Source organism: Melospiza melodia, chromosome 2 (assembly GCF_035770615.1).
Source record: "Melospiza melodia melodia isolate bMelMel2 chromosome 2, bMelMel2.pri, whole genome shotgun sequence".
Lineage (NCBI taxonomy): Eukaryota > Metazoa > Chordata > Aves > Passeriformes > Passerellidae > Melospiza > Melospiza melodia.
The window spans coordinates 120,488,836-120,556,789 of record NC_086195.1 but is presented as its reverse complement, the minus strand read 5'-3'; the positions used below and the strand labels follow the sequence as shown (position 1 = coordinate 120,556,789).

Sequence of the window (67,954 nt, the reverse complement as noted above, 5' to 3'; positions counted from 1 at the left end):
GCTTAAATAATTTTTCAAGCTGATGGACTGTCCTTTGCTGTATATTTAATGGCTGACAAGCAGAGGAATCCACATCAATTTTACCTAAACTGGAAAAAGCTGGGTCTACAGTTGTCCACAGTAAAAAATCCAATCTGGTCTGTACTGAAGCAGCTTAATGGTATAGGATTTTCATTTGTATATTAAAATGTTGAATTTATTGTTGCATAACATTATCTATCTTGCAGAATGGTATTGGGATATTTTGGGTCAGCCCCCATTCCTCTGATTCCCCCCTCCTGTTGTTCTTGTTCTCATCTGTGCCTTCCTGTTGCTCGCCATCACACTGTGTCCCCCTGCAGCAGCCATTGCTTTGGGCTCTTGCCTTTATTTTCATTAGGTGCTTCTCTTACCCTGTCTTTGCTTTCTGTAGTTTTGGCAGTAATACAACAATATTACATTATTTCTTGTCTAGGCTTGATTAGAAATCTTAACATAACCACTTTGATTTGCTGTTGCAGTGAAGATCCTCTGTTAGCTGCTATACAAGATGGGCAATTTCTTATAAAAAATTGTTTTTAACAATTAATTCATTTTTTTCTGTCATTCCAAACATTTCCTAATCTGACAGGCTTAGTAACTGCAACAAGGATTTCTAGTCAATACATATTTCTCTACAGTAAGCAGACAATGTGACAGAAATGTACGAAATACCCTGGCACACACTTAGAAAAATAAAATACAATGGCAGAATTCCTTGTGCCTTCATGATGATTTGAGTATGAATAATGGGGTCACAGGGCAGGTAGAATTCAGTGGGTGCAATGTGGCTCTAGATATTTATAAATAAAACCACCTGAGTTTCATAAAGACTGTAGCATTATAAATCTATGTCCTTTGAATTAAATACAGTCTTTAGATATTATCAAAAAATTGTCTCCAACCTGGCTGGAATCCCAGAGACTCTGAGGTATCTTGATAACTTTGTCACACATGACCTCTCTACCCTTCACACGTGATGCTGCCAGAAAGACTTTGGAGTTTTTGAAGGCAAGTCAGTCTGGTGGTTTGCACAAACCACTGCACAATTTTATCACTGTTGCTCCCTAGTCCTTATGATAAGCCAAACCTTCCCTTACTAGAGGAAATTGTTCATTCTCCATCTTGCCTTGAAAGAATGAACTTTTAGCTTTAGCTTATCCTAGTGTATTCAGCTTGCTAAGCTATTTACTGGCTTTTAAATGTGTTGGCAGAATATTTGTTTGGTTTTTGAATTCTTCTGGTACCAAACAATTGAAGCATCTTCAGCATACACTATCACAGCTGTGCCCCAAACATCTCTCCATATTCAGTGTTTTTATGCTGGTGCAAAATGAGTGTCTCAACCCAAAGCAAATTTTAGTAAGGCTTTTACATGCTCTTATTTCAAATACGCCATTGAAAATTTCCCCTCCAGTGCAAATTAATCTACTCATGCATTCATTCATTTTCTCACTCCTCCTGTCTCTCCATTTATGCCTCATTATCTTCTTTCATTTCTACCTTGCACTTAACATCCCTGCTCCTAAAAATAGAGGACTGGGCAGGACCTTCTTGGTCAGTTTGTTCTCTTTTATTTAAACCTCTATCTTTTAAGCAGCTTGTGTTCCACCAATACTCTAGCTTTAAGTCTGTTCCAGATCCTCACTTTTTTCTCACATTTAAGAATTTTGTTTTGTTTTCTAAACTAGAGTTATTAATGGCCACCTTAATTTCCTTCATTTGCATGTTGTACTAGCTTGGAAAAAACCCAACAACCTTATTTTTCCACTTTTGCTCTCTGTGCTTCCCAGCTTCTTTACCTGTATTGGTATTACTCATTCCTTGATAAGCTACTAGGTTTTCAATGTCCTGTCCTGGGGGTTCGCAGACCAAAGGATATTAGCAGGCAGATGTTAGTAGAAGTAGGCAGGGACTTTTTACACATGTTAATTAGAATCATCCTGTTGTGGGAAGACATGAAAATTTCATGGCAAATTATGAGATAATTCCTTACTGGAAGAAGAAATCAGTTCTTTCCAGTCTTCTTAAAAAGAAGCCCTCAGGTCAAAGACAAGGTGTAAATAAGAGTGACTTCCAAAATCGGGAAGAAGAACATCACTGCCAATGGACTTGGGGAAGAACAAGAGCTTCTAGCGGAATGCCTCATTCTTCTTTCAGTACAGTATCTCAAGCACTGGCATGGTGCCTGCTAGCATGCTTTTGAGCTTGTGCAAGCAGGCTACCTGGAAAGAAATTAATGTGATCTAGGTAAGGCAATATCACCCCAAGGCAATAAGGAATCAGCAGTATTTGTGTCTTTCATCCTCCATTCCAGAAGACACAAACACTGTGTGGGTACCAGGGAGTGGCAAACCTTGATTTGCAGTGCCTGTCTTAATAAAAAAGGTCATGGAGCCCTGCAATATTTTAATTACTTTTTCATTTTAAATTTTGGTTTATCTGTTATGCATTGTTCCAAGTAGCATTGCCTCTTCAGTGACAAGGTCACCTCCATTAATACCTGGCCATACTACATGTGGTGACTGGAAGACGGAAAGTCATAGGGATGGAAAAGTTTCAGTTTGGAAACACTTCTAGTTAAGTATAGGTCCAAAAAAAAAGTAAAAAGAAGAAATTTTTAGAAAAGCTGAAGAATGGTATATGCATATTCAGCAACTATGCTTCTTTCAAGACTGCACTGGTAGATTCAGGAAGCAGCAGTGCATGACTAAGTAGAGGAGACATGCACAGCTCAAAAACACGGGTGGGCTGGTGAGGACAATCAGTTGCTGGCTTCTGTTGGAAATGCAACTCTCTTTCCTCAAGGCCTGAAACTAGATTTTTAAACATGGGCACTAGACATTCACAAGTGATGCCCAGCTTTTCATTATCACTCCATGATTAACAGTTTAGTCCTACAGCTATTATAGTTTGTTAGACAGGGACAGTTCTTCTATGGCTGATTTACCTCTGGTTCTCAAATAATCTGAAGAATTTTTTGTTAGAAAGTTTTTAGGAGGCACTTGAGGGGTCAGAACCACATACACTTGAAAGGAGTATTTTACTTATTTGATGACATTTTTATGCTTTATATATTCTGTGCTGATTGACTGTTTTTAGGTGTATGCAGGGTTTAATTAAGACAATCACTGTAAACAATGTGTAAGGACAGCATTAACCCAGGTTCAGTCCAGCTTGTTTTTGTTCTTTTCCTTACCCCTTGCAAATGATTCCTGTTTCTCTCTGAAAGGGAGTCAACAGGAAGCATGACACTCTGTGGAAGGATGTGTGACAGCATTAAACTTCCTGGTGAAGCTTCATTCTTTGTACTATCATAGCCATAAGCATCAGTGCCATGAGTGTCCTTACCTACTGATCCTGTGCACCATGAGAGAAAGTCTCTTAATACATTAGCAGTTAGATTAGATGCTTCATGTACACTGCTTTTCATGGATAAGAAATTTTGCAATTTTATGTTAAATGTGGTTTTAGTTATCTAAAAGAAATAAGATATTATGTTAAAGAGTCAGGGTTTTTTTTTTTTTTAATGAAAGACAGGAGAAGAGTGGATTATGTCTTTATTTTGGTTCAAAAGGAGTAATCATAAGCCACAAGCCAACAGTTACCTGTTCTAAGCACCAGTAGAGAGAAAGTAGAGAGAAAATGCTGAGAATTCTGATTTTTATCCATAAGAAAAACTGATCAAATATATTTACTGATAGGTGAAGTACTCGAGTCAGAACAAAGCCATGCTTGCTCATGCAATCTCAGGATGCGTGTTCCAATGACATCATAACGTTCCCACCCATCAAAATCACTTTGTCATTCAGCCTAAAGGTCAGATGACAGAATGGCTCCAGATTTAATTTTATCATCCCAATGGACAAGGAGTCAATTCCCACTTTCAAGTTACTTGGATCCCCCACCTCCTTTATTATTCAGCCTTGCCTCATTGAGCAGGCAGCATCTGAGAATACATTCCTCATTTTCACAAGTTACAGAGCTGGCAATGGCCAAGGCAGGGCTTCCACATGAACAATGTTTATGAGATATGCGGAGAGCATTTTATTTTCCTAAGAATTTCACCTAAGAGACAACAGCCAGTAGATTACAAAGCCCGTGGGAGCCAGAAGTAGCTTTGCATTTGTCAGCCTTTGCCCCTGGGCTTGTCAGGCAGTTCTATAAGCCCTGCAGTTCAAAGCATTTAAAGGAATGTTTTCTTGCAACATATTTTGTTTAGTGCAGTCAAGCCTCAAGAGAAGTTTTCTGGCACACTCTATGCAGGGGAAGTTTCAGCACATATGATCGCTTTTAATAAAAACCTTGTAATTACTACATTTACAGATATTTATGCATGACAATGGATGGAACTTTTCTGTATAGTGCATAAAAAATTACCTGAGTGATGGTTAAAAAATTCGCTGGAAGCAGCATAACAAATCAAGAGAATGACTAGTTTGATTTTTGGGCACCCACTTACAAATCCATTCCACTTACATTTTCAAGAGAAATTTTTTAAGCCTTCCCCCAAAAATATGAGTCTCTACAGAAGCTTGTGCTGTGGCAGTCATGGTGTCTGAAAGGATCCTGAGAACATTCAGTTGTACTATTTTTAATGATATGATGGGAAACTGTTTCATGCCTGAGAAATAAACGCCTTTTCTATACCTCAGGGGAAGAGTTGTGCAAGCCCAAATCATTTGCCATGCCTAGGCTAGTCTTTTAACTCCTATTATGAGAAACTGGAGCTCCAGAAAGTCATGTTCCCATCCCAACCACATGCCTTATAAGGAACTTCTCTTGCCTGTCTCCGTTTACCAATCCTCGAGAGCTGAAGCCAATGCTTTGGAAGGCCTGTGGGTGTGTGTTTCCATCTGAACATCAATATGCAGGTAAGGCTGATCCACTGATCCTATAAAGTGACATTTTTTTTTATTACTCTGTGATTGCATAGTAAATCAGAGCAAAACAGGTAAAGCACAAATCTCAGCCCTATCTGTCTCTCAGCTGGAAACTGAGCTCACAAACATTTACAGACCAAATACTGCAAATAAACACCTGGGGTTCTGGTTATCTTAGGTCAACAGGAGCTTTTTAATACCAAGTTCAGGTTTATGGTGCACATATTTTAGGATAGTTTTTATTTTGGTTTCTCCAGAAGGGTGAAAGAGCTGGGCCTGTTCAGCCTTGAAAAGACATGACTGAAAGGGGACCTCCTTAGTGCATGCAATTATCTAAAGGGGGGATGCCAAAAGGAAGGAGCCAGGCTCTTCTCAGGGGTGCCAGTCACCAGGACAGAGGCAAGGGGTAGAAACTGATGCACAGGAAGTTCCACCTGAATATGAGGAAGATCTTTACTGTAGGGGTGACCGAGCACTGGAACAGATTGTCCCGAAAGGGTGTGGAGTCTCCCTCACTGGAGATACTCAGAACCATCTGGACACAATCCTCTGCAATGTGCTGACCCTGCTTGAGGAGGTTGGACCAGATGACCCACTGTGGTCCCTTCCAACTTGACTGATTCTGTGATTGTGTGAGCACTGCAACTCCCCAGTCAGTTCCTCTGACTTAAATAAAGGACATGCGTGGCTGCTCTTGTTATAAATATTGTCAACGGCTTAGCCTAAATTAAGAATTAACGAGACCAAAAGGCTCGAATGCTCTATATATAGATTTCTGTAACTCTCCAAGTTGGCCCGCGTATTTCTGGCTCCCCAAGGAATGAATGCACGGCGTTGTGCAGGCGCCTGTTGAGGATGAATTTATTCCGCATCGGTGTCGCCGCGGCAGCAGTGGCAGGGGAAGGGGCAGGGTGGGGGCGGTGGCAGGGGCAGTAGCAGGGGCAGGGGCAAGGACAGCGGCAGGGGCAGTGGCCCCGGAACCGCCCGTGCCTATCATGCCAATGCCCGTGCCCATCATGCCCGTGCCCATGCCAATGCCCGTGCCCGTGCCCATCATGCCCGTGCCCGTCCCGCCGGCCCTCGGGCAGCTCAGCCCTCGCGCCGTCCCTCCCGCCGCTCGGTGGCTGCGGCGCGGGGTGAGGCCGGGCCGTGCCGTAGCAACCGCGCGGTCTCCAGGCTCTCAGCGGCTCCGAGCGCGGCCGGGCAGGCGGCGGTGCGGAGAGGCCGCGGCTGGAGGCAGGTGAGGGCGGAGGGCGGCCGGGCGGGCGCCACCGCGCTGGGGGAGGAGAGGAGGCGGCTCAGGTGGCAGCCCCGGTCCCGCCGCAGGGCAGCGGCAGCCGGGTCCCGGCACTGGCGCAGGGCTGGCGCCGAGCCGTTGTCCTTCACCCCCGAGGTCCCGGCTTCCCTTCCCCGCCCGTTGCCATGCGGTGATACAGGGACGCGGCCGGTTGCCTCAGGGGGCCTCTGAGAGGCCGCAGCGCCGGTGGGCGACGTGGCCGGGGCTCATCTTGGCCCTTGTCCCGTTCTTCCCCTCTTCCAAGGCCCCCCTGTGGTTCGGCTGTGACACCTGTGCCCTGTTTGAAAAGGGACCCCATCAGTGCATAAACATCTAAAGGGAGGGGGGCGGACGGGGGTGTGTGCCAAGAGGAGGGAGCCACATTCTTCTTAGTGGTGCTAATCACTAGGACAGGAGGCAAAGGGCAGAAACTGATGCACGAGAAGTTCCACCTGAATAAGAGGAAGAACTTTGCTGTGGGGGTGACTGAGCACTGGAACAAATTGTCCAGAAAGTTGTTGAGTCTCCCTCCCTGGAGATGTTCAAGAACATCCTGGACACGATCCTGCACCATGTGCTCTGGCAGAAAGCTCTGCCTGCTTGAGCAGAAATTGGACCAGGTCACCCACTGTGGTCTCTTCTGACCTGACCCATTCGTGATTCCATGATTCCATTTCCTCAGTGGGCAGCCACCAGGCTCAGCCCCCTGCACTGCCTTTTTCTGGGTTTTGGTGCTTCAGGTGGTGTAGGGCAGCTTCTTGGGCTGTAAGGCGTGTGGGCTTTCCCAAGACATTCCTGCCTGTCAGGGACAGCCCAGCGGAATGGCCTCAGCAAACATTGCCACCCATACATGCTACACACCCCGAGCCAGTGCTGGGTTATGGCTTTAGCAGTTTGTTTGCACTGGCCAGAGCAGAAAGGATAGAGGTGCTCAGATGAACTCTGGTTCACCTTTTGAAAATAACCTGTTTGGATTCAGATCTTCGGCTGAAGGTCATCCCAGCTACCATTGGTTTTGAGCTCTCTGTTTCCAAGACTTGAGGTAAAACTCAATGTTTCCATTGGAAGTTGCTTCATCTGTTTTCAAATGCTCTTTTTCATACAGAGCTAACATTTCACGTCCAGGTGTTGTTCACAAGCAACTAGAGGTGGTGCTGGAGGCTGAGGCAGGGGAAAATCTGTTGCCATATCTCTGGGCATCTGGAAAATGAGTCAGCACCTGGAATTCATTCTCTGATGCATGCTAGAATGTGTCTTAGCTATTACCATGAGAGTACTATGATACTTCTTCTGTAGAGAGAAAAATGGCACAAGCCTTGTGGCTTGCTGTGGCCTTTCAATACAGGCATTTTATGCCACGGCTCCCCTGTGGCAAGGGCTTCCTTTTAATGCCCTGATGCCAAGGCTAGTCAAGGGTTGTGCTGCACAACACCTGGGGTGTTAGGATGCAGAGTTCTGCTTTAAGTCCTCCTCGCCCTTCTCACTGTTCATCTCTTTCTTCGTGAGCAGGACAAAGACTGAAATGGGTTATATGTTTCCACATGAGTATTTAAACCCATATAAGAGGAATAAATAGCATGTTCCATTCTGCGATGAAGAGGGAGAAGGCTAAGACTTTGGGTTAAATATTTATCCTGTTTTTGCTTAACTGTGGGAAAAACTGCTTGATGACAATGGCTGACAGCTGGCCTGCTAGTGATTCATAAATATCTCTTATTCATTCATCTTACTTACTTAAAGAAAAACCAAAGCACTGGTGTCTCAAAGCAATACACTCAGCCACTGTATGCTACCTTGCTTTGTCTAGCATTTTGTCTTCTGTTCCTCTGCTGTGTCTTCTTCATTCATGCTTGGGCCATATAACAAGTTCACACACATAATTCCTTTTCTTTGTGACTCAGCTTGTAGTCTTATATGTAAAGTTATGAATCTCTAAACAAAACTGGATCTCAGATACTTCCAGGTTTAGTCATAAATTGGATTATAGCAAAGGTAAGGCATACTGCAAAGCAATAATAGAATATTATACACTGGCTGACAGCATGCCAAAGCACCACACTCATTTTTCTCGCATATTGGCTCTTTTTAATGATGATTTGGGGTGAAGGAAGGGAAACAATATTACCAATTTCCTGATTTCCTGCATTTGAGCTTGTGGATCCCTGTCAGATCTGACTTCAGCCTTTCTTGAGAAGGGGAGTAGCTATCATTTTTACATTATTTTTTTTGCTTGTTGAAAACCCTAATCTCATCCTTCTGTGGTTTATTATTAGCTGGGCATGTGGAACTGGTCTCCAGTTCATGTTGACCTGTGCATGTCAATATTTTAATTTTTTAAAACAGTGATTCCCCAAGGTTTCAGAATAAAGCAAAGAGGAGCCGCCAGTCAAGAGATCTGACATGACTGCTAATCCATCTAAGAGACTTGCCTGGAGTGACTGTGAGTATTTCATCACTATTTTTGCATGTTCTCCTAGATAACTTCCAGTTTCCTTTGGAGCACTGTGGTGTGCATGCTGGCTGTAGACAAGCCATTCTGAAGCTGTGCCACACTCACCTGGGCTGTGTGTGGGGTGCTGTGCTGACTTTTATGTATTTTTAGGGAAGGAAACTGGGAATGACTGTTGAAATGACTATAAACAATGCCTGACTGTATTCAAAGTTCGAGCAGCTGCAAACCTACACCTGCCTCTCTCTAGAGTTAACATCTGTCACTGCTGCTTCTGCACAGAGCAAAGGAGGGCTGGTAAAATGCCAGCCTCTACAGGCATGCCAGCCCAGCATCCTGCTTGTAGGACTGATGGCTGGGAAAGAACTCATGCCAGTCTACACCACATGGAAGCCCTCTGTCACTGAAGGATGATTTCTGAAGATAAGAGTCTTATTTCCTTTATGTAGTGTTAAATGTGGAACTGTCTATCTAATGAGCCTTTGGAACCAGGTTGGTTGTTATAATACTTGAATTTAGCAGGGAGTTCTAATCATATTCCATACAAGACTGAAGATTATTTTGGAGGCATTAGAGACAGAGGTACCTTTCTTTGTATTTTGGGTCAGTTCAATGTATGCAGTACATTTACAGGCAGTTTATGGTATATGGGCAATGGAGGACTGGGACACACCAGATGATGTTGGTACTGGAGAAAATGTACAGAAATTTCCAAAGTCCACAGAAAATAAACTTAGATACAGCAAGGACATTTAATCAACTAGAGACAGCTTAGCTCATGCAGAGTATTTTGGGAATGAACAGGAAATACAAAGTCCTCCTAGAACCTCTGTGCTGAAGAACAGAGGCATTATTGTTTGTCATTGCTTCCATTTCTGCCTCAGCACTCTGGGGTCTGAGCTGCTGCTGCTGCCAAATGCAAGTGGAGCTAGCCTAGCAAACCCTACTGCCATGCTCAGGTGTGTTCCATGTCCTGTAGAAGTTAAAAGGAACCTGGACCTTCATGTCCATAATTTCTTGTGCACGCACATGATCCATCACAGCCCAGAGCAGAAACTGACAGAACCATCATTTGAACTTGAGGCAAGTGATTTGACCCGAGGGAACTTCACCAGCCTTGAAATAAAGTCAGGTTCTTCTGGGGACAATGCTATTGCTTATGGGAGGAGTTCAACATAAATTTTTTAGGAAATACTTGTTTATTGCATAATACTTCTAATGTGTATGTAGTAATGGTCTGAATCTTTGAATGCCTGTTATGTGTTCTGATTTCCAAGACTTAGGAGAGAGTCTTAGGAGTTGGAAGAAGTGCCATTTGGCAAACTGGACTTACATTTCAGGGCTTGAATTTCAACATAGAAGAGACATTTACTTTAATAAATTGAAAGTGAATGTATATGGATGAATAGAAAGATGCAACAGCAACTGGATGTGTAGGACTGAGAGCAGCTTTCCAGATTAAGGACATTATTCAGTATTAAAAAAAGAAAGCAAGAGGTAAGCTATACATATATACAGTACCATGGAATACAGGTAAAGAAAGGAGAAATTAATCTCATTTGGTTTTGAAATAGTTTGGTTACAATATAAATGTAGTGTTTCCCTCATTTCTATTTACAGCAGTTGCCTTTGATTCAAAGCACAGGCAAGACCCTGAAGATCTCCACGAGGTCCACAAGAAGAAATCAAAAGAGAAGAAAAAGAGACTGGCAGTTGGTCAGTGGAGAACAGATGTACAGTCCCTTGTTTCTTCTTCTGAATGGCTTCAGCGTTATGGTCTCAAAAGAAACAAATTGTCCCTGTCCCAGATTTTATCCCAGATTGGATTCCAGCACAGGAAAGGTAAAAGACATATCAATAATAGGATAATAAATCCCCCAACTTTGAATAGTCTAGAGAGTCACACTCATTCTGCACTCATTGTGCAGTGGAGATTTTCACATTGTCTCTTATGATAATGGCAGAAATGGAAGCTGTATCCACAGTTGCTGACATTGCCAGTTCAAAGAACTGAGAAACTCCTTCTCCTTTTAATATGAGAAGGATTTAGGATCTGAGAATAGCTTTCCTTACCCAACTGTAAGTTCTTTCTTTACCCTAGGCTGCAGTTCACATCCTCACCAATATAGCTGTCACTCAGAAATAGCTAATGCTGCTGAGACTGTTAATCTTTTTCTTGCAAATAACACGCGATAAGATCTGTCTCCTTTCAGATGGCAAACATCATGTATGCCATGCCATAATCAGTGATCTACTATTGATCATCAGGGTTAGTAAACGTGCTTGGGAATAGGATATTATTTCTGGGTATCCAGCTTAAGGAAAAAGTTAAATTTAATTAGAATTCAGTCTGCTTTTCATGCAAAGTCAGACTATAGAGAAATGTTCCTTTGCAGTTATCTGACAGCTGGAGGGGAAGAGTTTGCTAATAATTATTAACCACTGCCATAATGGTGCTTTGCAGAGCATGGTAATATATTCTTTTCTTTGAACAGCTTGCTGCCTGAGAAGTAGGAATTGTAATGTATTGCCATAGTTCTAGGTTGCATAATTTAAGGTTTTGGCTGGCTTGTCTCCATGGGGCATTCAAAGATCGCCAGTGCAATTCCTGATATCTTGTATGCTGCAGATGAAGAAGAAGCTGTTAAGCAGGGTTAAAGTTGTTACAGTGTTAGGAGCAGAATGTACTAGCTTGGCAGGGCAGCATGGTGTACAGATAGCTGCTTTATGACGTTAACTATTCCCACCCCTAATGTTTTCCTATCAGTGGAGATCCCGGAGAAGATTTCTAGCTAGTGAAAGTGCAGAGTGCACCCTTTTCCTTAGATGCACTCACTTCTGCACCCATTAAATTGTGTAAGAGAACAGCATTATCTGTACCAGATTTTGTATTTGGTTTGACAGACAAATATTTGCAGTCCTGTTGTGGATTGCCCAAACCTCACAATAATTAAAGTCCTGCGTAGCTTTTTGGCCTATAAGTAATAAGATGTGAGTTTTTTCCTCTCTTCTGACTAAACTGGGAGGAAGCAGCAAAAGCAGGGCTGCTCTATGGGAAGAAAATGAGCCAGGAGCCAAAAGGGACTGCAGCCCAGGCAGTGCCCTCACTGAACAGGATACAGTCCTGCAGCAGGGCGAGGTAATTAACCAAGCCTAGGGTCCAGCCAGGGAATGCAACCAAGGACAGCAGGAGATGCAACCAGAGGTTGAAAGCCTCAGGGCCCCATCATAGATATAATCAGAAAATAAAACAAAAGCAGAATTAGAATTTCTCTCAAGTTCCTTAATGTCAAGAGCTCAAAACTGATGCAAGTGCCTCACACATGGATGACATACACATCAGCCTGGAAAATACCTTTTGAAGTAGTTCTGAAGATTAGCAACTTGATATTTTGTAAATTTTACTGTAGATTATGTGACCACCTTGGGGAAACCTGTGGCTTCTCGATATGCAGATGGTCTGTTTCCTCAGTACAGGAGAGCACAAGATGGCAGCGTGTATAATGTAAGTGTGGCTGGCTTGTGGCACCTTCCCTATGCACTTAGAAGTTATCACTGTAGCAGAAGGATGAGACTAAAATGCTTTCCTGTGACAAAAAATACTTTTGTTCTTTATGAGAACTTTATCTTCTGATAATTTTTTCTTCTGTTTTGTCAATCTGTTTGTGATAATTATCAGTGGTAGAAAAATTAGATATCTTTTTTCCTTTCTAAGTCTTAGTCTCTTGCCTTGGTGCAGCATTGCAGTAAATCTTCTCCAGACATGATTGCAGTTTCTAAGCAACATCTACCCTGTCTTGAAAAAGGGAACCCATAAAGAGAAGATGCTCAGAACCAGTTAAAAAATAAAATTGTAATCAATAAAACAAATGGGGACACTGAAATAAGAAGACATAATGCACTGTCATTGCCAATGCAAAGCAGTGCTTTGCTTAGTGCCAGCAGGTCACAAAAGGCTCAGTCTATTCTACAGAGACAGCTAGCTGGATCTCTGCCCAGGCTCATGTTCTAAGGAATGTCTTAGCAACAGCTGCTGGCAACCCCATTGTTAAGAGAATGGATTCTGATTGAAGAGATGTGCCTGTGAGTGTGGAAGGGAGAGAGTTAATTTATAAAAGATTTTACAAAAGCAAATGGCTTGTCATTTTTCTGATGACTAGAGTCACTTCTGATGTCACAATGCTTAAAAATGGGTAAAGAACCATTTCAGGGAGCCTTTTCCCCTCATTTTAGTCCCATTAATTCAGTATGAAATATCTACATAATGTCTTTTAATCTTAGGACATGTGAGCAGCAGGAAAGACATTTTTGCTACTATATAAAATCTGGTCAGATCTCCTTTAGGATGTTGAGTGCATATTGTATACAGTTAGTACAGGCTTAGAGGAAGCCATTTGAAACAGAGTAGGTTCAGAGAAGAGCTGGTAGGATGAACTGCAGTGGAGTGATGATCTTACAAGAGGGCTTGGTTGATGCTGAAATGTAAGCCTGAAAGAAGACAGAAGAAGAGTAGTATTATTGCCCTTGAATGCTACAGAAAGGCAGGTTACAGGGACAGGGAGAAGCTGTACTTTTCTCTGCTAGGCATGCTAGTCCAAAAATAAATGGGTATGAACTGAATGAATAAAATTAGGCAGGACAGTCAGAAGTTTGCTGGCCCTCAGAGAAATGGAAATCTGCACTTGCTTACTACACGAGGGAATATTCTAAGAAAACTGCTTTATTTTAAGATGGAGTTTGGTTGGTGTAGTGCAATAAACTTTGTATGAATCTGACTGTCATAGGAGGAAACTGGATTTCTAAATGCTCCTTCCCAGGCCGACATTCCTTTGGCAGAGTGCCTGAGACTCTGTATCTGGGAGGCACATTACAGGGCCTGAGTTGATATTAAAGAACACAGAAAAATACAAATGAGAGGAAGAAATGTGCAGACTGACACACAAAATGTCTTCTCTCTGAGAAATGTTCTTGTTTAAAAACATTTGTATTTCCAAGGTTTTGTACTTAGTCCTGGAAAGGAAGTTAGAGGTAGAAGGCAACAAGTAAATCAGCTCACATGGGCCAGAGATATTGGGGAAATCTGTGGTGCATTTTTAGACTCACAGGCTATGGTGAATGTGTATACACTTATTCATAGGGAGGATGTGCTGGTTTTAATTTTAATACTGAATCTAGACTTGACTTTACTGAAAAGATATGGGAAGTTTTATTTGTTGATTGCAGTTAGTTGAACTAAATTTGCCTAAGCACCTACCCACAAATAGTTAATCTGTAATGCTGGGCATTGTTAGTTGAATAATAGTACAAATAAGAAACTTTTTACATTTTCCTTTCAAATGCTAAAGACAAAGTGGAGATTGAAGTGCCCTAGAACCAAACCGTATGCTGCCTTGTATTGCTGCAAAAATTTTTTTAAAAGCCAGTCAAAGTTCTAGTCTGAGAAGGTACAAAGTTTCTGTGTCCTTGTTTGTTCCCCCATCTGCTCTGCAGCCCTTTCTACATCCTAGCCTGTGTTGAGCTCATTCTAATTGCTCCAGTTTTGAGACAGACAAGTCAGACAACCCACTGGCACTGTCCCATGCTCACATAAAAAGATTATGAAAAGCAATTAGGACAAAATGCAATGCCTTTTCTTTATAGCTTAGATGCATTTGTCAAGTATTTGCTCTTGAAACAGTGGAGGGAAAATGGGTTTTTTTTACTGCCACCTTAGCTGGCATATCTGACACTTACAAACTAGCTGTGCAGCTGTGCTAAGCTTGGGGCTGCATTTGTATTATTTGTTTTGATGTTCAATTTCCTTCTCTCCCTTATTTGAATAAAGCTGACAGCCAAAAAAGAACTGATTCTTCATTTTGTGGATTGTCTAATTGGAGCTATTGAGCTGTATGAGCAGCGAATGGAATGGTTAACCAGTGAGAGCCGGCAGATATTTGGAGTGATTCAAGAACAGTGCATTGTCATTGTGTTGGATTTTGGCACTGCAGCTCCAGCTGAATTTGATCTGTGTCGGGATGCACTTTCTATGGTGCTTGTGGAACAGGTGATACAAATTTCCAGATTCAACCTCATTCGGTAAGCAGAAACAATGCGAATCAAGAATGGTTTGGGTTGGAAGGCACTTTTAAAGGTGGCCTCATCCAACACCCCTGCAAATGGGCAGGGACACCTTCCACTACACCAAGTTGCTCAAAGCCACATCCAACTGCACCTTGAATGTTTCCAAGGATGAGGCATCTCCCACCTCTCTGGGCAACCTGCTCATTGTAAAAAAATTCTTCATTTTTTCTAGTCTGAATATAGATTCTTTTGGTGTAAAACCATCATCTCTTGTCATATTGCTACAGGCCCTATTAATAGACTCTCCCCATTTTTCTTTTAAGTCCCTTCAAGTACCGAAAGGCCACAGTCAGGTCTCCCCAGGCTGGACAAAGAAGTCCGAGTCAGCCCATTGCTGTAGAATAAAAAGGAGTTGCATGTTATACATGTTTGGATAAGGGACTTTCTGTACTGGAAATTATCATGGTTCATGTCATGCTAATATCTGTAGATTTCTCACCAATTTTCGCCAATAGCCATGTTGAACTTGCCACTTCTATGTAACAGAAGGCTGCTGTTACCCTGAAGAACAGATAACGGGTAACAACACACATATTGGCACGTCTACAAAATCAGAAGGATTTGCAATAGCAGTAATGCCCTTCAGATGTTGCAGTATTAGTGAAACAGTGAGGTGCTATCTGACCACCTATTGCATTCTTGTGTCTTTAGACATTACAGGTTTCTGCCTTGCAGCTAAATGTGCACTTCTCCAAGTGCCATAGGCAAAGGCATAGCCCTTTGTGTTTCTGTAGATTTCCATGGTCACAGAAATCAGTAGCAGCACTAGGAAACAATAGTAGATTTCCATAACAAAAGAAAATTTCCAAGCGCTTGTTCCCTAAGAGGAATAAATTAATTTGCATTTAGTTAGAAGAATAGAAGTAGCTATTCATATTTTACCTATCTGCAAAAATTCTCATGCATGCATGAGAGTTTGAATGTTTGGTTTGGATAGATGAGTGGAAAAAAATTATGCACAAATTAGGTAATATAATTTTAAAATTGGCTCCACAATGTTAACTTGCAGTTACATGGTGATTCTTAATGTTACTTTACCCAGGCACAGGTTTGATTCAGGTTCCCTATCTTAATTCTCTAGATTGTGATATTACTGAGATTTGAAAAGGAGAATAATAAAATCCCAGAAAGGTTTGGGTTGGAAGGGACATTATAGACCATCTAGTTCCAAGCCCCCTGCCATGGGTAGGGACATCTTCCACTAGACCCAGTTCCTCAAAGCCCAGTCCGGCCTGGCTTTGAACACTTCCAGGGATGAAGAATTCACAGCTTCTCAGGGCAACCTGTTGGAAAAGTAGATATTTTCCAAAGAAGATATTTTCCAAAGCAGATAGATTCCATAGTTTTTGAGAACAGAAAACTTTTTCTTTAAAAATGAACTGCAAAGCCAAGTCAAAATTGAAACAATGATTATGTTCATCAATTTGTTTGTTTTTGCAGGATGGAAACAAAAGACAATATAGCATATAAATTGCTACTTTAAAAGAATCTTGGGTAATATATTTGCCTTTTAGATTTGCAGGAAACTCTTCAAAATAGTTCTTGATGGAATATCACAGATACTGGAACCAGTTGGTTTTATAGTTCCTTTCTGCCTTTTTATGTACAAGTGCACAGGCAAAAGTGCTGATTGGCTTTGTACTTCTGTTCATCCATTAAGACTACAGTCTTTTGTCAATTAAAATACCAAAAGGCCTAGCATCATAAATTTTGTTTTTGGTGGCTAGGTAAAGTTCAGCTGTACTACCAAAAAAAGTGCTCTGGCACCAAGATTGTGGAGCAAGTTGTAGAACAAGACCTGTGGAATACACTTTTCTTTTTCATGCCCTATGGAATAAACTTTTCTTTTTCATGCCCATACTTTAAAAACCTGATTGAGTTTTCATGATAAGAAGAGTTATGAATCAGGAACTCTTTTTAAAAGATTTTATCTCCTCTGATCCTACTTTGGAAACAGTTGTGTCAAAAAAACCACCTTGTAAAATTACAGTATTTTTCTAATGATTTCATTTTTTCTCTGCTTCCTTTATTGCAAGTCTAGATTTAGTATCTGTGGTATACTGTAATTCTTATTTAAGAATATAAAAGAATTGTAACAATAGCAGAGCTCCACTCTCTTGTTCTGCCAGCATGATTCTCACTCTTTCTGATTTATAGTTAATCTCATTTTCAGGGCTGCTCAGGATCTCACGAAGTGGCAGCAGAAGTGCACTCCTGTGTCTGAGCGTGCTGTAAAGTCTGCAGTTGGGTGGCTCTGGAAGCTGGAGCGTATGACAGCTGTCAGCCACAGCAGCTCTGCTGAAGCTCTGCTGGAGGCCATGGCTGATGAAGCGGTAAGCTCATGCATCTTTTCAGAAACCCAAGTAAATCCAAGAGTGTTCAGTGCTAGGCTGGCTGCTGTGATTTGCCCTGATCAATGCTGCAAAGATAAATATTCATGTCAGCATTTGGAAAGGATTTTTTTTCCCCTCAAGTGTAGCTCTATACTATGCTTAATGATTGTCTTTTTATGTAAATGTACTGTATTTTGAATGCAGAAACTTGTTTATTTTCTTTTCTAGAGTACCCAGAATAAATAACATTCAGTCATTAAGGGAAAGAGAAAGCATCTTCCTTTCCACTTTCTTTGCCATATAAGTTTTTCAGGGCTTCAGGTTTATGAGAAAATTTCTAGTATCAACATTACTGAAGGCAGGGAAACCATTTTTATTTTGTTTAGCATCCAGCTTGCTCATGAAAAGTTATATTTAAAATTCAAAATAGTGAGTACAGAGATTTATGGAAGTATTAGCTTATGATAGGGCTACACAAATCCTTTTTCATCAGCGAGGTGATAGCTAGACTTTCTTCCAAGACAGAGACAAAGCATGCACAGTTATTCCTGCAATTAAATGCTGTTCATTTTTAAAAGTGCCCTATTACTTTGTTCACTAAAATAGAGTAACAAGAAATGAAACATATATGCCATCATCTCAGCTAGTAACTTGAAACTTGTGTCTTTAAAGAGATATTTTATGACATTTCCTTAAAATATATGTTCTTTCAGTTCTCTAACACCTGAATTTAATGGAAAATTTGGCCTACTGTCTGTGGAGTAGAGGCATTGGTTTTCACTGCTGTTTACATCCATCCCTGTGCACAGATCCAATCCTAACTCATGCAAATCTCTTTCTAGAACATTGTTTGAGGGAGAAGGTAAATTTTGCTTGAGTTACGTTCTGCTTCCTTATGTTGCTAGATTCTCATCCAGATGAGCCTTGAAAGGTCCTGCTTTATTAATATTGAAAAGGAACTGAGTAAAGAACAAATTGTTCGCCAGTGAAATTTTTTTATGAATGCTTTTTTATGCTGCCTTCATAAATTTTATTAGCATTTTCAATTTGCAGTATTAATACTGATTTCCTGATGAGTAACTAAAATATTGTACTTAGATTTCAGCATTGTTTGGATGAAAATAGTCTTGTTGGACCTGGTGGGTCTCTGTTTGAATAAACAGAAATTAAAATCTGTCAGACAAGGAAACATGTATTATTATTTTTCCAGATATTGGTGGGCCAATAGGCAATCTGAGGGAGTCTAGCGTGGCAGGTACTCAACATGAAACAAATTTCAATTGCTCCTTAACAGAGTCATTATCATTCATAACTGACAGTTCATTTAAGAGCAATGTTCACTGTAATGCAGATGGGGGATACCCCATCCAGTCCTAGAGAAAACTTGTCTACTTACTGAGCAGTCATGAATAACTCATTCCTAAGAACTGGCTTCATCCACAGAAGTTGTTCCAAAACAACAGTAGTTGTTTTGTTTTGTTTTTTTTTTTTTTCCTGGACATGGCTCTTCTTGTCATTTCTTCAGCTGGTCTTTTCTTTCTATATGTGGTGATTCCTTAGATGTCCTTTCCTTATCACCTGTAAATCCCAAGCTCAAGATCAGTCTGCTGTAATGTTGCAATCCTTTGAGCTCTACCTGCCACAACTGCCTCCAGTTCTGTACACATGCCACTCCATGAAGTGTGGATCACTTATCTAAAACACCTCCCCACCAAGATCAAGACTCTGAAGATCTGTTCATGTTGTTCTCCTTTCTGTTCTTACATGAAGTTTGTTTGCTTGTTTAAATGTATAAATTACAATTTTCAAAATATGAAGGACTCACTTGAAAGGTTTTAACATTTCCCCACTAGCTTATGAGGAACATTTCCTTTGTGGTATGTCATTGCTGGGTTTGTGGTTAAGTAGAGTGGTTCATAATCTGTGGTTCATAATTTTTAAAAATTTTCAAGTGGGAGTTGTTTTTTTTTCAGCTATTCCCAATAAATGTCAGCATTTTGAAAGTTACAGAGGCAGGCAGAGAATCCCTTGAAGAAAGTGTGAAAATTTCTATTCTTGTTGAATATCAAGTTTATGAATTAATGGCAGTCTTAGAGGGGAGGGAGAGAAGATGTGAATCTGAAGGAGCACGGAAAAATGGTTGTGCAAATGTGCATGCATACCTCTGGGCCAGGAGCCTCTTCAACAAAAGCAGTAGGAGCGTGGTGTTGTCCAAGGACTGGGTCTCATCTGGGAGACCTTTGTGCAGGTTCAGATAGCTTTTTAGCTGGAGGAGACAGACAGGGAACTTTGTAAAACTGAACTAAAAGACAGATAGGTGCAAGAGTTCATTCTTGTTGTTTCTGGCCACATTTTTCTAAAGGTAGTAAGTATTTTGATAATCTTGTACATTAATAAAATACATTCATTATCTCTTTACCTTTAGTATTTATCTAGAATTATCAGTGATGCTAGGACACCTGGTCCTGCTTGCTCCCAAATAAGTGGAATCTGGAACTATGGCTCCTGCCTTCCGCATGGAGTGTCTGGCTCCTCTGCAAGATCCAAGAGAAGTTCAAGATGGCAAGGTGCTGCTTCATTGGTTTGCCTGATCCAGCCTGAAATTGGTTGGGCTACTTGGGAGAGACATCTTCCAGTGTTGAGGAAGGTGCCAAAAGGTCCATGAGGGGGGACACTTGGAATGCAGAAATTATTCAGGGAGCTGGAATACAAATCAGTATCCAGGGCAATAGTGGAAATGTATGAGCACACTAGTAGGTGATATTGAATTTGCATACTACATTGCTTTACTACATAAAATTATGTGAGTGCAGAGACATTTCCTCAGTGCCATCCCAGACTCAAACAGTTATCTTTTGTGGTGCATATCCTGGGATTCATATTCATAAATATAGAATATTCATATTCATAGAATCATAGAGTCACAGAATGGTTTGAGTTAGAAGGGACCTTAAACACTGTTTAGTTCCCACACCCCTGCCATGGGCATGGACACCTTTCATTAGACCAGGTAGCTCAAAGCCCTTGAAGCTCAAGGCCTTGAACACTTCCTGGGATGGGGCATTCCTAACTTCTCTGGACAGTTGTTCCTGCTGCCTTACACCCTCATAGTGAAGAATTTCTTCCTTGGATCTAATCTAAATCTACCATCCTTCAGTTTAATGCCATTCTTCCTTGTCCTTTTGAAAGTCCCTCTCCAGCTTTCATGCAGGCCCCTTTAGGTCCTGGAAGGTGCTATGAGGTCTCCCCAGAGCCTTCTCTTCTCTGGCTGAACAGCCCCAACTATCTCAGTCTGTCTTCATAGGAAAGGTACTCCAGCCTTGTGATCATCTTTGTGGCTCTCCTCTGGACTCCCTGCAGCAAATCCATGTCTTCTGATGCTGGGAGTCCCAGAGCTGGACACAATGCTCCAGGAAACGTTTCATGGGTGTAGAGTAGAGGGGCAGACACACCTACCTTACCTTGCTGGCCATGCTGATTTTGAGGCAGCCTTGGGTACAGTTGGATTTCTGGGATGCAAGCACACATTGCTGGGTCATATTGAACTTCTCATCAACCAATACCCTCAAATCCTTCTCTGTAGAGCTGCTCTCAATCAATTCTCTACCCAGCCTGTGCTTGAACTTGGGATTACCCTTACCCAGAAGCAGGACTTTCACTTGGCCTTGTACTTCATGAGATTCACTCGGTTCCATGTCTCAGGGCTGTCCAGGTCCCTCTGGATGGCATCCCTTCCTCCCAAGACATCAGATACCACACGGCTTGGTGGTGTTGACAAACTTGCTGAAGGTACAGTCAGTCTCACTGCTCTTGTCAGCAACAGAGATGTTGAAAAGCACCACGCCCCATGCTGACCCCTCATGAGCACCGTGGACATTTCACTTGGATATTAAGCTGTCTGCCCCAACTCTTGGAGTGCAACATCCTGCCAGTTCCTTATCCACAGAGTGGTCCATCCACCAAATCCACGTTTCTTCAATTTAGAGACAAGGGTGTTGTGCAGAGCAGGGTAAAATGCTTGATAGAAGTCCAGGTAGATGAGGTCAGTAGCTCCAGTGTAGAAGGTTACCAAATTGTCAGGCATGCTTTGCCCTTAGTGAAGTCATGTTGGCTTCTTATTTTCCCTGTGCTTTAGCATAGTTTTGAGGATGATCCACTCCATACTGGGCTCAGAGGTGAGTATATTCAAATGTATTTTTTCAATTAAACGATGATTTATCAGGTATTTATCAGCCAGTATGTACCATGATATAGAACTGATATACTGCACATATTGTCTTGAAAGTCACCACGGAATAGCTGTTTATTACATTTATTTTTAATGATGGTGAAAATTCAAGAAACATACTCACCATGAGGATCATTACATGGATAAGCACAGGTAACATAAAATCTCTCATAATGTAATATTCAAGCAATAACTAAAGGACATTTTTCCAGCTTCTCTCACTTCTTGTAATAACATTTTCAGAATATAAGTGTACGTGGTTATAGTAAAACTGCCAAGCTCCCTCTGCCTTGGGAAGTATAAAAAGTACAAATCTTCTGTAAATACCAGCAATAGCATTCAAATAATCACAGAATCACAGAATATGCTAGGTTGGAAAGCACCCACAGGATCACTGAACCCAGCCTCTGGCCCTGCACAGGACCATCCCCAAGAATCATACCATGTGGTGAAAGTGTTATCCAAACACTTCTTAAACTCTGGCAGGCTTGGTGCTGTGACCACTGTTCCAATGCCCAACCACCATCTGTGTAAAAATTTTTCTAATATCCAGCCTAAACTTTCCCTCACACAGCTTCATGCCATTTCCTCACTGGTCATCACAGAGAAGAAATCAATGCCTACCCCTCCTCTTCCACTCATGAGGAAGTTGTAGACTGCCATGAGGTCTCCCCTCAGTCTCCTTTTCTCCAGGCTGAACAGACCAGGTGACCTCAGACACTCCTCATACAGCTTCTGTCAAGACCCATCTTTGTTGCTGTCTCTTGGATGCTCTCCAATAGTTTAGTGTCTTTCTTATATTGTGACCATAACCGCACACAATATTCAAAGTGAGGTTGCACTAGTGCAGAGCACAACAGGAAAATCACCTCCCTTGATTGCCATCTTTCCTAACCCCAGAATACATGCTGCCAGTAAAACTATGTCTGGTATAAAGTCCCTACTTTTCAGCGCTGGCAAGGCACCAACACAGCACGTCTCTTGATAAAAGTGACATATGGCACAGAGCCTTTTTCTGACTAATGATGCAGTTGTCCTTCCTTACTCCTTTCTTTGGCTTCAGTTAATGTCTGTGGAAAGAGGTTTGCACTGGGCAGAATCAGAGCCAGGGACTGTGGGATAGGTTCTTGTCTCACTTGAGGAAATTTTGTGTGGCCTTCCTTTGAATTACTAGCATAAATGAGAGGAAGAACCAAAGATCTGAAAATCTTATAGACCAAGTAATGCATCAGTTTTACCAAATTTTCCTACTGAGGACAGGACAGTGCTTGAGTAAGTATCAGTCATTTATGTAAAACTGTGTCTTCCAATTACCTTTTTTTCTGTTTAATGACAGGTTGAAGCTGTTTATTACTTTGCTGTGGGGGATGTTCCAGTGGACACAAAGCAGCTACTCCTTGAGAAAATTTCAGATGTCTCCTGTCCAGTCAACATGGTGTCTTTCAATGCTAGGGAAGATGAAACTATTATTTTTCTGAAGGAGTTGAGCCACTTGGCCTCTGGCAGGTATGACAAAGAAGAACAGTAAAGATGACAGTATTCATGAAGTTCTTTGCCGTTAGAAGTGATATTGGGACATACCTGAGTATAATTCATGAGGAAAATGAGACAAAGCCATTCAGTAAGTGATCTGGGGATATGGAAATAGTCTTAAGATATATGACTAGTATGCAGGCCCTACTTAAACAGTCCATTTTTTTTCTGCATATGTTCTCACTGGCTTGCAGAAAGGCTATTCCCTTTTTATGCCCAAAATCACTTGCCATCTGCCTCTCTCTTGAAGTCTGAAAAAAACTGTTCGGGGGAAATCGTCACAATGTAAAACTGAAATAAGTTTTTGTTGTGTTGCTTTGTACATTAGTACAAAGCATTACATTCCTATCCACAAGCACCAGAAAAAGAACTAGAGTTTTGTTGGGTCAAGTGCCATGGAGACAAGTACTGAAAAGGAGATGTCTGTCTGAAATGAACAGCTCATGGAATAACAGTAAAATGATGGGGTGTTATTCTTCAAGCCTGGTTGTGTGGAAAAGCAGTTCTGTAACATGCTCTCTAGCATCCTTTTGGGATGGTTGGTGGAAATTAATATATTCCACATGGCTTTTTGTCTGCTTTATCCTGGGAATCAGCCATGTGGTAAGAATCAGCCTTTAGTATAAATGGGTAAGACGACTTAAATCTTGATTCTGTTATCAAAATAAGGAAAACAAATGAACAAATACAAAACCCACAAGACCAAACTCATGCTCAACAGCAAGAAGGCAGTAGGAGTCAGTAGGTGTTTCTCTGCTTAACAGAAGTCACCATACAGTTTCAGACTTGTGAAATTGCTGCTAGTTTTTTCTGTTTCACTGTTGTTTGTGCAAGAGTGGGAAGCCCTCCAACAGTAGAAATCTCCCAAATGACAGCAGAGCAATTGGTAAGATGGCAGCTGCTTAGCTCTTTTATAGCCATCTGTGTTTAGAAATAGCTTTTAGGAGATGGGAGCGTCTGCCAAAAACAAGACTGGGAAAGTGTTATGTTTGCTCTGGTCTGATATATGTTTAAAATGATTGTGGTCATTTGGAAGCATGGTACCTTTATGGTACCAGATACATTGCCAGTCACTATTCCTCATTTTCTTTTGGCAGTGTTTTTACCTTCTTTATTAAAGGAAAGTGAGTGTTTCTTGTATGGTATAGACAGAGACAAAAAGGGTTGTGGCAGGGAGCTAAGAGGAATTTTTTTGTTTGATACTATTTTCACTGTCATCTTTTTGCATGAGTCTAGCTTTTGTGCAGACTTACAGGGCCTGTTAATAACTTGCTGGTGGATGATTGCCCAACAACTGTATATAAGTTTAAGTCAGCTTTCCCACAGGAACAGCCAAGTTCATGGGCTTTTCATGCCTTGAACCTGTTTCTAGTGTACTTCTGTTTTAGAAATGCATCTTTTTCCTGCTCTGAGAGCTTCTCTGTTTTGACAATGAGGATAAATAAAGTCTGCATGTCATCCTGATTTGTATGTCCATAATGAAATAAATGTTCCTGCTAGGCTTTCAACTGGGAGGATAATCTGATAAAAAGGTGTTAGTGTCATCTCAGACATCTCAAATTACATGCCTGCTCAGCCTCTTAAAAGCATTAATTAAAAATAGATTTCCAGGAAATTGAAGAGTAAGGTGCTTTGCAGTTAGTAATATCAAAAAGAAAGAATATTCTACATGAGAAGACTTCAGAAAGTACATAAATGTATATAAAAAGCTTGAAAATACTAATCTTAATTAATATAATCTTATTGTAGTGGAAGCTTTAGATATGATTCTGTAGTTGTGTGTTTGAAAAACACCTCTTTAAAATTAGAGAAATATTTATGTGTTTTGTGTACTGGTTGAAACTCATTTTGTATTACAGATTCCATGCTTTTGCTGAGAAGAATAACTGCAGAGATGCTACTGGACCTGCACTAAAATATGAAGAGGATGGAAAAGGATTAATTTTGAACTCTGGAAAAGTGAAAGGGAGAAGGCCACTAGGTAGACAATATAAATCCCAAGATTACACTGATATTATCAGCAACATGTCAGAATAGAAGTGTAGTTTAGGAACTTGATGAATGTAAAATCAGAGGAAACCTGTAGGTGTGGGTGGGGTGAGGACAGGACTGCTCTGGAAATGGAAATTCTCTGTGTGGGAAGGAGAGGGCAAGGAAAAGAGAGAAATGAAGAGAGTAGAGGATGTGCATGTGAGAATGAAAGAAAAATGAAAAAAAAGGGAGAAGAAAATTTATTTAGGAATATAAAGAATGGTACTTGTGTGCTTATGCCAGTGACCTTGTGGAAATGTATGGAGAAATGGTTAAAAGGAAGAGGAATAGTGTGGCAGACCATTTGATAGAACAGCCAACATCAATATAGGCCAATTTCATTGGTAATATAAGGGGATTAAATCAACATGAGGCTTGCTTGCTTGTCACAAGAATTTGTCACAAAGGCAAAAAGCACAGTAAAGTGACCATAGAGAAGGCAATGCAAAGTGGTGGTGGGAGGATTGATAGAAAAAATACCAGGAGGAAACAACCAAAATAAACAGTTTCACTGGTGGGTGGAGCTGGGCCGAAAGCTCAATGTGTTTCATATTAGTCACAGTGCTACTTCCTCTGGGTAAGTGTTCAGTGGGGGACTGGACTGTGGTTTCAGCCAGGGTGGGAGGAGAGGGGCTTGTGATATGAAGTGAGGCTTTGTGTGTCAAATCTGACGTCTTTCTCAGCAGGAGAGTTAAAAAAATATTTCTTTTAGGCATCAAGAATCATAAGACATCTTTAGTCTCGTGGCTCAACACACCTACCCCCTTCTCTCCCTTTGTGCTGGGGGCATTAGTGTTGCCCCAAAGGTAGAACAGTGTTATCCTCTTCTCACTGTTAGGGAATGTGTGGCATAAGGTGGATTTGGTGTCTCATGTAAGGCTGTTTGTCAGTCTTGGACTGAGTGGCCCATATTTGGGTTGTAATCAAGTTTCTTGCATACTAATCTATCCTTCACTAGGATCATGATTATAACAGCACAAGAGAAAGAGCCATTGTGAGGGCCAGAAATAAAGAAGTGAGGTATCACCTGCTTTTTTGAGTCATGAAAGGACACTCATGGCTCACCCATGCAGAGTTTAGAAACCAGCAGCAGAGTCTGCTTCAAAACGCTGTTGTTTCATACTAATGCAGAGTAGTATAATGATTGCCTTCAGTCTGCTGTGAGTGCTTTCTTGCTGTACCACATTTGGGGGTGTGCATGGGGGGAGCTGCCTCCCTCTTCCCCTGGGGCAGTCAGCCTGTTTCAATAGATGAGCCTAGAGCTCCTGTATGACTGAAATTACTTCCTCACCACTGTTTCTAAAGCTGAAGGCTGAATAGCTTTAATCACTCAAAAGGGCAGTAATCCCCTTGAAGTGCATTGTCAGTTGTGTCTTATTGCTATTATGGAGTAGAATTTACACATTAAAAAGGAACACAATTAGCTTTCTGCATTTACTGGGTATTACAAGCACAGCCGTGACATCACTGGCAGCCAATTGGAGTGTTTCAGTCATATGCAGAATCTTAAGTCCTTTCAGAAAAGAAAACACATTGAAGACATTATTCTGGTCTATGTCTGATTTCTCGTTTCAGAGACTCCTTCAAGGGCGTAGTAATAAGGCAATAAAAATAAAAGTGTCGGTTACTCACTAATGGGCTCTGCAACTGGTTCTTGGATATGTGGCATAAACTACGCAAGGAAATAAATAGAGAATGAACCAGAGATTTAATCCTCCAAATGGGGTGTTTCTAAAAAACTAAAAGGAGGCACAGGAATATTTTGATTATGCTCCTTTTTGCACCACAAATGCAACATCTGGAGGATGAAACTCATAACCATGTTATATGGACTGGAAAAGCTGTTTTAGCGACATCTGATAGTTTCTGGTATCCACTGAATATCAGCATTTTGCAAATACTGGATATCTTTACGTTGATTCCTTTTCATCTGCTTAACAAAACAAGTCAGAACTATTTAAAATTTTAGATAAGAGCTCAATTCTCCCCTCTTTTGCATCTTGAGTAGACATTTGGAAAGCAAGTGTGATGAACTAACAATTTTTTGACACTCATTTTGAGTGGGTGCTCAAGATCAAAACAGGTGTAACTCATTAAAGAATTAGGGTCCTTTTGCTGGCAGCCTCAGATTTACTTCTGGCAGAGAAATGCTTCTACATAAAGCCTTATTTCACCAATGTGATTATATCTCCTCATTCAGCACTAATTTTCCTGTTATCACTTCTGCCTACATTCTTTGTGCAGTTTATTCATCTGTAAAAAGCTGTAGAATTAAGCAATCTTGTTATGTAGTTAAAATTATAAGTGGAAAGGAGGTGACATTTAAGTTGGAAGTCGAAGACAAGGAAGGCAAGGAATGGTGGAAGCTGTGAAGAAAAGATGTCTTTCTGAAAAAGGGCACATTCGTGTCATCTGCTTGGAGTAACAGGGTGATAAGTGCTACATAGTGCTTGAAAAGCAGCAGTGCTTTGAACTAGATCCTAAAATGAATAGAGGGTCCTTGGTGGCTGACACAGAAACAGTAAATTTCTGTGTAGTGGTTTCTGTGTGGTGGAATAGATGAGCTGGCAAGTGTAGAGAAAATGCAAATGGACTGAAATCAGGATTTTAGTGATGTGATAAATCCAAAGTGTCTGACCTCCTTGTGAGCAATATAAGGCTCTGTCCTTAGATGTGCTTGATTTTTCACATGTGGGGAAACATGAGAGGGAATATTTCAGGTTATTGTGTGCAAAAAAGGAAAGCGTAAGAGCGTCATTCTCCTGTATGACATTGAAGTCAATGAACTCTGCGCTGTTTATGTACACTGACATGGGAAAGATTGAACTCTCCCTTTGGAGAGCCAGAATAATGACTGAAGAGTGGCTACTTTTCCTAGAAGCTGTAGCAAAGGTCATTGCCTCTGCTTTTTTCTTGGATGTGCTTTGTCTAGTTTTAGCAGCCTAACCTTGGCCTGGGAAATCTCTTTGCTAATGTGTAGAGAATGATGCAGATAGTTGTTTTGTGATTCCACATGGGATGCAAAGTTCATTTGCTTTGTCCATTTGCCCAGTGGAAAAGGGGCAGGATTTGACTGCAGTGAGTTTCAGTGCTGTTTGACCTGGCAAGTATGCAGGTAAAAGCTGTGGACTACCCTCTTACACCTCTTTGTGCGTTCATTCATCCCCCTCTAAGTGGAGATTTTAAAAATCAATGCTTAAGGGTATATTGCTGTGTTCTGCTGCCACGTGGAGGCTGAGAAAGGGACTGGCAGTGAAGAAAATCAATTTCCCCACCTTCCCTTGCCAGCACATTTATTTTCAGACAGATCTTATTTCATTATATTTGCATTTACTTGCTTCCATGGTTGCTTCCATGGTTGAAGTCAGATATTCAGACAATTAAGAAATGCTTTTGTTTTCCATGATTTTCTTTTGTATTGGTATTTGCTTCCTGTTTCAAAGGTATTGTAGGTATTTTGGACATTTTGTAGGTTGTTTGGTTGTGTTTTTTTTTTTTTTTCCAAAGCAGGATTATTTCATTAGCAGTACGGAAATCAGATTGGTTACAGTGACTTGTAAAACCGGGTGAGTTTGTTTGTGGGGAGGTACATGTGGAAAAGCTGCTTCTTTTGAGATTGTCTGCCAGTTAAATAACTGGGAAGTGGAAATGAGGGCAGTTATGAGTTTCCATGTACACGTGCAAGTCTGGTTGTGGTTTTGCTTAGGTCTAACATCTTGCTTCTCAGTTCGTGGGAGTCAGCAAAATGCTTCTGCCCCTTGCCACAGGCTCTCCCCACAACCTTCCTCATCCTCTTCCTCTTTCCTAGGCCCTCCCTTCTGCAGAGCAGAAACGCCTTTACCTGCGGGCAGGGCACTCCTGGAACATTACCCAGGGTGAGGTTCTCTGCAGGGTCAGGATGGCTTTGGGGAGATCCAAGGGAAACTGACTGCACTTGGCCCAGGCTGGACATGTGCAGCAGGGTGTTCGGGCCAGTCCCCTTGTGTGTGACTGGTGGCCGCACTCTTGCCATTGCAGTGGGGTGGGTTTTGAATGACCTCTGGGGGGGTCCCCAGAGGTCTGACTCTGACACTGCCCCCCAGAGCAGCTGGGAAAGTTCTTCATGGCAGGGGGAGCCAGGAGTGCTCTTTCTCTCCCTGGATAAAGTAATTTTTTAAGGCAAGATGATGCCTGGGACATGGGTACCTGAATGTGTACAAGAGACAGTGGCTTGGAGTGGTTGTGAACTGCACCCTCCAGAGGGGTGACTTTCTTTGGTTGGTGGTCCCCCAAAAATGGCACATCTGAGGTTGAGCAGAGGGAATTTAAACAAAATGAGGTTCATGCTTTCTTGGTCATTTACCAGAGATGTGCTTTGAGGGATGGGCCACAGCTGAGAGCCACATCCAGAAGATGCTATGCTTTGCATGTAGATTTTGATTTTGGGGGTTCCATTTTGAAAGACACAGGCCACTCCTTAGCTGCAGGGGAAAGGAGGCTGAGGCAGAGGTGCAGTTGAGCTTCCGGTGTAGAGAGAGAAAGTGCTATGCATATCACTGCTTGCAAGCTTCTGTCCCAGTTGAATCCCGGAAAAATGTTGTTGGAAAAAAGATTTTAAGCAGCTGGAATTTTACAATGTGCAGTTCTTGGTGCCTGCATTTGTCCTGTGTAGCAAGTGACATTGAGCACACTTGCTTTGGGAAGGCATGCTGTGCTACAAGCATAAATGAGGAAAAAATATCTTCTCATGTAATACCAATTCAATTCACCTATCTTAATGGGGACAGTAACAATAATCCTGTAAAACTGATGAGTCCATATCATTAACTTAAGAGGAAATGAAGCAACACAATGATATAATTGTTACTGATTTAGAGGCAGTTAAGTGTCTTTAAATATTTCTTTAAATATTTTCAAATTATTTAAAATATTTTAAAATGCTAACATATTCATAAAATTAAATCTAGATGACAGTAATTGACAGCTTGTGGAGGATATCCAGATTTATTTGGAGACAGCACCACTGGAATTGCATTCTTAACAGCCTTAAAGTTAGAACTATGTTCATGTGTGGTGTGAATCCATGTGTTTTCATTTCTGGGGAGAGATTGCTTATAAAATAAAAGTAGAATTCTTTCTGAAATATTTGATGGGAATATTTTTCTTAAATTTAGCAGGTAATGATTACAGACTGAGGGGGATTTTTAATTCCCTTTTGTGTTTTATGTTGTGGAATGATCTGCCTTACTGAAGCTTTTTGTGATTTAGGAAATGTTGATCTTTGTTCTAATGGCTGCAACAGATGTTTTGAAATGCAGGAAGGTCCCAGGAGATGGCAGTGTACAATAGCACAATTCAAAATATTTGTTGGAATCTGAAAGCATTTCACAATTAAAATCGAGTTATTATTTGTATAATTTTATTATTTTTAGTACTAGTATTGGTATTATTTTTTTCAGAAAGTTTATCAAAGAACTGGCAACCTGCTTTAGTAGATAAATTTTCATATGTTATCTTTCATACAGTGAACCATCACTGAATATTAGCTGAACCACTGGATGGTAAGATATAGTTTGCCTTGTTCAGCATTTTTATGTGCAATTCATTAATAGGTTGTGATCTGCAATAGTTTGTAACCTGTATTTGTGGTTAGGATAGCTGATTATTCAACTTCTTTTAGATTTTTACTCTAACACTGCACACGGTTTCTCTGCAGTGTCCAATATTGCAGTTTAAACTCTGAGAGTAACTTAATTTAACACATTTTTAATAGCAATCCTACTGCTTAGGTATACAAGGTGTCTCAATTTTAGTGATTTATTTTATGAAATAAATAAGTCTTTTATTATTTTCATCAAGAAAGGCATATCTGTTGAAATTGAGAAAACCTTGTCTCAATTCCAGTTTTGGATCTTTCTAATTATTTTTGAAAATATAGCGAGGTAGTAATTTTTTTTTTGGTAACATTTGTTTATGACTGTTGAAGATTGTTGGGAGGAAATTAAATTTATCTTTAGCAAAATTTAATTAGATAGTCATCAGGGAAAGAAGGTTTAAATAAAATTAATTATGTACTTTAGGATGTGGAAAGAGTCAAAACTGTTTTCTCTTTCAAATGTCAAAACTGTGTTTACTCTTTCGAGCCAAGTTTTGCAATGAAGTCCAGGGGCAACAAGTGAATTTCATTGTGGATTTTCCTTATTATTTTCCAAGAGTGTTAAAATGTATTTGCTTCCTCTGTGGGAACAATCTGTGGCCAACTTTGGAGGTTAGCTCCAATATGCTAAGCACCTCTCATATCCTGGAGCCAGGTTTGAGTCTTTTTTTTGAAGTCTGCCCGGGAACAGCATTTGTCATTGCAACGGGACCTCAAGAAAACAAGGTTATATGGCAAGTTCTGGGTATACCAATGACTTTGTTGTGATTGAGGAGTTACAAAAAGCTGAAATTGTATAAAAATGTGAAGTTCTATTTATTATTTCTCTTGCAGTGGCTGGTGTCTGTGAAGATGTGTTTTTGATCTGGAAAGAGCTGGAGGAAGCCAAGAGTACGGTGAGACAAGTTCAGGAAATCTTATCAGAATCTGACCAACCTGCTTCTCAAGATGGTATAATTTATGTTTCTTTCACAAGAAATACAGCTACCATTGTATTAATGATCAACATTTTTTTGTGAACAGTTTTGATTGCACATCAGTTTGAGGATGATTTTCTCAAAACTTTCTGTATACAGGGTATAGCACCTATGTGTCTATATAGCACTGTAATAGTTATCTAAACTTAGCATTGCTTAAGACTTTCCAGTACAAATCTCTGTTTACTATGGTTTAAGCTTGTCAAAGTTTAGCAGCTCAGGCTGAAACACACCATTTTTAGTTTACCAGTGACTAGGTTTAGAAGTTACCTGGATTTTAGGATATAGAAAGTATTTGGGGTGTTTTTTGTGATCTCTTCCTGTCTGCCTGAACCAGTAAATCTTCATTTTTTTCTACACAGTGCTGGTGAAATACCTTATCCCTCTCCTATCACAGTCTTCTTGGGATAGCCTCCAACCTGGTAGCTAGTTCATTCCACATAAAGGGAAGAAGCAGTGGGGTTGCATTTTTGTCAAGGGCAGAGATCTGAAAACTATTCAGAATAAGCACTCTGACAACTCCTGTCTTAAGAAACATAGAGGAACACCTACATTTGTTCATTCAGCCCATAGTTTCTGCCATTGTGTCTGACCTAGCACATGCTCATTTGTTGTTCTGTGCAAACTGATTGGATTGAGCCCTGTTGGAGACAGAAGTGTAGCTGGTTTCTGAAGTTCTGCTCTGGAAGGCTTTAACAAGGGACAGTGAGAAGCTACTCAGTCCTGCAAAAATGGAGATGCTCTATGCAAAGCATGTGGGAGAAAGAACACAACAGTTTTCTTTTCAAAAATTTGTGAGCACATTTGTGACAGTTGTTCTAAGGACCACAGGCAATTATAAAACAAAGTTTTCCACAAGAACAGACTCTGATTGTGCACCTGCCCTGATGTTGGCTGATCTCTGTGTGTGTAAGGGCAGTAGATGCCTCCGTAGGTTTATTTACAGGCTCAGGATCTCACTAGTGTGGTCGATGTAGCTGCATCTAAACTGAGTAGACATTTATACCACCTTGGTCTACCAAAATTAAAGTGTAGTAAAATAAATTCACCCTGCTATGGGACCCACTGCCTTGTGATTTGGTATTGATGTGGTTTATTGGGATAGTGATGAGTCAGTGAAGAATCCTGTATCCTATTATTTTATGTGTGTTGTCTGTATGCAATACTGGTGTCCAGAGTTGTGCCTTAAAATAGTCCTTAGAAAATTTGTGAAACAATATGACATTGTAGTTTGCCTTTTACTTTAAATAGCCATCTCTAAACAAATTATTGTTATGGTCTTTACTGTATTTTCAATTATATCTTCTGTTGTTTCATTTTCTCAAATGAATCTCCTTGAAGTTAGACATCTTATTCAGTATTACTTTCTGGCATTTTGTAATTCAGCTACTAAGAAAATTTGGTTTTTATGTTGATCCTCTCACTATTTGTTGTTTTTGCTCCCTGTCTTCTGGTGGTTTTTTTTTTTCCAATTACAAAGAAATTTGTTGCAGTGAGTTTTCTGATAAGGAAAAAAACCCACAGCCAAAGTACCAGACTATTAAAAATAATAGAAATATCTGTTCGCTCCAATGCTGTCAGAATAAGTAGAGCAAGTTTGAAAATTTTGATTCCAGTATCAGTCTGGTTTTGAAAATAGCTTATCCAAAATGAACCCTGTTATATAGGAGATTTTGTTTATTTTCTTTATTAGCAGACAAAGGTGATCATCCATTATCAAAACATATAACTGATGAATATTTGACTTCTGAGAAGTGGTTGCAGACATATGGCTTGAAAGCTCAGAAGCTCACACTGTATGATGCACTTGCTGATAGTGTTTTTCACCATGTAGATGGGCCTGTTGGCATAAACACTGAACCAGAGGATGAACATTCACAAACTGATGCTGTGAGTATTGTTCATTTTCCCTCATGTCCTATGAGTTGTTTATTTTTTCTTTTAAAACTTGAAAACTTGGTTGATGGAATAAATTGATCATATAGTGTATGGTGTTGTTGTTTTGTATTTTTTGTTAAAATCAGATTATTAATTATTGAGACAGAATAACAATGTCTCAAAGAGCTCTTTGAGAATGACTGCTTTAAGGACTTCTTGCTGGTTCACAAATATTCTGAAAGGAAGAATCAGGACTGGCTTAATCAATGCCTTGGTTTTCTTTGTATTTCTGTGGGCTAGGGCAAAGATTTCATGTTATCTTTAGAGGACGTGTTAGTCTCAGATGCTGCAGTGTCCTCTAGTTTGTTAAGAAAATTTGGATTAATTTGTCTTCTATTTGTTTTTCTCAAGCTTTACTATTGACTGTTTGGTAAGCTTCTGGTTTTTGCTAGCTGCAAGAATAAAACCACTTTCTATTGAATCTTTATAGGAGCAAATTCTGTGAAGACCATATCCTATGTTTCTTTCTAGTCCTGTTCACGTGCAACAAGCATGTCTTTGAAGTTTGTTCCCCAAATATTAAAGACACTGCAAAATAATATGTTTTCCACATGAAATGTGTTTTTCTTTCCTGTAGGAGACAAAGAGAAAGATAATTCATGCAAGATACTGTGACAAGTTTGTACATACCCTCTGGAAAGATGGATCTGTAGTTCATGTGTATGTTACTACAGAGAAGTATAAGCAGTACAAAGAGAAAATGAGGACAGCTCTCAGACAAGTGGAAGGAAGGTTTGTGTTCTTTCACATAAAATCAGTTTGATCACTTTACATGAGTGTTGAAAAGTTTGACATTTACTGTCATAATAAGTTGAAGTGGTTGGTAAACTGACAGCGGCAGTACGAAGCCAGAAGTCTATTTTAAATCAGAATCTTTTATGTTGGGTTTCTTAGTAGCCATAGAAGAAAACTGATTGAGATTTTGAACTTTTGTTCTCCTTCTGAAACACAGGTGTGAAAGTCAGTCTGCACATTTTTTGAATTACTACTAAAAGTGCCAAAAAGTATTTGGGCTATAAGGCGGCAGACAACTTCAAGAATCATCAGTAAAATTTAGTAAACATTCATCTTGTGTACCTAGGATCCCTTGTGACACCAAGAAGCACAGCTTGGCTTGTGCCTGTACTGATGGTGGTTATCTGCCCTTTTGTAATTTTGTGTTGAAGACAAGTTTGAACAGTCTAGATCAGAGTCAGTAATGCACCTGATCACAAGTTCACTGCTCAAACTAGCTGTGTAATTCAGATTTATTCAGCCATATGGACACTTAGGTTTTGTATGACATCTACAAAATAATAGGTAGTCTAAGGAAAACCAATTGTAGAACGGAAAAAAAAAAATTGCCCTCTTGTTTGTATATTAGGACAACAAGATGCCTCACTCAAAAAAGAAGGATGTGAACCTTTATATTATTGGTGAATTTTTAATTTTGTTTCTCCTTTCCAGCCAAAAATAAAACAATCTGATTATATTTAGCAAGGTCAAACAGAGTTGTGTTATTCCTTCTAGTTTACCTTCATATTACTGTATTTAGGATAACAATTACATACTGTCAAAGGAAAATTTGAGATAAGCAGTTGTGGTGAGCATGAATTTTTGAAATCCAAATCAAGATTGCTGTTTCGAATGTTTCATCTGAAGTTTAAAAAGTCTTGGTAGACCTCATCAAACACTTTGGGTGAAATAACTAATGACAAAATATATATCAGTAGCTACTGTAACAGTATCCTTATATTTCCATGTTAGAGCTTTTCTGAAATCTTCTGTGGAGATGTATATTTTTCCCAGGGCCATGATGTTCCATGTGTTAAATGTCTCTGTTTCAGTGTAGATAAGTATTCTATGACTCTCAAGGGAAATCAGATTTGGACTTGCTGCATCCATTACCGAGGAAATGTTCTTGTGCAGAGCAGTATATGTGCATGTATTTAACTGGCTGGCACATCCCAGTCCTGTTTAAAATGTAAATCAAACTCTGTATTTAAGGCTCAAGGTCCACAAACCATTAAAGCATCTGTGTTATATTAAGGCTCTTTGAAGTGCTTAAGTTCCTTGGAGAAGAGATTCTCAAGTGGTTTCCTGAGAAGGGAGCCACAGTAATATAGGCTTAAATGATTGACTGAGATGAGTCTGGAAAACAGATACAGGGACCATGGTTATACCACTTGTTCCATGTTGCTTCCGTGTTGGATTTCCCAGCCCAAACTACGTGATACCTGACTTTAGAAAGGTGCTGTATTGTTTTCTATTGAAATAAAAAACTAATAAAAACCTAAAAATGTCTTGTGATGTAGGGACAGGGGACTGATTCATCAAGGGCTTCTGACAGTCACTACTAACAGGTCCTTTGGGAAAGAGAATAAGAAGTATGGCAGTGACAAAAAGATCCTACCTCTCAGATTCTGATACACAGAGCTCCAGAGATGTTACAGAACAGGTTTTGATTTTTTTTTCCTCCCCCAGGATTAAGTGGCTTCAACAAGGAAGCAGAGGGCTTTTTGGGAATGTGTTTGAAGATGATATCTGTATTCTTATTGATACATCCCAGTCTATGAAAAACAAGCTGCCACTAGTGAAGGAAAAAATATTTCAGCTAATGCAGGTATGATAAAGGGATGACTCTGAAGGCTGAGGAACATTTTAGAGTAAACTGATCTTTTCTGGATAGTTTTTACTCTACTTTTTCTTTATTTTTAAAAGTTTTTTATAAAACAGCAGCTTTATAAAAATATTTAGATTTTTCTTCATGCGCTCATTTTTTAATTAAGAATTTATATTTTCCCCTCATTTATACAACTATTTGAAAAAAGCAAGAGAAAATATTAAAAATTAAAATTGCTTAAGTCATTCTTTCCCTCAAGCCACATCACTTCTAAAGAAAAGAAAAACAAGCCAACTAAAAAGCAAACAGCAACAACAGCAAAAAAAGCCAAATCAAAAACAAGCTATGCAATGAAATGCCTTTTGGCGTTTTCATTTTCACTTTTAAACAGTGTCATTCAATTCCATTGGCTTGTTGTGATTTGTAATGAGTGTTCTAGATTCACTTTTATGCTTCCACAATAGAGGGTGTAGAATGTTTTTGACTTCCTCGCATTTTACAGTGACTCAGAACTTTGCACAGGGACTGGCAAAGTGCAGGAGTACCTCAAAAGCTGTGAGTACTGGGAGACACACCTAAGAAAGGATTGTCTTGTCTATGGTTAGAGGTCTACAATGATGTCACCTAAGCTTCATTAATATTTCAGAGACATGATTAATTTTAAATTTCTTGAGTCCTAAGAGAAGTAAGTGAGATGAAAATTCAGTCTGGCATTGATAGCGATCATTAGTAGGACTAAAAAATTGAAAGTATGACAGAGAGATTTTTGAGCTAAGTGCTCAAGTCATAGGACATAGTATTTTGTGGTCCTCTAAGTAGATCAGCACTAGAAATATCTTGGATACTGTGCTAGAAGGTTTCACAGGAAGCAGCACACAAATTATGATGAAAGGGAAGCAAAGACTTCAGGCTCTGAAAGTTTGTACTTGCTTGCACAAATCTTCGCTAACTTATAACTTCTGTCCAAAAATAGCTTCAGCAAAGTCTTGATTTTCTCCTGCTGTCCTAGTTCTTCTTGCCGGTGCTCTTTATATGATTCTTGTTCTCCTCCTCTAAATGATATCTTACTTTCTTTCTGATTTCAATTTCCTCTGGTAAGCAGTGGTAATCTCTTTCTTACACCACTGATCATAGCTGGTTTCATCTCTTTCTTTCATGCCCTCCTACACATTTGCTGTTTAAATTGTTTGAGAAATATGAGTATATGGAGACTTACTTTGGGAATTTCAAGCAATCTTAATAGTTGCAAGCAATAAATGTCTCTAGCTTTCTATGTCTCAATGGACACCATATCTTTTAATTTTATTACAATAATCATATTAAAATATAAACATATTTTAAACATAATTTAATATAATAATAAAATAGAAACATATTTTAATATGTTATAATTTATTGCAATAATATCATTAATTATATAATAATTAAAATAATTGCTATTACTCAGTATTTCAGGATACAAGTATAATTTCTTTTAATAGTAGGTAAAAATCACATGCTGTCTCCTGCAGGAGCAACTGAGACACAAGAAGAGATTTAACTTTGTGAAATTTAGTGCCCAAGCAGTGGCATGGCAAGAGAAACTTGTTGAAGTTAATGAGGAAAATTTGCAAGATGCTTGGCTTTGGATAAAAGGGCTTGAGGTAATACAGCAGCTAATTATTACAAAGAGTTTTTAATAAAGTGTGTTTGTTTCTTTGTTTGTTCAAAGTTGTGTATGTTTCTCCACTTTCTGTATGGCTGGGGTGATTTTGCATAGACTGTCTTTGACTTGAGTAAGCTGACAATATAGATGATGGATAAAATTAAGTAGATCTGAATACAATGTATTTGCCAGGTATAATAATCCTTTAACAATGGACCTGTTTAGGAAATCATATTAATTCAGCTTGCAGCCTGCTATGTTTAGTAGCCAAAATGTGAGCATTGGCCAATTTGACTTCCCTAGGAATCCTGTGATCACTCAGACCCTGCTTTTAAATTTGTCATTCTTGCTGCAGGGCTGCTGTCGCAGACATTTCTTCACAGAAATCCTTTCTTTCGGATTTCTGCGTCTTCTGGAGGCCAGAGGCCTCAGAAGACAAGGTAAACAATTACTATCAGATGCTGTGGAATGCAACAGGGACACCTTGATTGGCTCATTTTCTATGTTTATAATTAAGGGCCAATCACAAAGTGCAAGCCAGGGGACTGAGTCCTTGAACACAACTTTGTTATAGATTCTTTCTATCTATTCCTAGCCTGTCCTAGCAGCTCGGCAAACCTCTCTCTATATTCTTTTTAATATAGTCATAATGTATTATATATAATATCTTAATAAATCAAGCCTTCTGATTCAAGAAATAAGATTCACCGTCTCTCTCTCACCACCAGCGCCCACACAGGCGCGGTAATAGGCTGCTGCATGGATGAGAGGTGTTGCTGGCTAACTTACTGCTCAGAGGTGGTACAGGAGACCAAAGCCACTAAACCGGAAAAGCATTTCTAGTTTAGGTGCCATAGAAACATGAGAACAAACATACTCAGACCAAACATCTATCTACCCAGTATTTTCTCTGTGACAGTGGCCAAAATCTGAGTGTTTTTCCCTGAAACAAAGCAGAACTGCTTGTAGTCAGTCACAATGATTCGCCATATTGTAACTATAAGCAGCTTTAAGACCATTAAATGTGGACAAAAATGTTATGAACACAGGACTAAAAATCAGTCATGCAAAGGTATAGATACATCCCACATTATGTTTTCTGGCACAAACCCCCATGTTCATGTAATAAAACTTCTCAGCATTGTGACAGCGCTTCTTCAGCCTTAATAACGAGATTCCTGGGGATGAGGGAATTGGGTAAGCAACATAATACCTCTGAGACTACAAAGCAAGATCAATAACTTGGTATTCTCAGAAAACACTAACAGACCAACACACAGAGAAAAGGAGGTATTAGTGTGGCCTCCCTGAGCAGCTGAACATTTGTAACTGAGCTCATTTAGCCTTATTTTGCTGTCCTCCTTGAGGCTTGAAAACTTGTCTCTGCTTAAGTCATGTATATTGTACAGCATTATGGAAGTTCAATAATACTTTGAACTACCATGTTTTGATACCATCTTGTATATGCATTAGTGAATGGCCTTTTCCATCATTATTCATAAAAGTATGAATTTTAGATTATAAATTTCATTCTAAGTTGAGATCTAGATATTGGAATAGGAAATGGCACAAGAACAGGCTACTTTCTTTCAGGGATGACATGTGCTGCTGACCTTTTAACCTCTTTTAAGCCTTGCAGTCTGAGATCAAAAAGCTGTCTTTGCAGTAAAGGTGAAATGAACAGAGGGTTGCTCTGGAATATTATTCAGAGTAGATCCTTTGATCCCACTTTATGCTCTTTGGTCCCAAGATTATGAATAAGGAAGCTGAGCTGTAAACAGTAACTAACTGCTCCTTAAAAATCCTTTAAATGTAATGACATCTAAAATTTTAGTGGTAGTACTGTCATATAGTTGAAATATGTCATTGTTGTTTAAACACTGATAAAACTGGTGTTTGTTTGTAACAGTAGCAATTGAGAAACCTAAAATGAACCATAAGCTATGGAGTTATTTTCTTTTAAACCTTTACCATAAGATACAGGGTTATTTTCTGCACATCATCAGCATCCACCCTATGTTCCTATGATGTAAAAAGCAATGAAGGAAGCTGATTTGTTTTAAATCAGTTTGGCCAATTTAAACATGGTAATGAGCGATATGTCAAAAACTTTATAAATTCTAAGACATCAGGAGTATTAGATAAATTTAACAACTTTGGCTGGTTATTTCTTATGAGTGGGTACTGATAAGAATTGCTTGTGGGTCAGAAGATAAGACAATTAGGTAGATGAGCTATCACATTGCCTGGCCCATACACTCTTATGTAGCCATACAGAGTAACTGTCAAAATGTACCTTCTATTCCATTTCACCTGATTTCCTTTGCCCTTGTGGGAAGGACTGGAAAAAATTTTAACACAGTTTATAGGACTGAAGAAATAATGATATCTCTTAGCATATATTTGCATGTATGGGTCAATGTTAGATATTTATATTTATCTTCTGTAAGGCATTATATCCATGGATGCTGAATCTCTTCTTACACCACTACAATCCTCACTGCCCTCCAGAACAGTACTCAGGTGTTATACAAGCATAAAACAGACTCTTATCTTTTTAGAGGTTTTGCTTTGGTTCCATAAAAGACTAAGACTTGATGAAATGTTTTTATACTGGTAAAACTTACATGTTCCTTTAGTTTGGAAGGTTTTGTACACTATGTTTGAAAGGTGGACAGCTAAGATGCAAAATGTAGGGCTTAGGTTCCTAAGCCATGAAATGCATTTAATTGAATTTAGTGTAAAAAGAGGAAAGGCAGATCATGATCACTGAGTATGTGAATGACATAGGAAAAGTGCTATTATTACTCCAGTGGAAATTTTTAGTGAGCACAGCATTAGTTTGCTAGGCATGTTTTGTTGCTAACTTTTTTGTGCTAAAGTATAAATAATACTTACATTAATGTGTGAAAGGGGTAGATGGGAGAGAGTCTGGAAAAATGTTTGGAAAACCAAGAACTCCTTTACCAGTTTTGGGGATATAAATTTGCGCAACTCTTTTGAGGAACTTTTGAACTGTTTGATTAGGTAAAATATGTGTTTCAAGGGAGTGTGATGAGTTGGCAAGCAGGAGCATCAGTGGTAAAAACGAAGAGAATGCATCTTTTGTCTTCCATCTTCCTGTCTGTTTATTGTCTTTTAGTGATTGCTTTTGCTTGTACAGCTCAGATTGCTGCTGCCAGCATTTTTCTTCTGTGTGTTTGCATAAGCACTGAATACCAATCTGGCATCAATTTATTTTACATTGACACTTGCTTAGCTTTTGTTAGCTACATGACATAAATGTTTTCACCATTTTATTAGTCATTTTGGTTCTGTATAATCCCTTGAATCAGTACACTGTCATTATGAATTTAAGAACAGATGCAAAGAATTGTTTGTATTTATAGCTGTTTCTTGGTCTTTTTCTCTTTGGTTTCTTAGGTTGGAAGTTCCACAAATATCCTCAAAGCTCTCCAGATTGCTCTTGCTGATACTGACACTCAGGCTATTTATCTCTTGACTGATGGGAGACCTGACCAGGTATTTCAAAATGAGAAAACAGAGAATGCAGAAAAGAGGTGTCAGCAGTTGGAATTATGAGATGAATGTCATACCTGCAGTGCTGAGTCTTGTGGAGTCTCTTGGATGTTTATTGGCATTGTTTCACAGTTTTTCTGGCTAAGAGCATAAATTAATATTTTACCAAAGAATAATTTGGCTTCATGTACAACTCATATTCTTATTTTTAGTATTTTTATTAAGTTCAAAATTAGGGAATAAGTAATTTCTTTTTACCTTGTTAATAATGTCTTTTATACCTTTTTAACAGTTAAATAAAGGAAATGGCAGATGTTGGTTTTAAGTATTAAAGTTCAACCAACACAAGTATTATATTGCAAACATTACTTAATTTGTCAAGATTTTTGAGTATTTTGAACAACTGAAATGTTATCAGAATTTAGGGAACTGAGTCAATAATTTTTTTCTACCAGATCCTTCAGCATTTTTGGAGATGGTAGATATACTTTTTCACCTAATTTTTATTTCTTTATGGGAGGAGGAAACTAGCTTTCCTATTTTCTCAGCCTCTACTTTGTTTCCTGCTATTGAATTAACTTTTCTTTGAACTAATTCGATTTCTTAAGAAGATCCACACTCATATACTTCCAAAAATATTTTAGATATATCCAGTGATGCTAAACACTAATGTAGTAGTTTAATTTCCTAAACATTAGTAATTTATTTTAAAACTTCAGAAAAAGAGTACTGATTTTATTACAATTTACATCATGTGCCTTAATGCACTTATCAGTCTTTCAAACGCAGTTTTAAATTGGCTCATTTAGCTAATTTCTGATTGAAATAGCAATCTGTATAAAGTCGATGCTTTTAACTGATCTATATCTGTCTCTCAGCAACAGAACAACTGATTAAATTGTTACAAATTCTCCATGCTTTGATGTATGTTTCTAGATGCCACATTTTTAACATAAAGTTTTTTTGATTTTCAGCCCCCCCAGATAATTTTGGCTGAAGTCCAACTTCACTGTAAAATTCCCATCCATACTGTATCCTTCAACTGTGATGATATAGAAGCCAATAAATTTTTGTATGGTCTATCTACTACAACACAGGGACGGTTTCATTATTACAACATTTATTTGAGTGATCCTGATACTCCAGAGTTTATTTTTGTGAGTATCTGAAAATCAATATATTTGCTGCTTCATGCTACTTTGGAAAGCCACATGACTTGCACTATTGTGATTTCATATTATAATAGATTACTCTTAAAAGAGAGGGTTAATCCTAGTCAGATTTGATGTGATATGAACGCAATAACATGATTGTTTTCTTGCAAAATTTTTCTAGACAACAACAAAAAAGGTTGAATATTCTGCAAGTTACATTTGTAGTGCTATTGTTGCAAACACACTCTCCCTCTCCTGATGACCCCTCATGAAAACTAAAACCTAAAAGTGCATGTAGACCGAATCAGCTCTGGAAGGAACATGTCATCTATGCTGTTTCAGAAATAAGTTACTGTTTAAAATGAAAGCATGGTTTGTATCCTGTTAATAAATAAGAGAATGCAGAGCTGAATTTGAATGATAATGATTCTATGGATTTTTGTTACAAGTTTGTTCTACAGTAGCTGCACGGGAGAGATCTATAAGTAAGATAAGTAGAATAGCAATCATTTATCAAGTGTGACTGAGCAGCTCAACAATCCACAAGAGGAAATTTTTGAATAGACTAACAGAAACACCCATTTGAAACATAATCTGGCTTTTAATTAAAATTAGCACTCAGTGAACTAATTGCATAGATTTCAGAAATGGTGGTAGTTGAACTATGAGGACAAGACAGTACTGGGAAATTTGAACTTTACAGACACCAATTAGAATGAAGATGTGAAAATAATCCAGCTTTTGAAAAATGTCACTGTACTGGGAAATTTCAGTGATTCTGCTGGTGTGGATTGTGTGACACTGCTCATGTTGGAAAAATGAGGGCCAGAGTCTGTGTTGTACATCTCCAGACTTGGACATGGGAGCCTGTGGTCCTGTGGGAGCTGTACAGGGATCATTGTTGGAATTTCCTTCCTGTTTCCTCCTTTAGCCTAAATGATTCCTAGTCAGTTCCAGTGTTCATCTGAAGAGTATGGTTTTTGCTTCCTTGGGCCTGGGAATACAATGTGATACAGCTGAGATCTGTAAAATAACAGTCAATGTACCTTGTAGTGTACATATCTTGTATTGTGTTTTATTTATGTGCTTATTTTCTTGCTTGCTTGAAATGAGTGGAGCTAGTGACTTCATTACCTTATTCAGAAATACAGCTGTTCCTATCTCAAGGGGTAACTGGCTAGTTAGGGAATGCTTGCCATTTTCCTAGGGAGGAAGAATAATTTGAAAGGCTATAATGCCAAGCACAAGAGCCTACCTGAAAAAGTATACAAAATTTGGAAGCTGTCCTGAATCATTATTCAGAATTATTATCAGAACTTGCATCATTTCAGTTCAGAAATGAAAGATATTTTGGAGTAATTGTACTAAAACATTTGATTTTCTTTTTGTTAGAATAAAGACATATATCTTTTGAAAAGAGAAATTGATCAAGGAGAGAAAGATCTAGAGAAAGTGAAGACCTTTCATGAGAAAAGTCTGATGATGAATTCTTGTAGTGAAGAAAATTATCCAGAGAATAAGTATGTCCTCATTATGTTATTATGTTAATGAGAGGTGTGAACTATCTCTTACAGTTTTCCTTTTTAAAAGATGTTGTTGCTTTCTTACTCTCAGGGTAATGGAAAAGAAAAAGCTGGAAAAATTAACTAATACTGTGATGCCTGAAACAAAATTATCTCAAATATACCAATAGTCTCAACATATTACGAATAATTAAAGCAAAGAGGGGAAATGATTTTTTTGTCTCCAACATGTGGTAAAATTGGTCCCTCTGACCTAGAGAATTCATGAAAAATTATTGTCATCTAAGTACAGCTGCCTTGATACCTCATTAGAATAAGCTGATTAAAACATGAACTATGTACAAATGTACACATACAAATATGTGTATTTATTTGTGCAATGATACTAAAATCATTAAAAAATGCATTAAAAGAAATCAGATTTCTAAGACAGAAATCTATTTAAAACAGTAAAAGAATGAAAATAAAGTAAAAATTATTACAAGTGGACAGTGATGTTATGATTTCATGTATGAAAGAGAAGGTAGGATGTCCAGTATGAAAATATTTTTAAGTGCTTATTTCAGAATTTGCATATTACATGTTTTATTAATGCTGGGACACATATATATGTGTGTATCTATATATATGTGTATGTAGTTGGCAGATATTCTCATTGCTAATGGTAGTTACTTAGCCCTGGGGTTCAAAGTAGCTATTAGAGAGCATTCTGTTCTTATCCCAAATACATGAGTGTTATCCTAAAAGTAATGAACATATTTTAAATAAACTAAGAAATTACATTTAAAAAATTAAAAAATCTAAGAATATTTTAACCTGCTTTGAACTCTCCTTTGAAATGCATATTAGTATAACATAAAATATTTTGCACTGTTCAAAGCATTTGAAATCAGTGTTTAATTTGCCAGAGAACTTCAGCTTAGTGTTATTCAAACTGGTGTTATATATTTGCGGTAATTTCTTTTTGTCACTTACAAGCTGTAATCACAAGCAGACACACACTGTGTCCCTGTTTCTAAACACATTAAAGAGCAGAGTACTTCTCTTAGGAGTAGGCCATGCTGTGCTTCAGAAGAACCATCAGTGCCATCACGTGAGCAAACCAGGCAAAGCACTGCTGCCAGTCCAGCCCAAAGAAAGAAAGCATTATATGCAGGTGAGACTCATATGAGCTGTAATTCTCAGCAGAATTCATTCACTAACTTGAAAAGATTCTGTTGCACATAGCAAAAATCATCCCTCGTTTTGGGAACAAATTAATAGTTTGCTGACTTAAGTAATTATCATTTTGAAAATCTAAACTTCTCTTCATCACTACTTTTCAGCCATCCTACTTATTTGGTGAAAACAGACAAACAAATGTCTGCTCATATGTGCTTTGTCACAGGCCCTGCCATGAAAAAGTAGCCATTTTAGCAGAATGTTTAGAAAGCTCTGTAAACAGTTTTTTAACAGTAGATATTGAACCCTAATCTCTTTTTATTCTAAGTACATAATTGGCAAGAATGAAGAGGTGATCTATATTTTACCAATTACAGCATTACTTACACTAATGTTTCCCCTTACTACACCCATAATACTACATTTCTCCTGGAAGCGTCCTGGAAGCAATCTGAAACTAAACTTGCCCAGCTGAAGTAAAATAAACCCTCATCTTTGGGGAAAATACACAGCACAACTTAGCACTGAAGTAGTTTTCTGCTTGATGTATTGTGTAGGCAGTCACTTAAAAATTGAATACCAAAGAAGAACTCAAAAATCGGAGCAGTAAGTTAGCTCTTCCTTTCTTTCCCTTTCAACAACTACAGATCAAACAAAGTCAAGTCTGCTGCAATTCCTGAACCGTAGTGTGAAATTTAGGGAAGAAAGCCCAGAGGAAGGAGTGTCTCCAGAGGAAAAGAGTTTTTCTGTCAAAAAGGGTGTGAAATGTACAACCAATTTCAAAGGCAAGTTGACAGAACAAGAAGCTCTGACTGGGGAAGATGGTAAGGTTTCTCCCATTACATTTGTAACTAATGGTGGCTCATTTGAGGCAAAGCTGTGCAGATCTGCAGTACAAAGAACTGAAACTCAACAGAGATGAAGTTGGGTATTGTGAGAGTGTCCTTACAGCTGTGTTCAGACTCCTGTCAGTTCTCAAACTAGCCTTTTACAACTGGGTTTTCAATGGGACTTAGAGATACATCCAGATAATATTAATTTCTTTCAGTAATTAGTCCAACTCTGAACTTTATGATACGTCTAAGTACTTCTAAAACCTTACCTATGACACTTGAAGATGTTTGACTTTTTTACATTTCAGCATCTTATGTTTAGTTTTTTATATATCTTTTATAGAGCTTTTCGTAGTGGTGTACCTTAAATTAGCTACTCCTGGCCATCTCATTAGTGGTAGTACTTGGTGTTACATCTTGGCTTGGGAAATAAGCTGGGTAATCTTTGGTCTTGGTCAAAAATAAATAAACTGAAACAAATTACAGTTTAAAAAACAAATTACCTTCCTATTTTATAAATTTCTTCTCTGGCTGATTAGAGCTCATGAGGCATGTAGTAGCACTGTTACTATTGATCATGCACCAGGAAGGCAAGGAAACTAAAACTAATTTTCACTGATTAATTTAGCAACTGAAATGTTTTACAGTTGTTGTACATGATGCTGCTTGTAGGCTCAAATAAAAAATGATGCTATTATATGGCGACTAATTTAGGCATACTTTTGTGTGCACAAAACCTCTGAAATAACAAAATGCAAATGTTTTCTCTTAGATTTGAAAATGCAGACTGTGAAAGGGGCATCTGAAAGGTATGTGTGTGCATATATGAATGCACAACAAAACTTACAGTTTACATATTTTCTTCAGTCATTTCAAACCTTTCAAATGTGTTTCTACCTTGAGCTACATCTTACAGTCTCTCTTTTCTAGCTCTCTAGATGTCTCTTCAGCTCTTTGGTTAAAGACCCATGGCTTGGTTGCTAGGAGACTCACCATCATGGATGCCTTAGCTCCTACAACTGTCCTTCACAGTACAAAATACATCCCAGTTCTGGATAAGCATGTGGTTTCTAAAGTATTTGATCAGGTAAAACTTCTATACTGTTTGAAAGCTAGAACAAAATTTGACAGTGTTTTCAAAAGGTTTTTAAAATTAATCTCTATGAATGTCATAATAACGTTTTCTGGTATTGTAGATTGTTGATATACACTAAATTTAAATTTTTCATGCATATCTGAATGTTCATTCATGCATCAGTAAGAAGATAAAACTGATAGTTAGTAGTATGTCTTGCATGCTTTACCCTTAAGTTCTTTCACAGTTACCAGCTGATGTCAATGTGTAACCATTGGGTGTTTGGCAATTTCTTGAGCATTGCATCCTCCACTAATATTTATTAATTCACTGGAGGATGTCTATTATTCCATAAAATCATCTGGAAAAGGGTACTGGTGCACATTTTGTGGATTTGGGCATTCTCAACTTTTACATGGGACTGCTAAGATATTTTGAAAAGTACTGTCGTTCAGGAATTAAAATTAAATTTTGAGAGCTGTAAGGCAATTGTAAGATTATATAAAATTGTGGAGGAATTTTGTGTCATAAAGTTTAAATTGCTATTCCACTTACAGGAAATCCATTTCATGGTAAATTCCTCTAATTTTTCTTGTGTGATGCATCCTGCCAAATGATGCAGGATGCATCACACAAGAAACATTAGAGGAATTTGCCTTGGATATGCTGCAGCTCCTTTCAATTAATACAAACTATTTCTTTAAACAATGCTCAAAGAAAAAGCTAGCCTTTTTTAAAAGTAATAAAGAAAGAAAAAGGGAATTTTAATAGAATGTGGTATCGATTTAAGTAAAAGATTTATACCAAATGTACACAATTTTACATTGTAAAGTATTGATGCTTGTTTTTTAAATTTAGGAATGGGAATTTTTGCTAAAACATGCAGACTGTAGAAGAAAAACCAGTTCCTCTCTCTGGTAAAACCAATTCCTCTTTTTGGTAAAACCAAGTCAAAATCAAGATCTGTAAGGATTTTTTTTAAGTGTGATTTTTTTTAAAAATAGAACTAAAAGATATCTTTTTATACAAGAACATTTTAAAGGTACATTTTAACATTTCAGATGTAAAATAGCCATTTTTTCAAAAGAATTCAAAGAATTCAGACATTCAATAGTTACAAAACTGTGCAAAACAATCTACCATAAATGTCAAACAAAAGACATTAGGAATTGCACAAATCTCTTACATCTCCTTTGTGAGCAGTCACTTCTTTTTCCATCTTCTTCTGAATATATCTGAAGGGTCCTCTTTCTTCCATGTTTCTCAATGAAAAGCCCTTGGAGTCCTTTAGAGACAGCCATTGCAAAAAATAAAGCAGTCTGTAAAACTGTCTTTGAAAGTAGCCTGAATTATGATTCAGCAAGTGCTATGTACAAATAGTTTTTAATAGCAAATTAATAGCTTCTGGTAGTCTAGTTTAGACTGAATTAAATTCAGTGTTATTTGAGTTGACAGGTGCTGTACAGAATCCAAACAGTGATCCATGGGCTTTGTTTAGATTCAGGGATGTAAAAGCAAAATAATAATTTTTGTAATTTCTTCATACCTACTAGTCTCTGTTAGTTGTAATAAGACACTCTCAGTTTCTCAGGCAGTGGAGAATTATTTTTCTATGTGTAAAGGAACAGGTTTTTCTGGATCTGAAGCTGAGTATGGAAAAGAAAAAGAAGGTCGAGGGTTGCACACAAGGTGAAAGCAGTAGAATTTTTGAGCTACAGAGCCCACTTGACCTCAAGCTTCAAGCCAGCATATCAAGAAAATAGGGTGAGACTAGACAGTGAGCTTGAATGGGAGACTTTCAGGATCTTGATTATTCCCATACTTCAGAAGATTCCATTGAAGATAATAAATGTACAGATAATTTTGCATTCTTCCTTCTGAGATCCTGGATTTCTTGGTGTGGAATGCAGACATCCTTGTCTGCTTTTCAGGGGATAGTATAATTTTTATTTTTGGCCTTTGCTGGCAGTGATGATGGAATAAGTATGAACAGTTTTCTTATCTTGGAGACGCAGCAAGAAAAAGGTTTCCATGACAACTGTTCATTAACAAAAGGCTGACCTGTTGTTTTCAGTTCTGTGCTATCTGTCAGTTTCACCTGAGTTATTTCAAAGAGGCTAATGTATTAAACTACGCATTCAGGTTCATATTCAGAAAAAAATATAGTGGCTTGGGAGCTTGTCTAAATTATGCTATGTTAATTCTGGGGGAAACCTTCCCTGTAGAATCATGTAAATTTATGTTACAGGCTGTGGCATCTAAGTGCAGGTTTGCAAGTCATGAAGTTTTGACTCAGTGCTTTGCTCAAAAGAATTAGATTCAGCCAACAAAACCATCTTTCTTTGGTCTAAAATAAGAACATGTTTTATATGGTTATTGTGCTTTGATTTTGTCTTTAAGATTTTGAAATTTGAAGTTTGAAATAAAAGCCATTTTTAAACAAGTGAATTCCTTTAGTGTAAAAGTTAAAGTATTTAATTTAGAAAATGGAAAAACATTTTGGCAATAAAAAAATTTCTGTGTGATTTCTATCAGCTGAATCTGTCAAATTTCACTTGACTTTGTGAGCAGTTTTCATTGTTCTCAAATTATGCATAGCATTTCAAGTTTAGTATTTTCTAAGAGCACATTCCATTCTGGTTTTTGTCTTCAAAAGTGTTACAATGTGTTTATGCTTGTCTGGTCCTTCTATTCTATACAAAATATTTTATAAATCGTATAAAATATTCATGTTGCAAATTATGCTGTTTGTACTTTAAATTCCTCTCAGAATTTGTAAGACTATGTAGACGTGAGCTCCTACATGGTGAGGCCCTGCTGAATTTCTGTTAACTTGGTTTGAGTAACATCATAGACAGCAATCATGGCATTACAGAACTTGAAGAGGTGTCATCACTTCCCTGTCTGTCAACTTTCAAACTTCACCTGGAAATGACAAGTAGCCAAACATCACTGCTCAGAATTATGGCCAGAGATTTACCTCATCTGTCTCCAGCAAGATGCTTTCACTGACATGTTCCCATTGTCTTTAGCTTCTAAGTGATTTAAAGATTAATTTTATATTAGGAGCTTTTATGTGGTCTGGCACTAACGTGACACAGATTTATTAATCGGAGAGATGCTGTCCTTGGAAAGAGGGGGTCAAATAAAGCCACACTGCTGGTCTTAAAAATTATTTTTGTTGCAATTTGAAATCCAGCTATGCTGAGATGATTCAAACACAAGTACAGCATTACTGAAAAATGTTCTCAGTTAAATAATTCTCTTTATTGTTATATTTTCTGGTTGTTTGCCTTATTCCCCCAACAGGGGTTTTAGTTTAATGTAAATTGAACCTCATCCATGTTTTTCTCATCTATATCCTGATCTCAGACAGGCACTTGGGGAAGATTCCCACTCAGTCATATGCATTGAAGACAGTTAGGGGGAGAGTAACACTCTCTTTCTTCTGCAGTTTCTTCTTTGGATTTTTTTTTTGTTTATATTCAGCATCAAGACATTGATATGTAAAACAGCTATTTGTTTACAAACTACTGAATAATTTAATGGGCTGAAAGATGGTGGGACTTTGGATGAGAGTTTGGAAGGCATCTTTCCTCCCCTTTAGTCATCCATTTCTAACCTTTTCTCTGCCTCTTGAAGATCTACTTGCAGTAATAATAATTTTTTTTATAATGAAGTTGAGTTATGTAGGTGTTGTATTGAGAGATTTGAAAATCATTAAAGTTCCTGATTCTGATGAACCTGATTAGGTTCCTAAATAGTCAAGACAAGTTTTGGTGACCAATGTCCACCTTGTTTGCTCTTTGGTGATCAGTGTGATGGTGAGAAATACCTCTCTACAGCTTTACTACTTTAATTCCTTGCAAAAGAAAGTCCTCCAGAAAAAGAGCATTAAATACATTTAAATATCTACTCTCACACCTGTATGCTACAATTAGATGCTAGAAAGCATGAGAGTGTTTTAAGGCAGTAAAACCTGGAAGATGATCATACACTAGACATACTTGTTTCCTTCTGACTTACATTATTAGAGTGAGTTGTTTGACAGTACTGATTTAGTTAGAATTACTTAGTAGTTAGGAATCTTAATTTGTAACTTCTTCATAATGAGATTAATTTTAGAAGAACTGGCTGGAAACTGTTTCCTAATTCTGACATTATTGGTGCTTAGATTTTTCTTTCTGCAGCTTCCAGTGCTCCTTCTGCTTGTTCTGAGCCTTGGCACTCACTCATTCATAAATTCGTATGATAAATGATATCTTTGTCTTTTATTGTATGATAGATGTTACCATTGGCCCATGTTAGCAGTGACAAGAAGGAGATTGCACTAATTAATCCTTGGGCAGTGAATCTTGATGCCTATAAAAAGAAGCTGGAACAAGCAATTATATCCTATGAGAGGCAAGTCTACTCACCAGAAATTTATTATGGTTGCAGTCATATTTCAGTTTTTTTCTCAGGTACTCAGTATTTCCTCACACATGCTTTGCTCAATATTGATAATTCTGCATGTTGACACACTTTAATCCACCATCAACATTTAGGAGAAATTTTATCTTCTTTAAAAAAATTAAAGCAGAATGTAAAAACAGGTAATAGGTAAGGAGATAAATAAAAACATGTTGTTCATATTATGTTTTTTCAGAAACAAAAGCAAAATTCTTTTACTTTTTGGGAGCAAACCCGAAACTCAGGAGGAATTTGGCCATAAACATACAATGCTAGCCAGACTTGTAACTTAAAACTAAGCTCCTATATAAACAGGCTGATACTTAATTTAAGTACCTGTGTTTTGCTGCCACCCAGCTATGCATGCAAAAATATAAATGAGGCACCATTAAGAAACTGACAATTTAAATTTGGTGAATTTTTTTTTGAGAGGCATATATATGTATTGTATTTTTAAATTAAGTGTTAGTAAAAACACAACAGAAATAAAGAGGAAAAAGACCTTAGATCTCCAAACTACTTGTTTCTATGATCTAACTTTGTGCAATTTTTAAAAAATAATGCAGTTGAATAAAGTGTAATTCAGTAATCATATGAGAGCTTTGACTTGAATTATTTTAATAAATATTTTTAGGCTGTATTCTAACAAAATTTACAAATGTAATTATTTTATATGACCAAAACCCCCTTGATGACAATGTTTAGTCCTTGGTTTTTGATTAATTCCACAGGGGATCTTTAAGGTTTGAGATTATTTTCCTTGTTATCTATATGATCATACCAGTTCTTTCTAAAGCATGTTATCACTTTCTTTTTCAATCCTATTATCCTAGATGGATCTTTTGTGATAAAGTCAAGAAATTTGATTTGAAAATGCTCTTCATATGTCTAGTATTAATGGAGTTCAGTGAATAAAAGTCTCTTGTTTTCTTTTTTCTGTCACTGAGACAACACTGTTGTTATCAGGCTGATGAAGAATTAATAGAAATTGATTTGTCACTCATTTAAATAGAAGGTTCAAGCAGTTTATCTGTGATGGTGAATTCTGAAAAATATCAAGTTTTTCATTGCTGTGCCATACCATTGAATGTTTTACATTTACTGACTTTGATTTTAAGGGAAAGAAAATAGTTTTCTGGTGAAACTCTGATAGCATTGCCACAGTCTCCCTAAGACTTTGATAATAAGGATTGCTGTTTACTTCTGTTTACCAACAGAGATCAATGAATCAGTGTATTTACAATAGTAGGATTGAGTTCCTACTTCCATGAAAAAGAGGTATAGAAGACAAATCTACCTGAATATCCTTGTAATTGGCAAAAAATGCAAAAAAAAAAAAATCTCTTTGCTTTTTCTCTACCTGTAAAACAGCAAGCCAGTCAGTTTTTTGTTTAATCTAGATGTCACAGCCCTTTTTCTAGTAACTGAACTTCCAAAAGCTGCACTTCAGCTTTGTAAATAGTGGTTGGTCACAAATTTATTCTGATATATGTAGAGGAAACAATACATCAGAGCATCCAGGTTTCAAGCACAGAAACAAACATGCCAGTGTTTTCCCCAGATGCAGATTGAGTTTAGCAACAGATTTAGAGGGAGAAAAGTGGCAAGGGCAGAATTTTTGTGGTCTGACAAAGAGAATATACAGTATTAAAGGAGAAAAACACTGAAACCTTCATAATGTGTATGATTTTGTAGAGCCAGAATCTTTTATAACCAACTGTTATAGGTGTGCAGATTTAGAAGGATGAAATAGGCATTGAAGCATGCTGAGACTGTATATTGGGAATGAACTAAGTATTCTTAAAATGCTGGGATTTAGTTTCTGGTAGATAAAATGAATCATCAAGAATTTAGTATTCAGAATCTGTTGTTAATGTGCTTTTTTTTTTTTTTTTTGTACATGCACCAGTAAATCTGGCAAGACTACTTGTAGTTAGTCAGGTTACAATCTGAATTTTTCCTAGCAATGAATTTGTTCTTGTACCCAAAGGAAATTTGGGAATTTTTTCTAGAATGACAGTAATTGGGATCATCAGTAAGGTTTATTTCTATAGCTGAAATACAGTAATTGAGTGATGGCTTGTTTGGGATGTTAAGCTAGATAATCTTGTAAGAGTTTAAAATTTCTGTCTTAAAAAGCAAAAGCAGAAAGTTTAGTGATGCTTTTAAAAAATCTCAGAACTGCATTCCTTTGGGATAATCACTTCTGTTTTCCTGTCAGTAGTTTTTTTTCATAACCAGAGTTTAATGAATTAGAAACTTGAATGGCAATTTGAGGGACAATCTTAGCAGGGAAAAAAATTAGAAATTAGCATTACTACATTCAGACTACATTTTCTGAAAATGTTTAATTGGAGGAACTGTGCATCTTAACTGGCATTTAATTAGTTTTGTTATTTGATTTAACTTGCTGGTGCTGAAGACAACCATCCATAGAAAATCCTGGCAGGAAGCAGCAGTGATTGCCATTAAACCTTCTATGACCCTGAAACAGTCATGCTGTTATTTGTTGGAAGATACTGCTTTCCCATCTTCTTTTGCAGTTGATAATTTCATAGCTGAATGATAAGGATACAATTTGATGATATGGTGTGCTTGGAATACAAATCAGTGCAGATATCTTAAGAAACTGTGTTTATTTGCTGGCTTTGAGATGATCAGCTGCACAAGGAACTGCATTCCCTCAAAAACTGCTTTCCTTTCTTTAATAGGCGCCTGAACCTAGTTATTTGGAGAGCACTCTCTCAAGAGGAAAGAGACAAGTAAGCTATCACTTTTGGTTTTCTAATGTGCCTCTGAAGGTCATAAATATTTGGTGGATTGTTATCATTATTTCTATAACCAACCAGTTTTAATTTTCAACTATTTTATAATTATACCTTGTTTTCTAAAATGTATATATGATATGGAGTAATACTAAATTCTGGACCTCCTTTTTGTGGTGCTGATTATTTTTAAAAGAAAGGACTTGGATCCCATTTGAATTTTGCTTCTCTATCCTTTATCAGTGTTAAGTGCAGGGCCTTGAGAGGGCAGTGTGTCATTGCTTTTGACATCAAAGTAAATCATCTCTCATCCTGTAAAGAGCTCTCTAGTGGCTAGTTTGTTAAGGTGTAACAAGCACCTTAAAAGCATGTGCTGGAGCTATATATCACTCTGTAAGTTTGCACTACGTTAGCCTATTTTTTTCTATTGATTTAGAAAAGTAATTGCTGTATAAACATCAGTGAAGTTAGCATCTGTTTGTGCCAGAGAGTAAGGCAAAGATCAATTAATGAAAACTGAATGTGCCTGAAATAGTTCTTCTCAGAAAAATGGGAATGAAAACTAGAATGCTTTTAAGAAAATATAAGCTAATGAGTAAAAAACCTATAGTTTTATAATTTATAAGGAGAACTAAAACCTCATTCTGATGCAGAGAGGAAATGAAGACTGTTAAACAAAACAGAATGTAATGAAAAAAAAAGGAAACAGTTGTCTCTTGATAGACAGTGAGTTGCAAAATATAAGAATTTGACAGGGTGTCATCCACAATGTTTAATTATTGATAACATATGGCCAATTATGCATGTAATGAAAAAAATGTCATAGCAATTGCACAATCTATTGCTAGAGGAGCGTATAAATCATTATAGTATTGTGCACAGATATTAAAATGTTTGATTTATTTTTCATAAATTATGACTCAGCCACTTGAATTTCTCTGTAGCTGTGTTTCTATAAGATGTAGTTGGACCAGGCATGATTGTTCCACCAAACACAGCAGTATGAAATGCAAGACGAAATGGATGAAATGCAAGAACTTGCAGCATACAGAAGATAAATTGGGCAAATCTGATTCTTTATTCTGCCTTCACAATTTGTGACTCTATCTGTAGAGCTTTTAAACTTTTTTTTACAACTTTTCCTACTTGTGATTATTAATTTCTTTTAAAATATATATTTTTTTAAGATTTGAAGCAGATGGGCCAGTCCCATATATACAGCATAAAGAAACGTTGCTGGAGGCTTTAGAAAATTTGGGATGGCCAGTTTCCTATGAAGATGTAAAATTGTTAGAAGATGAGATATTGACAGCATTAACATATATACAACAAGCCTCTGATCTTCAGGAAGCCGTCAAAAAGAAAATTGAGAAAAGCTCAGTATCATACATAAGCAACAATAAAAAGGTAATACATGAGAAGGGATTTTTCCCCTTAGGTATTTCTCTTCACTGTGTACCTCTGGAATATTTTTTTTTCATTAACATAGGTGATAAAGTAGAATTTTAGCATGATGCTAAATAAAATGGATAGAGGAAAGAAGGTTGTTAAGAAGAGAGCAAACTTTCAATTACTTTGTTTAAATATTGGGGAAGTAAAAGTTCTGAAGCTTCAGAGACAGCCACAGAAATTGAGCCTCTTAGAAGTAAATCACAGCAAAGGATCTTTATCTCTGCTGTAATGATAGCAGGAAAGAGAAATAACAGATATATTAAAGGCAGTCTAGATACAAGATTTGTTGTTGGGTTAATATCTGATAAACAGGACTGAAAGGTATTCTAATATTAGAGTGTGATCACTGTGATCTTCTATGGTACATTTCTTGTAAAAAATATAGAGAGAAGAGGTGGGATTCAGCATCATTTTTGTACACTAAAATTTAACTGTCTCTAAAATGTGGGTATATGTGAACTGGTAGGCAATATCACAGCATTGAGAACTGAGTCAATGGCATCTGGAGCTCATTCTGAAGTGGACACCCACTTTTGGCTAGGCAGAGAGGCTTATTTTCTCTCTCCATTTCATTAATACTTTAGTCTAGCATTAATACATTAGTCTAGCTAGTCTGAAACTGCAGTTGAAATTAGTGGTTTTATATATATATATATATATATATATATATATGAGTTTTCTGTAGTTTTGTAGTTTTTGAGTTTTTAAAGACTGCACATTTAAAAACATTTCAATGTCTTCTTAAAACAGATGATCTTGATTCATTTCACATTAGTTTGAAAATATTACATTGCTATTAGAGCTATTTTGATTATTGATTTACCTATGCTGTATTATGTCCCAATACAAGAGCAGCAGAAACATGTTTATGTTTCATTTGTTGAGTGTAATTTTACTGTTGCTTGGAACAACCAGTGTGTGCTCTCAGACATGATGTGATTAACATTGTGCAATCACTTATCCTGAGTCAACCTGCTTTAGGAGTCTAATCAGAGCAGCATCTTCAGTAATTGCTAATCTGCAACTGAAAGGCTTCAGGAGTGAGAGGCAGAAATGCAGATGTAATTAGAATTCTGTTTATGTAGCAGAAAAACAAGGGGAAAAAAAGAAGAAAAATGGGAAGGCTTTAAAAAGTTTTGTTGAAGGTTTGGGCAACTGTGATGTCTGCCCACAAAATGGATCTAGAGAAATGAACTGCCAACTGAAATATGATACAGCTAGGAAATAGCTGATATGGCACTGAATGAAAACTGTCATTCTGACATCATAGAAAAATCACAATTATCCTGAAACTACTCAACAAAGCAGACTTTTAAATTTCCTGATGATTTTTTTATTAAATTTTAAATAAAACACCATAGTTTTCAGCTCTTTCTTTTTTGGCCCTTTCATAAAAATGGGCTAGGTCCATTCAGAATGGGCTTGTTCCCACTGGCACCCAGAGGAGAGTGGTGATTGCTTCACTCTGGAGGTGTCAGGATTATGAGAACCCAAAGTTTGAGCCAAGATACATGGAGATCTGAGGGTATTCTTTATGTCTATTCTCACTTATAGTAGGAAAGTGCAAAGATTATTCTTTTTGAAAGGGAATTAAAAAATGTAGCACCTAATGGAAGAAGTAAACAAAGTCTCCTTCACCCATTAATGCATTGCCTTCAACAGAAGCAGAGCGTAAAAATCTCTGAGAATCAGATAGGGCTCTTTTGTAATAAAAATAATGAATGCCAGAAATGGCCACTCCAACAGTGTCTGCTAAACACCAAAAAGCTGTGTGAGAGAAAAGAAAGATGGATTTGAATTTAGACAGTGTTTCTGAGCCACCTGAATTCTGCATGACTCGGAATCCTCATTGTGGATGCCTGTGTCGTCTTTAGTATTTGGATTAATGTGGAGTGCTGGAAGTCACCCAAGTTATTAGTCAAGCAATACAAATTAGTTGATAATAAATATTCAGCAGCAGCTGTCCTTTTGGAGTCTGAGGAATTAAGTAAATGCTTTACCCAAATATTTTTTGTGTCTGTGGAACTGTAGGTCTGCTCTCATATCAGCCTTTGTTGAGTTATACTTCAAGCAGTCAGTTAAGCACTGTGAAGAGCCTCTGGTTTAGTCTGAGTTTAAAACCCCAGACTGTTCATATAATTAATATTCTGTAGGGGTAAAGAAAAAGCTAGAAAAATCCCATGTATCTCTAATTTAAAATATCTCCTTGCCTCTTTTTTGTGTTTTGCTTATTTTTAGGACTTTTTTCTTAGGGTTGTGTGTGATTTTTGAGAGGGAGTTTGAAAAAAAGATACTTTAATAGTGAAACTGAGAACAAACAATTCAGTCAAAGTTATTAATATATTTTCCATCATTATTGACTATTAGGGAAAATCAAGTATCAAATCAAATACACTTTTTTAGAAAAAAAATTCATCAGAAAAAGAAGCAAGTCATACACATCCTAGCAAGCAGGAGTTTTATTAAAAGTCTGTGAGTTATGGTCATTTTTCGGAACAATATGTAGATCTGTGGAAAAGCTCTAGATTTCAAGTTGCACATTTTTATGATTCAGAAAAACCATGTAAGAGATGGATGCCTGCAAATTGTCCATGAGATAGACTAATAAATATTTTAAAAACTAATGGTGAAACTAATTAATTTAATGGTGAAAATAAATGCCACAATTTTCATTTAGTGGTGAAATTGATTTATTATAAGCAAGTTTTGCACTTGCTTGTGATTTATATTTAGGAACATTATTGTGAGTAGAATGGCAAAAATGATTAGTGCATGAAGAGCTCCAACTAGTTGGGCAGAATAATGGACAGTAGCAGGTCTGGAAGATGTGGTACAATATTTTGCTAAACTGGAATGTTTTAAAATGGTTGAAAATGTCAATTGAATTTTGAATTTATAGTAAATAAACGTTTCTCCCCAGACATTTGAAGATTTGTTTGAACATTTTTTGATTTCATATTTTATTTTTTAATGATTCATTCCATACAGTGAGGTACTTCTAATGCAAATCAGATTACTGTGAAAACTCTCCTGTCTGGACAAAAATATGTAGAGCAAATTTTCTTATTCTGAACGAAGAGCTGATTTTTCCTTACCTCATCCTTTAATATGAACTGTGCAACTTTGTGACCTTTTTTGTAGAAAAATTGTAGCCAGAACACATGAAAATATAGGTGTTGTTCTGACCATAAAGAACAGGAATTTATAGTGAAAACACTTATATAAGTACTTCCTGTACTTAGAACTATTCCTAAAGTTTAAAGCATTTCCAGTTTGCTGTGAATTCTGTACAGATCTTGTAGCATTACACCGCCTCAGTTTTTAAATAATTTCAATAATCGATTAAGGCTGACTGCATTAGCTGTTGTAGAGAAATAATTGTCTCAAATTACAGAAATTTGAAGAAGAAAATGGGAAGCTGAAGTCTAAGACAAGACAAAAACATCAAATATTTGTAACTCACAAAAGCCAAAAGGTAATTGCGAGATCAGACATCACAGGATTTTATTATCCAGGTATATACATTTTTGTCCACATTTTCAATATTATTTAATGCTCCTTTACACTGATAAAGCATAAGTTATAGTCATTATTAACTTCTTCTTTCTTAAAGACATTTGCTATTACATGTGCATATTAATTTAAAATGAATATATATTTTTTATGTGCACATATATATACATTTATAAGAAGACATTAATTTTGTAAAGTTGGAGAGCAATGATATGTTTGTCTATGAAAAGTATGGAAGGAAATCATGAGCCAAGCTTTTGCATGTGTCCAAAAAAGATCACTAAATGCTGCTGCTTTTTTGTTGAATTTTAAGCCAGCATGGTTAATAGGTAAAACTCAGTTCTGTTATTTCACACAGAGAATATTTTAATATTCTCTGTGTGTATGCATTTATCTTTGTGTTATCTTTACTTATTTGGTTGGGATTTTTTTTAATTACATATTTTTAACTGTGGTAGTGGTTTTATTATGTTAACTGTCAGTTTTATTATGTTATCCTGATCAGCTTACAAATTTCAGGCCTGTGCTTGAAAAAGACTTAGTTTTCTTTTTATAGCACTATTAAGACTGGTTAGTAAGGCAGGGTTTTTTATAGGTTCAAATGTCTCCATTGCCCTAGCACAGCTCACAGTAGCTAAATGAAAATGAAGAATGCATAGTATAGACATGGTTGACCTCAGTGATGTGTGACAGCCTATAGGATTCTTTTACAAAATAATTACCACAAGGGGTGAAAGAAAAATAATTTGAATATTTTATTCTGGCTTTTTTTAGGAACTGTGATAAAGAATATCAGTTCTACCTGTGCCCTTGTTGACTTCAGCAATGGGGAGAGCTGTGATGTCCTTGTCAAGTTCACTATACCTGTGGGAGGTGCTATGCCATGCCCACATCTGCAGGTGAAAAACTGTATTTTTTTCATGATTGCACATATGGATTTTATATTTAAAAATATGAAATTCATTTTATTTTTAGGTAATAAATTATAGATTTTTTAAAAAGTCTCTTAGATACCTTTATTTTAAAGAAGAGTTTTTCATTATGGTAATATCATACCATTTTCAACATGGAGTTTTTCATTTGTTTGAAGCTTGTTTTCATTGTAATTCTATTCCTTTGTTTATTAAAATTATGTGTTCTAAATTAATTTATATTGTTTTCTTTATAAAACATGAATGTTTCCCCAGCCATAGAAGAAAGGTGAACTATTTATTAGTGCAGTTATTATTTCATAGCACATAGATTATAAATTAAAAGACCCTTTTTTACTTAGTGTGAGCAGTTTCCTTACAGCAGGTTTTAACCATTTGGTTTTCACAGCATGTTTTAAATCCAGCAAATAACCATATACTAAGGCAAATAACAGTAATAAAAAATTATAATCCCTGTTCATTTCGGATTTTCTTTAAAATTTATCAGCTGACTGTCTGTAATCACAGCTGAGGTTTTTTTGTGATTCTTATTTTACATACCAGAATGGTGATGGTTGCATAGAGGATACAGGATGGATCCATCTGTTTTGAATAAAAGAAACATGTTTATAATTGCAGTGCTATATATAAAACTAGAGACATACCCTTTTTTTCAGTTTGAGATAAAGACAAATCCTGATATAGTAGCTCCTGATAACTCTGTAAGTTCTGTATCCAACTCTAGAGACCTGCAGAATTTGATATAAAACTGTGACTTCTGTGTTAATTTAAAAAACAATTTTGGATAAATCAGTTACATCTGGAATTATCTAAAATTCCCAAGGTTGGTTTGTTGAAAGACTTAAAATTTGCCTAGAATCCAAGGGAATGCACAGTTTGTAAGAGTTTCCTCATTCAGTTCAGCTTGCTAGCTAAGCCCAGGTACATTTAGCAGAGCTCAGTCCTTTATTTTTGTTTTGTGTTCTCTCCCTGATTCAGTGGAAATTGCATGATCAGAACATGCAAGGACCAAGTTCTTCTTTATTTTCAATGGTTCATATTAAATCTTGGGAACATGATAGAATGATGATTCCTGTAAAAATACCTTAGTAGTTATGTCTTGTAAAGCTCACAAGTGGTTCTTGCAGTGGTTCTTGCACTGATGCTTTGCTGTGCACAGGTTGGCGATTACGTGTTTGCCAGAACCGGGACACGGGCAGAAAATGAATGTTATGTACCTGCCATTGTCATAGCAACACCACAGAGGGTGGAGACAGGTGACAAATTCTACACAGTGCTGCTGTTCAACAACAGAGAGGTAAGTAAGCCTAGGGGATGATACCAGGCTGGCTGGTTTTGAAGAGGCAGATAGAATTTTCCAGGCTAATGGTCTCTCTGTCCCAGTCTGAGTCTCCAGCTAACCAGAGTAAATCAGATTTCAGAGTGCAATGAACAGCTCATGCAATAAACCTGAACGAAGAAATTCTGTTGGATAATTTATTCTTAAATCATACTCTGTTCTTTCTTCTTTTATACATTTGGTGGCTTTCACAAGTTCCATGCTTCTAAAATAAGAAACATAGGAAGTTTTAACACAGTCATTATAGTCTGACATTAATTCCATTATGTCTGTTTGTTTTTTGTTTGTAAGCCATTATGATAATTTTACTGCATTTTTCACAGCGTGCATTAAATAAAATATACTTTGTACTTGAAACTTTTATATTAATTATCTTTATTAGAGGCTGATTACAGTTACATTTAAAGAGTTGATTTTTTATGCATACGTATCTTCATTGCTTTTGAGATTTGAGTTTTAATTAGATGAATCTTGTTTGTGTTATTGCAGGAACACTGTATAAGAAGTGAGCTCATTAAAATCAGCCAAACCAAGTATGCTTATTCCTGTCAGTACATAAGAACAGTGCAGACAGTGGATTATGAGATGTGAGTATGTTTGAACCAAAAAATACCAATTTTTTAAAATTTGAATCCTAAATGTTGCACTTTGAGTTCAGCTATGCTGTCAGTTTCCATACGTAGTACTCTAACTACAGCTATTGTGAACTGGCTTACTCTACACATGCAGCTAAGTTTATGTGAGAATTTACTGCCTTACTTTCATTCTGGAAATATTGGTGGGATCTGATGGCTTGAAGCTTAGTCCCAGAAAGTTGTTAAGGGTATTGCTGAAATGTGAGATGGAGTTTCTATTTGTATTAGACCTTATTTTACTTTTAATATACTTATTGTAACGTAAAGCTGCACATAAAATTACAATTTTTTTCTAAGACACTTGTTCATCTTCTGAGCTTAAATCTGGAGATGGAGAGAGAGTGTGTAAGATGAGGATGAGCCCCTACTGAATTCTGCAGAATTAATGGGCAGCAATATATGAAGTGTGCACTGAAAATGCAAGTGTTCCAAGTGTTTATGGATTACATTTTCGTCTTGTATTAAGTTCTAGTTTAATCCAGTTGAAATTGGGATAGCCTTTGGAGCACTAACAACCTCATACAACGTTAGGATGGACAATAAGATCAGAACAATCATCTAGGGATATTTCTCCAGAATACATTCCCAACCTACAATTTTTGGAATTTAAAATTTCTCTGAAGCAGTATTGGAGTCTCTGTATTAAACAGCCTTGATGGAATTTTCTTCCATGAATTTGTGCAGTTTCTTTTTTTGAAAGCATGTAAAAGTTCATCATCCATAGCTTCTTCCCAGGGGGAGTTGCACAGTTTCACATTTTGTGTGAGAAAACATAATTTGGTTTTGAGTCTTCCATTTGCCTTGACATCTACAGAATGAAGGATTTCCTCTTACATATAGTATGAGCACTGCTGCAAAAGAATAATATAATCTCCATCATGGGAAGTTTATTTCCAAGAAGAAACATGAACAGGGAAAATCACAGAATCACAGAATTAGCTTGGTTAGAAAAGACCTGTGAGATTGAATCCAACCTACCACCCAACACCACCTTGTCAACAAGAGCATGACCTGAGTGCCACATCCAGTCTTTTCTTAAACACCTCCAGGGACAGTAACTCAATGCTGTCCTTGAGCAGCCATTCCAATGCCCACTCACTCTTTCTGTGAAGAACTTGTTCCTAATGTCCTGCCTAAACCTTCTCCTGGTGCAGCTGTCACTGGTTACCTGGGAGAAGAGACTGAACCCCACCTGGCTGCACCTTCTTTTCTGGTAGTTGTGGAGAGAAATAAATTCCACCATTAAAGGCAATTTTAGATCACAGAATCATGGCATGGGTGAGATTGGAAGGGGCCATAGTGGGTTATCTGTTCCAACCTCCCTGCTCGAGCAGGGTCATCCCAGAGCACATGGAGCAGGATTGCATCCCAATGGTTGAGTATCTCCAGTGAGGAGACTGTACACTCTCCTTGGGAAACCTGCTCCAGTGCTTGCTCACCCACAGATGTTCTTAATTTTCATTGAAATGTTCTAATATGATTATCATCACTAAAGATTTAATCTAAAAATTATGGGTGAGGGTACCAGTTGTGGGCTTGATCTATGGATTCACTGAGAATGACAGAGTGAAAAGCATCTGCGATTCAAGTCCTTTGATTCCCACGTATTTTCTAGTACTGATCCCACTAGACTTTGAAACTCAGCCTTCCACCAGCTTGCAGCTACAGCACACAAACAAATGAATGCCTTCTCTTTGCTGAGCAAAATTCCAAATCTGGGAATACATCAATGCCATTCCAGGCCATATAATTGATATGATAGTAGCCTCTTCTCACCAAGAAGCAAACCTGAATACCATGGTTTCCTTGTCAATGCAAACAACCAGTTGAAAAGAGGGAGGTATATAACTGGTCTGAGTTCCAGCAAAAGCAGCAGAAGTCTTTCCCTTTTACTGAGTTGGATTTTATTCTGAGGTACCATATTAAGAAAAGATGTGATTAAATGCATGAGCAATAAGAATAGTGTCCATTCTGCATGCTTTATTTCATGAATGAGTGCTTTGGTACAACCATTCACTCTCCAAAGAGAACTTATTATCAAGCTGACTTGCCATTTTTATGTACAGATGAGGAGAAAATTGAATTTTGCATTGGCAAATGGAGGAATTCTTTGGAGAATTGACTGAAATGAATGCACTAAATGGAGTTTTTATTAGAACCCCTACTTTTTATGAGGACATGGAAGTGTGCTTTCCAATGAAACTTTTTTATTATGTGTCTAAAATAAATCCCTACCTCCTATGTCCTACTTAGAGGGGGACACTGCAGCATATTACTCATGGATATGCACATATCTAATGAGAAAGTGCTAACATTGTTGATAGGAAAAATGCAAAAGCATAATTTAATTGGAAAGGAATCAAAAAGTTTGAATGCAGTATTATATTAGAACCTCAAAAAGAGATGAACTGCTTCTGCTAAGTGCTGGAGTAGTAAGGGAAAAAAATTAAAGGCACAGATTCCATGCTGACAGGAAGTCCTCAGTGCCTATAGATGTTATACAGTGGCTTGGCTAACTCCAGCTCTGAGTTCTTTGGGATTGTCTATTAATGTTTTTGGGGTGTGTATTAGGGATTATGCTTAATTGAATAATCTTTAGAAGTACTAATATAGCTCTTATGATTTTAGTATGAGACATTACCATCTTTGGGGCATTTTCTTGCCATCACTGTGGAAAGAAATAATTATGGCAGAATAAGCACTCTGCAAAATGTAGCTAACAAGTTCCATATGCAAAGTACAACACTGTGTGATATGGACCCACACAGCAAAAGGGCCCCTTTTCCCCACATCCTTTCTGCAGTCATAAGAGGCAGATAAGATTAAGGGCCAGAGCCCTGTTTTAGGCTATCCTTTACTTATTCTATAAGTAAAAGGGAAGCTGAATTGCAGGACATTTACAGCGCTGTCAAATGGTCAAGAGTGTGATAAGTCCTTCTCTTGTCAGTACTGTGAGATGTGGAAAAAGGTGAAATATATGTCTTGTAAAAAAAAAAAAAAAAAAAGAGGCTTTATGAGGTATGTGCTTTTAGCTTAGTGGATTTCCTTTTCTGGTTTTCCAGCCTGGATGCTAAGACTAAAAAGCCCTGCCCTCACTCAGCTGTGGCAGATGAAGGAGGAGAACAAGCAAGAAAAAGTATAGTGAAAGAAAAGAGGGGGAAAAAGAAAAAGAAGAGGACAACAGTAGACAAAAGACATCCCAGGGAGATGATGTCAAATTTGGATAATCTTTTGTCTCCAGAAGTGAAGTAAAACAGAGAGAAAGAAATTCACTGTCTAGCAATAAGGAAGAATGTAGAGGTAAAGATGTAGCTCTGAAAAAGTGTAAGGAATTAAACATTTGTGAGGGCTTTTAGCTATTCCCAACACAAGGAACAGATTTCTGCATTTCTGGGTGTTAGCCAAGTTAGCTTTCCTGTGTCCTACATGATGAAATTTTTTTACCTCCTTTAGAAACTGTTCTTGACACTTTCTCAGTGTGTGTTTTCACAGCAGTAGTAAGAAATGAATAAAGCCTGTTCCAGCATATCCCACCTTAATTTTCCTAACAGTTGTAGTAGCAGTGAGGATGCAGTAACACCAAACCTTAATACCTGCTTGTAAGCAGAGCATTTATTCCAGTCCCTCTACTGTTTGTTCTTTGTTAGACTAAAGTTATGTCTATATTGTGGGTATTAAATGATTGCACCTGTAGCTCAATGCTTCAGAGGTTAAATTGCTTTTGGTGTATGAGCTGGCTCAGTTAAAGCTGACAGCAGTACTACCTATACTCCCTGTCACTCTGGAGCAGAGACTGGACTAGTGTAGGCCTGCCATTACATGTCTGTCAGCTCTTCATTTTCAAGATCCTACTGTCAGTGGAAAGATAATGGGATTTTTATCCATACTTGCTGGGTGTACCTCCTTGTACCATTTTAAATATGTTTTCAGTGGTCTCATTATTTATTTACTTTCAGAAGTGATGGGTTATAAATTCACTCAATCATCATGTTTTCAATCAACTTGATTTACCTCATCTGAATGTTCCTTCTGTGTTCTCTCTCATCCTTTAAGGATTGCCTGCAAGTTCCATATACATTGCTTATAGGGAGAATTATGGTCCCCATTATATAATGGACATTTTAAGAGTGGCCTGATCAGAATTATATGAGAGCAGAGGTGTTGGGCTTGTCCAGTGAAAAACCTGGTTTCCAAAGGTGGGGCTACATCGTTGGAAATGCTCAGTTATCGCAGACACCTTCCTCTTGGACATTTTGAGATGCAGATGCTGAGGAAATGTGAAATAATCTTAATGTGATCAGCAGGTCCTGTAACTGATTCCCTGCAGCTTGCAGGAAAGATTACACCAGAGCAGTGGTTATCTATGCATTTTAATCCTGCCTAGATTTAGCAAATAATCTCATAGTATTCTAACAAGGCTTCAATGTCATATGCAGGTCAAACATGCTGAAGAAGATACCTTGTCCTCTTCTTGTGACACCATAAATATAGAATATGGTTTTTTTTTTCCCTAAAGTTGATTTTCATTTACATATCCTTCTGTGTTTTGTCAGAAAGGAAAAAGTCAGAGCTGATAAAGATGTTAAGTAACACTGTATGGTCATCCTCACATGGTTTAATTAGATACCTCTTTATCCAATCTCTCTACATGACTGCATATTTATCTTCTTTGGGTGTAGATAGTTACCCTATTTTCATATCACGCAAATGTTTCAGAGCACTCTGTGTAAGTTATATCATTTTATAAGTTATATCAAATGTGCTGCCTGACCCCTGATATACACATCTTTTTGAACTGTGTTAATACTGGATTTTATTTTAAAGATTAAGAGAACGAAGAAAACAAATTTGCCTGGCTTTTTTTTTGCCCATCTGCTCAACTTCCAATCAAGTATGAACTATTAGTTTACACTTACTGCTTGGCAGTTCAATATGTGTTGAGCACCAGTGAGATTCCCCTATGCAGGTTAACACTTTTCCTTAGAAGTTGTCATATTTGATTACATTGATGTGAGTAGGTGTTAAATAACATGGATGAGGAGTTGGAAAGCCCTGTCATTCTAATTAATTATTTAGTTAGTCTCTGTGGACCAGGTATTAAAAATATCAGGTGTCTGACAATGGACTTTGCCTTCATGGAGTTTTTGTAGTGCTGAAATAATGATGGATATTCAAGTCAGGAGCCTAAACTACACAAGTAAGGTAAAACACGCAGTTTTCCTCTTCAGACTCCTGTATCACTCTGAAGTCTCAAATATTGCCTCTCATATGCTGGACACACCAGTGTTCATCAGAGTGATCCCTTTCCAGGTTTTCCTAATTACTTCATTATTTCTGCACTGTTTATATCAAAGGCAGATTTTTTTTCCAAGTCAGCATCTCAGAGAAATGTTTTGAATAGCTGTGATAATGACAATTTTTATAGTTAAATATCTTTTACAGTAACAAGGTTATGATTTGTAGTTTTTTTTTTTTAGATTTCTAAAAGCAGTCTTTTTTTTTTCTGAAAGATGTATATTCCTCCCATGTATTCTTTTCCCTGTAATATCAAATACCTAAATAATCTGGATATCTTTTAACTTCTGAAAAAGCTCAATAGTCCTGATCTGTTTGACTGAAGTAAAGGCATTTTCTTTATATTTGTATAAACATTTTCTCTATGTATGTATGTGTCTAAGGCATTAAAAGCATTTATGCCATCACTGTTTCTTGCATTTCCTTTAAAAAGTTTATCTTGTCACTTTTTTGTCCAGATACATACACATACACATATATTTATATATATTTAGTAATCTGACTGGGCTATGTTTTGTAACTATTTGATGTGTTAATCAACACTTCTGCCTATGTTTCTGGTGCCTTCATGTGTACATTCATCTGTTACATAAGGAAGTTCTCCTGAACTTGAATGAGCATTGCCAGATTACCAAGAT

At 37.6% G+C, this 67,954-nt stretch overlaps 1 protein-coding gene across 1 annotated transcript; it reads left to right on the top strand.

Moving 5' to 3' along the window:
• Positions 1-8,528: 8,528 nt before the first annotated feature.
• VWA3B (von Willebrand factor A domain containing 3B) lies at positions 8,529-67,503 on the top strand. Its single transcript, XM_063149741.1, is given in 28 exon segments — positions 8,529-8,617; positions 10,247-10,468; positions 12,037-12,131; positions 14,451-14,701; positions 16,920-17,079; positions 22,644-22,813; positions 24,700-24,821; positions 31,341-31,457; positions 33,177-33,373; positions 33,999-34,153; positions 35,885-36,023; positions 37,535-37,666; positions 41,092-41,190; positions 42,162-42,344; positions 43,734-43,861; positions 44,914-45,020; positions 45,673-45,849; positions 46,631-46,667; positions 46,789-46,945; positions 51,219-51,337; positions 54,097-54,147; positions 55,338-55,557; positions 58,997-59,117; positions 59,890-60,014; positions 61,207-61,344; positions 61,876-61,973; positions 65,084-65,250; positions 65,253-67,503. Coding segments are annotated over 28 exon segments (3,852 nt in total). The 5' UTR covers positions 8,529-8,577; the 3' UTR covers positions 65,378-67,503.
• The last annotated feature ends 451 nt before the right edge of the window (positions 67,504-67,954 follow it).